The 60,948-nt window shown below is 32.2% G+C and overlaps 5 protein-coding genes across 9 annotated transcripts; 4 read left to right on the top strand and 1 right to left on the bottom strand.

Moving 5' to 3' along the window:
• Window positions 1–484: 484 nt before the first annotated feature.
• On the bottom strand, window positions 485–2,428 carry LOC110658067 (AAA-ATPase At3g50940-like). The gene is made up of 2 exons (XM_021815540.2): window positions 1,069–2,428; window positions 485–937 (listed from the first exon to the last, which is right to left on the bottom strand). The coding sequence occupies exons 1-2, from the start codon at window positions 2,077–2,079 to the stop codon at window positions 539–541; spliced, it is 1,410 nt and encodes a 469-aa protein (XP_021671232.2). The 5' UTR covers window positions 2,080–2,428; the 3' UTR covers window positions 485–538.
• A 774-nt stretch (window positions 2,429–3,202) lies between these two features.
• LOC110658081 (probable serine/threonine-protein kinase PBL11) lies at window positions 3,203–6,100 on the top strand. Of its 4 annotated transcripts, none has more exons than XM_058151671.1 (6): window positions 3,203–3,429; window positions 3,993–4,306; window positions 4,634–4,769; window positions 4,866–4,960; window positions 5,114–5,237; window positions 5,471–6,100. In XM_058151671.1, exons 1-6 carry the CDS (start codon window positions 3,378–3,380, stop codon window positions 5,851–5,853), a joined length of 1,104 nt encoding a protein of 367 aa, XP_058007654.1. In that variant the 5' UTR covers window positions 3,203–3,377; the 3' UTR covers window positions 5,854–6,100. The 4 variants fall into 4 exon arrangements, with proteins under 4 accessions (XP_058007654.1, XP_021671253.2, XP_058007653.1 ...); XM_021815561.2 differs by having other exon boundaries at window positions 4,866–5,005; XM_058151670.1 differs by having other exon boundaries at window positions 4,860–4,960.
• Window positions 6,101–12,952: 6,852 nt separating this feature from the next.
• Window positions 12,953–19,700, top strand: LOC110658080 (putative disease resistance RPP13-like protein 1). Of its 2 annotated transcripts, XM_058151668.1 has the most exons (5): window positions 12,953–13,190; window positions 13,472–17,066; window positions 17,158–18,158; window positions 18,811–18,869; window positions 18,967–19,700. In XM_058151668.1, the coding sequence occupies exon 2, from the start codon at window positions 13,484–13,486 to the stop codon at window positions 17,015–17,017; it is 3,534 nt and encodes a 1,177-aa protein (XP_058007651.1). In that variant the 5' UTR covers window positions 12,953–13,190; window positions 13,472–13,483; the 3' UTR covers window positions 17,018–17,066; window positions 17,158–18,158; window positions 18,811–18,869; window positions 18,967–19,700. The 2 variants fall into 2 exon arrangements, with proteins under 2 accessions (XP_058007651.1, XP_058007652.1); XM_058151669.1 differs by lacking the exon at window positions 12,953–13,190 and having other exon boundaries at window positions 13,299–17,066.
• Window positions 19,701–24,307: 4,607 nt separating this feature from the next.
• Window positions 24,308–26,097, top strand: LOC110658063 (3-ketoacyl-CoA synthase 19-like). Its single transcript, XM_021815536.2, has one exon. It carries the CDS (start codon window positions 24,488–24,490, stop codon window positions 25,862–25,864), a length of 1,377 nt encoding a protein of 458 aa, XP_021671228.1. The 5' UTR covers window positions 24,308–24,487; the 3' UTR covers window positions 25,865–26,097.
• Window positions 26,098–48,562: 22,465 nt separating this feature from the next.
• Window positions 48,563–52,948, top strand: LOC110658079 (ankyrin repeat-containing protein ITN1). The gene is made up of 4 exons (XM_021815552.2): window positions 48,563–48,857; window positions 49,460–49,960; window positions 51,077–51,486; window positions 51,696–52,948. Exons 1-4 carry the CDS (start codon window positions 48,836–48,838, stop codon window positions 52,524–52,526), a joined length of 1,764 nt encoding a protein of 587 aa, XP_021671244.2. The 5' UTR covers window positions 48,563–48,835; the 3' UTR covers window positions 52,527–52,948.
• Window positions 52,949–60,948: the final 8,000 nt, after the last annotated feature.

The following is a 60,948-nucleotide window of genomic DNA, read 5'->3' as shown; positions in this document are numbered from 1 at the left end:
ATACTAAAATTATTATTTTTAATATTTTATTATTAAAAATAGAAAAAAAAATTATTAGATTAAAAAGTATATAAATTTATTTGACTCAAAATTTAATTTTTAACTTACTAACTCTTGACTGAAAGTATAAATATTTATTTATTTAAAAAAAAAACATATAAAAAAGCAGCAAGAGAGAAAGAGAAGAGAGATAAAGTATAGAAAAAGAGTAATTAATTTGTAGTTCTTGACAAATTTTGTAACAAACTATAAAATATTAAATATTTTTTTATTTATTTATTTTTTATTTTTTGGAATATTTTTTTAATTTTTTAAAGTATATATACAGAGTTGAATTTAGATTAAATTAACCCACTTAACTAAATTTAACCATAAGTAATATAAATTTGTAATTTTAAATTTAATTATTCATGATTGTGAATTTAAAAGGCAAATTCAACTTTTTTTTTCATTAATTAAATAACACAAATCAAATTAGCTGTGATAAAGATGGCAATGATGGCAGCAACTGTGGCAATTGAAATTATATATAAAAATATCATTCAGTCCTCTGTCTTTTATTTTTCTCTTTAGTTTGATCTTCTTCCATCTTTTTTCTCTTAAGGAAATTGACAACTTCTCCAAGAGCAAGATCAGCATCATCACTCTTCATTAGCTCCTCTGCTAAAGAAGCAGGGGTGACCTTTGTACTTTCCACCAATTCATCGATTTCTTGATAGAGTTTGTGGTCATGAATTCCAAGATAGTTGAAGGCCAAGACTCTGAAGCCTTGAGTGGTGCAGTAGGACATGTGAATGTGCATATCCATCCTCCCAGGTCTAAGCAATGCTGGGTCCAAAACTTCTCTGTGATTAGTGGTGAACACAATGATTCTTGCTTCTCCACAGCTCGACCACAACCCATCGATGCAATTTAGCAGACTTGAGAGTGGTAATGGCTGAAATTTGGATTGGCAGATAGATTATTCAGTTATTTTAATTAATAAATGATCAAGAAATTTATCAGTGAAAAAAGGACTAGTAATAGATTAGAAAGCAATGCAAATTACTGATTTGTGAGACTACTTACATTGGCATAATTCAATGGTACAGGATGTTCTTCATTCATAGGTCTGCACCAATTACGCACCTCCGAATTACAATCTATGTCTTCTACTACCAGTATTGATCGATTAGTGGTATTTAACAACACCCTTCTTAGATCTACACTAGAAGAAATACTGGAAAGCTCCAAATCGTAAATATCAAAGTTCAAGTAATTAGCCATGGCTGCAATTAGGCTTGATTTCCCAGTTCCAGGAGGACCATACAGAAGATATCCACGCTTCCAAGCCTTGCCAACTCTCCTGTAAAATTCTTTACTTGCTAAGAACCTGTCAAGATCATCTACTATTGCTTTCTTCAACTCAAGATCCATGGCAATGGTATCAAAGGTGGCCGGATGCCGAAACTCAACAGATTTCCATCTTTCACTTTCATGATATCTGTCAAGCCGAGAGTAGAGCTTCAAAACCTTTTCACCTTGTGTCAAAGCCTCAGAAGTGTCCAAAACATGGATCAAATAATCATTCTGAACTGTTCCCCGATATCTGTTATCAAACGTGATCTTATAGGAACTTCTGCTTGGAGCCTGAGGCATCATATATTCTTTGCCCTTCTTAGTGTTGCAGATATTGGTGACTTGTTCTTCCTGGACACACCACCAGATGATGGCTATGCCCTGGAATACATCCACAATTTTCCCTCCTTCTACAATGGCAGCAGACACATTCTTGTGCTGCTCTAACTTGCCAACTTTGATTTTAAGATTCCGGGGTCCAATCTTGGTAGATAAATAAGCTCTTGCAGCATCATAAAGCTGATTACGACCAAGTCCACACCAGAAGTCCTCGATGATGAAAGTGGCATAAGATGCGCTCCGTGAGAAGCAGTACCTGAATTTTGAGACAGCATATTCTTGAAGCTGTTTTGGCATGACCTGATTATAAGCAGTCTTGAAGAGTACCAAGGATGTTGAGATAGAAGAGTAGGCAGAAATTAACGATGCAGTGGTGGGAATGAGCTTCAGATACTCTTCCATGGCAGGCCCTTGATTTTTGAGGGTGATCGAAGAAGAGGGAATAGTCTTTTGATCAAATACGGCAATTTTCTTTTCCACACGCTTAGTGCTTATTCTTCAGCCTTTCACATTCCAACTTTCCGCAGGCAGATGCCTTAACTCCTGCAGACTTGAGTCTAATCAGAGGTGTACCTGTGGATTTTTATGTGATCTTATAGCTCCTGAAATTAGAATTGGAATAGGATTAGGATTAGGAATTGGAATTGGAATTAGAACGGGCATTGGTATTGGGTTGATGAATTTAATTTTATTAATTTTTTTGACATGGACATATATATCCACCGCTGAAGGAAGCAAAGCGAAGGCAGCTCAGCTAGAGAGTGTTTGGTTTATCTGTTAGGTTTAGCTGATAGCTGATAGATATCTAAACAGGTAAATTGTGGTGTTTGACAAGCTTAAAAAAATAGAGCTGATGGTGATGAATGTGATATGGTACCATCAATGCGTTTGTATCATTTATTTTTATTTGTTTTCTCATCGGTGATAAATGATCTGGTTTTATTTTTTATTTTGATCATATTATCTTTTTTTGTTTAACTTGAAAATTAATATTATTAATATTTTTATTTTTTTATTTATAATTTTAATATTTTAATTAATGTATTCTAACTTTATTAAAATATTTTTTATTAATAACATAAAATATAAAATATTTATTTATATCCAAAAACTTAAAATTAATTATAAATTTTTCTATTAACAATAATAATTATTTTATTATTTTATCTATATTTTTAAAATTATTTAATTATCTTAAAAAAATATTTATTTTCTTATTTTAATAATAAAATAAATGATATAATATAAAAGATTAATAATTATATATTTATTTAAATAATATAATATATTAATTTAATAATTATATATTTAATTTAATAATAAAATAAATAATATAATATAATAAATTTATAATTTTATATTTATTTAAATAATAAAATAAATTATATAATATATATCTTTATTAATCATTTCATATATTAACAATAATAATTAAATATAATTTTATCAAATATTTAATATAAAATAGCTATCATCATTATTATCAGATCCATCAGCTAACAATAATAGTTATCAGTTAAAACAAACATTTCTCACCGTCATTTCAATTTGGGGATCAAGATTTTGGCACTTTATATATGAAGCTTTTGTCTATAGAAATTCCCTTTTTGCTTAATGAAGAGTTAAGCTTCTTGACTTATCTTCTTCCAAACTTCTCTTGGGTCTGGTGATTGAGGAGGGAAGACCTCAGATTTACCTTCATGGGGTCGTGTTTTAGTTCAGGAACTAAAACCCAAACTGATCCTCAATTTGGTGTGTATGCAATTTCATATATTTCTGATGCATTTGTATTTTCTGCTTTTAAGATTGCTAGTTAGCAATTAATATAACATATTTATGTTTACGTTCGATTCTTTTTGTTTACTTCATTGAAATTTGCTCTGTTTGGATGGTGAGAAAAGGTAGGATATGGAAAAAAGAAAAATAAAAAGCTTTCACTTTTAGCCCCCAAATTTAGCCTATTCTGAGATCCAATTTAGCTTTTAGAGCATAATGGGTTACCATTTACTTTTAGCCACCAATCACCATCGAAGAATTTAGCCCATATTTCATCATTTAGTCGTGTTCTTTTGGGTTCATCAGAATTTGAGCAGACAAAGAATTGAGCCAAATAAAATTGGCAGATCTACTGGGTTCTTCATCTTTCTAACCCTAGATTTTTCTAATTACACAGCATGAAACCCATATAACTGACCCCAACTAATTTGTGATTAAAACTTGTTGAGTTGACTTGGAGATTTTGATTGCAGAAATTAATTCTCAATCACGTATTTTATATTTGTGTATATTTACATGTGTGTTATGGATATGTATAGAGGTGAATTGTAAATGCATTGGCAAAGGTGAGAATGATATGAGCAAGTGTAGTAGCAAGGTCTCATCTTCTATTCCCAGAACAGAAGGTGAGATCTTGCAGTCACCCAATTTGGAGATCTTTGGTTTTAGTGAACTAAAAGAAGCCACAAGCAACTTCTGTCAAGATTTTGTGCTGGGAAAAGATGATGTTGGTTTGGTCTTCAAAGGGTGGATTGATGAGCATTCACTAAAACCTGTGAGGCCTGAGACAGGCATGCCTATTGCTGTAAAGAGACTTGAACAAAAGGGTAGCCGAGGTCGACAAGAATTGTTGGTGAGTATCAGTACCCTATCACTGAGCATATACACCTTTTTCTATAGCTTTCGCATGTTTTTCTATAGAATCCTTATCTTTCCCCACTTTAGAGTTGAGCACAATCATATACACTGTAAAGCACTGTGCATTGGAGTTTAGTGCTTCAAAATGCCTTTGAAGGTGAAAATTGGTCCGTTTATAATTGCAAAAGATTTATTAGATCATAATGTTTGGTTACATGTCTGTATATGTACTGTTGTTTGTGGTTTTACTTTTAGTCTATTATATAAATAATATTTAAAAATAGTATCGTTGATAACTTCTGTAATACTTTTTGGACAATAGGCAGAAATCAGATACATGGGGCAACTACATCATCCAAATCTTTTGAAATTGATCGGTTACTGCTTAGAGGATGACATCCAACTTCTGGTTTATGAGTTTGTGCCCAATGGCAACTTGGAAAATCATATATTTGGAAGTAAGTAATTGATATCTTCCTCCATTTTAGTTGTTCAAGCTTCTAAGTGAAGGTGCAAGTTTTCATATGACCTCAAACAAGTATTTATAGGAGCAGGGGATTCTCACTTTCAACCTCTCTCTTGGGATCTCTGTATGAAAGTTGCCCTTGGTGCTGCAAAAGGTCTAGCATTTCTACATTATGAGGCAGATGTAATATACAGAGACTTTAAGACTTCTAATATCCTGCTTGATTCGGTATATGAAAATTTTCAGTAGCCAAGTTTGGTTTCTGTGGGAATTAAAAATTGTAGTACTATCAACTCTCTGATGCATTTTTTTTTTTTTTTTGGTAAAAAACAATAGAATTATAATGCCAAACTCTCTGATTTGGGATTGGCCAAGGATGGGCCAATTGGTTATAGTTCCCATGTCTCAACAAGGTTCTTGGGTACTGAAGGTTATGCTGCACCTGAATATATCAGAACAGGTATCATTTAGTTCACTATTTTTTTTCTAGTTCTTATTTCTCCTTTCTCTCTCTCTCTCTCTCTCTCTCTCTCTCTCTCTCTCTCTATGCACACACACACACACACACACACACACACACACACACACTTCACTACTTTAACTAACTTCTTTCCATTCAAATATCCTTCTGTGTATAAGAAATACAAATTATGGTTTTCCTACATGTATCTCACTCCATTCCTTCTAATGAAGGTCATCTTACTGCAAAATGTGATGTATATGGTTTCGGAGTTGTTCTCCTCGAAATGTTATCCCGCAGGCGAGCTATAGACAGAGACAAGCCATATGAAGAGCAAAATTTAGCCATGTGGGCAAAGAGCACTATGAACATGCGCAAATTTTCCCAGGTTCTGAATCCTGCCATTTTAGGCCAGTACTCAAGAAGCAGTGCGCTAAAAGTAGCTCAACTTGCATATCAATGTGTGTCAGATGAACCAAAGTTTCGGCCAAAAATGAAAGATGTAATAAAAATTCTAGAAGAACTTCAGAAATCTAATGTCAATGAGAAATGCAAAGGCTTTGAACATGGTAAATCAAGCAATGGTTCTAACTATGGCAGAAAAAAACTCAGATGAAGATTGCAAGAACTAGAAAGTTGTCAGATTCTAAGGAACCATCTGCTTTTTTTTTTTTCTTTTCATATATAAAATAGCATAAAGAATATTTGATACATTTTGCAATATTTGTATTGATCTGAGGAAAATTAGATATTTCGATGAACAAAAGCCAAGCCATGTTGCTAGAGGCAGTCATACAAGATGGTTCAATTAATTGTATCATTGATTTAGTGCAAATTTATTAATTCTGTTACTTGTTATGGAACTCTGCAATTTTGCAAACCTTTCTGAAATTACAAGTGAAAAATATGTGATTATTATCTACTCAGCACTTTAAAGATAATAATAAAAATCTCTTTATTTGATTTTGTAGTAAATCATATTATTAGGGTGTAGAATACTTGATTCATGAAATTGAACTTCTTTGACAGTTAAAAAGAAAATGCAAGTGAAAAGTCTATTGAACTTATTCCTCATAGCTACCCTTCTTCTTCCTCCATTGTTTTTCTTTGATATCTTTTTGATCAGTCAAAACTTGCCATTGGACGATCATATAAGTGGGCCAGAATAGACTGTTTGCTCTAGAAAATAGAAAGCCCTTGTTTTCAAATCATGACTTTTCTTTGTTCACACTTTTAAGCTTCTTTAAGTCTTCTTCTGCCATGTTCTCTTGGTTCACCCTTTAGCAGTTTGGTTTGCCGAGAAGGGCAAAGTTATGGGGTTGTGCTTCAGTAGAAGAATTCAATCTGGGAGTGCTCTTCACAACTGTATGGTTGCAATTTTACAAATTTATTTTGCTTTTGTGATTTTTAATTGGACTTATTTGGTTTTGATTATTGAAACATGAGTAGCAACAGCTTTGGCTTAGTTTTGGTTTGATTACACGATTGGATTGTTGTGTTTATGGTTTACCTCTTTGGGATTAGAAAATCTGCTTGTTTGCTCAGAAAAGATAGGACAGGACAAAATGTCAAAATGGATTATCATACACTACTAAACTAATTGAGCTTTTGATCTATGTACATAATATTATACATAGTTGATGTATATATTGACAGTTATAGAGGTGAACTCTAAAAATGGTGGAAAAGGTAGAATGATATGGATAAATCAAGCAGCTAGGTAAGGGTAGCCACGGTTCAGGAACCGCCGGTTACGGTTCCTGAACCGCCGGTTCAAGTTCAATAAAATCATGAACCTGAACCAAACCGTCATGGGACGGTTTGGAAGACAGTTCCTGAACCGTCGGTTCCAGTTCGAGCCCCAATTTAAAAGACGGTTCAAAAAATGACAGTTCAAAACGGTTTGAAGGACGGTTTGGAAGCAATTTTAGAGCGGTTTAAGAGCGACTTAAAGGAAAAAATTAGAGGAAAATTTTATTGATTTATAATTTAAATTATATTTGTAAAAATATTTTAATTTTTCTTAGAAATCTTTTAATCAAAATAAAATAAGAATAAAAAGAATAAAATTAACTTATTTTTAAGAAAAATTTAATAAGCAAAGACTTGAACTTATTAAAAACTATAGATGAAATTAATTTAAAAAAAAAATTAGAAAAATGTGCATGAACTTAATTTTACCTATGTATTCCTTTAGAATTTAGATGAATCAAAATTTTCAATTATAAGTTGAGAGAAGGGAGATCGAGGTGGTTTGGTAATGTAAAGCATAGACATAGGAAAACTCTAGTTAGACATGTAGAGCACATTGGGTTAGAGAATAGAAAGAAAAGAATAGGTAGACCTAAACTAACTTAAAGGAGAATAGTATAACATGACCTAAAAGTATTACACATTTCCGATGATTTAACCTAAAATCGTTTAGAGTGGAGAAAGAAAATTTATATAGTCGACCCCAATAAATTTTTGGGATAAAAGCTTAGTTGAATTGAGTTGAGTTGAGTTGAGTATAGTATTACTTGCCCTTTTTTAAAAAATTATATGATAATTGATAATTAAAAAAATATAAAAGAAAAAAAAATAAAATAGAGGGTATTGCAAATTTTATTGAATATATAAAATAATAACAGAGTAATTGATATAGCATTAAAAATTTTAGTGAGCATATAAAATAATAAAGTAGGATAATTATAAAAGTATTGAGAATTAAAAGGAGTGTAGAAAATAATTATTTAGAAAATTTGAGAGAAATTAAAAGAGTATTGAGAATTAAAAAAAGTGTAGAGAATTAATGATATATATATATATATATATATATATATATATATATATATATATATATATCATTAATTCTCTACACTTTATATGAATTAGGAGTGGAGTGAGGTATTTATTGAATTTTTTTGTATTTAAATCACTAATTTAGTCCAGTTTAGAACTGTCGGTTCAATCCGGTTTGGAACCGCCGGTTCACGGTTTGTAAAAAATATGAACCTGAACCAAACCGTAGAAGAACGGTTTTGGTCCGGTTCGAAATCTATTTCGGTTTTGACCGGTTTCGGTCCGGTTTTGATTGAACCGATTCCGGTTCGGTTTCGGTTCGAAACCGAACCATGGCCACCCCTACAGCTAGGCCTCATCTGCTATAGTGCCTTTGACTCCTCAGACAACAAGCAATGAGATCCTACAATTGCCCAATTCGAAGAGCTTTTGCTTTAATGAACTAAACGAAGCTACAGGTATTTTCAGTCAAGATAATGAGTTGGGAAAAGGTGAATTTGGTTATTTCTTCAAGGAATGGATTGATGAGCATACATTAAAGGCTGTTAGGCATAAGACAGGTATGGTTATTGCTGTAAAGGTGCTCTATAAAATGGGTTGCCAGAGTCAAGAAGAATGGTTGGTGAGTATCCCTTCTTGCTTCTATTATCCTTCAGCTTATCTGCCTGTTTATAAAGCTTGAGAGAGTTAAGGTTCAATTGAACATACCATCATGTGCATTGGCATTTAGCATGACAGAATGCCTTTGAAGGTCATGCATTGACCCAATTATATAATTGTAGAAGGCATTTTAGATGACAAACATTTAGAAATTGTATGATTGATAAGTTTTATACTCATAGTACAATAGGCTAAAATCAAATACCTGGTGCAGTTATGTCATCTAGATCTTGTGAAATTGATCGGTTTCTACTTAGAGGATGACCACCAGCTTCTGGTCTATGAGTTTATGCCCAATGGCAACTTGCAGAATCATCTGTTTGAATGTGAGATCATTGGTTTCTTCTTCTTGATCTATTTTGAATATTCAACCTTCTAATTGATGTGTAACTCCTATGTGACTTTTGATCAATGTTTCTGGAACCTCTATATGAAAATTGCCCTAGATGCTACAAAGTGTCTAGCATTTCTTCATTATGAGGCAGATGTAATATATAGAGACTTTTAAGGCTTCTAATATCTTACTTAATTCGGTATGTGCATGAAATCCATTGATTTCTTAAGGAGTTAACTGCATTATCAATTTATCACTGACACATGCTTTACTTCTTCATTGTAAAAATGACAGAAAAATAATGCCCAGCTCTGTGATTTTGGATTGGCTAAGAATGGACCAACAAGTGGTAAAAATTGTGCAAGGTTCTTGGGTACTGCAGGGCATATAGCTCCTGAATATATCAGCACAAGTAATCTTTTAGTTCACCATCTTATGTTCAAGTTCATATGTGGTATTCTTGTGTCTATCAAATGGACCTTCTACTTTATGTGAATTATGCTTCCCCCCCACCCCGCAACCCTACTTGTCTATCACACCATTTCTTTCTTATAAAGGTCATGTAATTGCAAAAATCGATGTATACAATTTTGGGGTTGTTCTCCTGGAAATGTTATCTGGCAGGCCATATATATGCATGATCAAGCCATGTGAGGTACAAGATTTAGTTGAGTGGGCAAGAAACTTGGTCATTGCAGGAAAATTTTCTCATTTAATGAATAAACTTGATGTTTTGGGCCAGTACTTCATAGGTTGTCTCTCTAAAGTTGCTCAACTTGCATTCCAATGTGTGTTAAAGGAACCAAAGTTTAGGTCAACCGTGAATTATGTGATAGAAATTCTGCAAGAACTTTAGGATTTCAATGAGAATGTGGAAAAACAGGAGCCTCAAACATCACAGCTTCTGAGCTTCAAGAAATGTTTCTAAATGTGGTAGAAAATTGTTCAACAAATTTTGCAATGGAAAAGCTACCCTGTATTCCAAGGCCATTTGCTACATCTGTTCTTACATATAAAGTTGAAAAATATTTGAATCATGTTTTGGTGTTGATACTGAGGAAAATTAGATGGGGAACATGTATACAAACAGGGTAAATAACAATCTATTTCTGAACAGTTCTTCACTTATACATAACGATTGTCATTGTTTTGACATACTTGCTTATTCTTTTTATCTAAAACCAAATGAATTCAGCTACAAAAATTGAGGGAAAGGATGTGTACCCTATTCTCCATGGTTGTTTAGCAACAATCCCAAAATGCTTGATCACATCCATTGCAATTTCATTCCATATTGTTTGCATTTGCATTTAGGAAGGTCCAACAACTGGCCATGGTTGAGCCCTAAATGATGTTCTTGGAGTTGGAGACTTATCTATGGTTTAGAGGCATGAAATTCAAGTCCAAACATAGCCTAAAAAGTTACCAACTTCTTCCTCCTAGGAAAGCATCAAAACTAAGGAGATGCATAGTTTTTCTCCTTACTTGGTTTTTAGTCCTTAAGAACTCGAGTGACAAGTTTTTCCCAATCAGAGGAGAATATGCAATACGGAAAGATAGAATTTAGGAATTATTCTCATTGTAAAATTAAGAAATTTAAGAATTTTATTATTTAAGAATTTTATTTTTATTAGGTCTATTATTTAAGAATTTTATTATTTTCTAGTATATTCTAGTTTAATTTAATATTTTTGAATTAGGGTTCTAAAATTCTAATGTAATTGAGATTTAATAAGACCTAGGCTTTTTATTGTTATTAAACAAGTTTTAAACTATGATTATTATTGAGATTAACAAAATTGCTGAGAATTAGTTCTGTTTTCCAAGGATTGATCCTTGTTTTGTTCTTGTCTGTTCTACATCAATTTTGGTATAAGAGCCTAAATTCAATTCAAATTGCATAGCTTTCGCAAAATTCCCAAACATTCCACCTGTGTTCTAACTTTTCCTTAGAAATTTCCCACTCTAAACCTTTACCCTTTGAAACTTTTATTGCAAAAGAAAAGCCTTTCAAGAAACAGACCTAGAACCTGATGCCATTGTCCCTTCACACCCACCACCTCTGGCTTTTTAAAGCTCCCCGCCGCCACCATAGATCTCCTTGCCAGCCTGAGACGACCCTATAGCAACCATTCCAGCCATCGGGTGACGCCTGGAACTCAAGATCCTTCTGGGTCAGATCTTGATCCAAATCTCAACCCGCCAAAATTTTAGATTTCTGGCCATTTGACCCTCCCTAGCCCTTCTCCAACCATCGATCTTATGTTCCCCATTGTTGGAACTACCATCCAATGCTTCTATCGCTAGTTTCTTTCAGGTCAAATCATTGAGTTGTTCGTATGCTCACACCTGCTTCTTATGAGCTCACTTACATTTGATTTATTATTGCTTTTGCCACACCATTCTGCCAGCTAATCATGTCATTATCTACCACATCACCTCTCCAATAATAAATTATGCCAGAATTTGAGTTTTCTTTGGATGAGGTATGCTTCTTTAATTTGAATACCATGTGATGGAGTGGTAATGAAGGACTACATAATGAATTACTTGTTCTGATATGTAATTAGATGAGTTATGAGATACAATTCAAAGAATACAAGTAGAAATTGATGACTATTATGAACAGCTTGATGAGATATGTACTAGATTTATATGGTAGTCTTAATTATGCTCCTTGTGTTTATTTGATGAGTATCAAGATATACAAATAATCTTACAATATAAGGAGAAAGCATTTAGAGAGTCTAAGAATGAATACCATATTTAACAAACTCATGAACAAGTTAAAGATAGGGAATTTCAAGAGTTTGAAGCATGAAAAAAAGCACATATGTTTTAATTGGGAAAGATACAATAAAAAGTATTAAAAATATAAAAGCACGAAGTCTTAAAAATGCAAAAAAAACTACAGCCTACAGAATTAGTTCTCTCTCACAATCTGTCTTCTAAAGTAAAAACTTGAAAGTTTAGTCAAACTTAAAAAAAAAAAAAAATTGCTTATGGACAATGGAGGCCATGGACATGGAGGACTTATTTTTTAAATATATATATATATTCAAATAATGCAACTTTAAACATGGGTCTCGTAACTGAGCTAGAAGAACTTTTTTGTTTAATAATGGTAAAATTTTTATACTAAACATCATTTAAAACTAAATTTTATATTATTTAACAATACATAAAAATATTTTTTTTAGATATTAAGAAATAAAAACATAAAATTTTTATTAAAATTTTAATAATAGAAAAAAAAATATTAAATTTGGGATTTGTTTGTATCAACAATAGGTATAATTTTATCAAGTCCCAAAAAATTTCCACTGTCTTGTAATGATAAGTTTATTTCTTTTTTATCTGTATCAAATTACAAGTTATTTTTTTAAATTCTCATTAATTTATTTGTTAACTTATTAATATGATCCTATTAAATATATATTAACAAATAAAAGTTATTTCTTATAAAAATAGTTTGATAATATTAGTTATTTAATTTTTAATGAGTAATATAAATAGAAGATAAATTAGAAAAATAATAAAATAAAATAAATTTATTACTTTAACTATAGTAATTATATATTTTTTTAATTTATGTAAAAATAAAAATAATTTATCTTTATATTATGGAGGGAGTGCATATAGACTTTGTTTGAAATAAATTGTTAGTAAAAAAATTTTAATTAAATTCTAATACAATCTTACTTCATTTTATTTCTTTTAAAATAATTTTTTTAATATAAAAATTGATTAAAAAAATAATTGAATTAAATTATTAGATAGTAAATAAACTGCCAAACCGACTAAAAGAAACTGCCAAACAGGCTAAAAGTTTCCAGTGAAAACCTTGCTAATTTGGGATTTTAGAATCTAAGACGGTAAACGGCAATTTTGTCACCATATCTCAAGATTTCAAACTCTCCCTGCATATCTCCACCGAGCACTCCTAATCGCCGGTGGATGGTGGCAGTTCTCAGCCTCACTTCAGAGGATAGACTTGTTTGCTAGCATAGCATTTCAATGGTGATGCCTTGCGAACATACAAGAATAGACTTGTGAAGAAGAAGAAAGTTCATAGAAATTGAAGAGTAAGTAGGCTTCTGTAACACAACCTAATAGTATCGGTTACCAGCTAATCCAGTCTCCCTTATGGCTGTAGTGCCTAGCTAGAATCACCAAAGGTGAACACTGATTACCCTTTTTCTAAGATAATTTATTTCTTCAATTTCCTGTCACTGTCTTGTTTTCTTTTAATATTAAAATATTATATTTATGATTTCAACTTGAAGATGCTAGGAAATTTTACAAGTCAAGTCAACTATAAGAATCCAAAGCATTAAGCATCAGATCATATGCTAATCAGATTTAATCTCAAAATCTTTTCCCTTCTTGTTGGGGTTTTTGTTCTTTGTTTGATCTTCTCTTCATTGGTTTTATCTATACTCGTACACCCATCTTGCAGGAGGAGTAATCTATGGCTTTGGAGGCTGTGGGAGGATCATTTCTCTCTTCTTTCCTTAATGTCTTGTTTGATAGGATGGCTTCTCGCGAGTTTGTTGATTTAATTAAGGGCAGAAGGATTATTGATGCCCAGGTAAAGAGGTTGAATACGATGATGTTCGCTGTTAACGGAGTGCTGGAGGATGCAGAGGAGAAGCAGATTACTAGTTCAGCTGTGAGAAAGTGGCTTGATGAGCTTAAAGATGCTGTCTATGAAGCTGATGACTTGTTGGATGAGATTGCTTATAAAGCTTTTCGATTGAAGATGGAAGCTGGATCTCGTACCTTTGGAGATCAGGTGAGGGGCTTTTTCTCTTCTCGTAATCCATTTAAAAAGGGGATGGAAGAAAAGTTAGATGACATCCTTGACAGGCTTGAAGATTTAGTGAAACAAAAGGCTGCCCTTTCTCTGAGAGATGGTACTGGAGACAAACCATCTTCACAGAAAGTACCCACTACTTCTCTTGTTGATGAATCTGGTGTTTATGGTAGGGATGATGATAAGGAAGCCATAATAAATTTGTTGTTGTCTGATGATGCAAACGGGAATGACCTTCGTGTGATTCCTATCGTGGGCATGGGTGGGGTTGGTAAAACAACCCTTGCTCAGCTTGTCTACAATGACATAAGAGTGCAAGATTTTGAAGTCAAAGCGTGGGTCTGTGTTTCAGACGAACTTGATGTTTTTAAGGTAACAAAAGATGTCCTTATGGAAGTTACTTCATTAACTTGTGAAAACAAGACTTTAAATCAGCTTCAACTTGAGCTAAAGGAAAGATTGAAGGGGAAAAGATTTTTGCTTGTTTTAGATGATGTTTGGAGTGTTAAGTATACTGACTGGGAAATTTTGCAGAAGCCTTTTATGTCTGGGGCTCAAGGAAATAGGATTGTTATTACAACACGCATTGATCATGTGGCATCAACCATGCAAACTGTTCCAGCCCTCCATCTAAAGGGATTAACTGATAAGGATTGTTGGTCCTTGTTTGCAAAACTTGTATTTGATGATGGAAATTCTAGCACACATCCAGATTTGGAAGTAATTGGTAGAGAAATAGTGAGTAAGTGCAAAGGTTTACCTTTAGCTGCAAAAGCTCTTGGGGGTCTTTTACGCTCCAAGAGGGATGTTGAGGAATGGGAGAAGATATCGAAGAGCAGTTTGTGGAATTCATCAAATGATGACATTCTTCCAGCTTTAAGATTGAGTTACCTTTATCTTCCATCACATCTAAAACGATGCTTCGCTTACTGTGCAATATTTCCTAAAGATCATGAATTTGAAAAGGAGGAATTGGTCCATTTATGGATGGCAGAGGGTTTCTTAGTTCCTTCCCCTGCAGATAAAGAGATGGAAGAAGTAGGTGATGAGTACTTTCGTGATCTTGTATCAAGATCATTTTTTCAACGGTCAAGTGGCCATCACTCATACTTCATTATGCATGACCTGATAAATGACTTGGCTAAGCAAGTATCTGGAGAGTTTTGCTGTAGGTTGGATGGTGATGATTCATGCAAGATTACTAAAAGGACTCGCCATTTATCATATGTTGGAACAGAATATGATTCTGGTATGATATTTGACGGCATCTATGAAGCCCAATTTTTGCGTACGTTTATACTTATGGAGTGGTCATGCATTGATAATGAGGTAATGCATGATTTATTGCTGAAATTCAGGCAATTACGAGTACTCTCTCTCTCTCAATATCGTAGTGTAACTGCATTGCCTGAGTCAATTGGCTACTTGAAGCATTTACGATATCTAAATCTCTCTACAGCATCAGTAAAAAGGTTGCCTGAGATTCTGAGTACTTTGTATAATTTGCAAACGTTGATCTTGCGTGAGTGCATATACCTTGCTGTGTTGCCTGATTCTATTGGAAATTTGAAGTATTTACGATACTTGGATCTCTCGGGAATATTGATCAGAAGGTTACCTGAATCTCTGAGTGGCTTGTTCAATTTGCAAACACTAATCTTGTGTCATTGCAAAGATCTTGTTGAGCTGCCAACAGACATGGCAAGGTTAATCAACTTGCGGCATCTGGATATTAGAGGAACAAAATTGCAAGAGATGCCATCACAAATGAATGAGTTAAAAAATCTCCATATATTAACTAATTTCATTGTAAGACAGTGTGGATCTAACATAAAGGAGTTGGGCAAACTTCAGCATCTACGAGAAAAACTTTGTATTTGGAATCTTGAAAATATTGTGGACGCTGAAGATGCTTTGGAAGCCGATTTGAAGGGTAAGAAGCACCTTAAGGAGTTGGAGTTGAGATGGAACGATGATACTGCTAATTCAGCACTTGAAAGAGGTGTGCTTGAGCAATTACAGCCTCATGCAAATGTCAAATTTCTTTCAATTGTTGGTTATGGGGGTGGTAGATTTCCAGATTGGGTAGGAGATTCTTGTTTCTCAAATATGGTATCCTTGAAGCTCAGTGGATGTAAATACTGCGTCTCTTTACCACCAGTTGGGCAGTTAGCATCTCTAAAAGATCTCTCAATCGCAGAATTTGGTAGAATTGAGGTTGTTGGTCCTGAATTCTATGGAAATTGCACATCTATGAAGAATCCATTTAGATCCCTAAAAATCCTGAAGTTTGAGAGGATGCCAAAATGGCATAAATGGATTTCTTATATAGAAGAAGATGAAAGTAGAGCTTTCCCTGTCCTCCAAGAGCTTTACATAAGAGAATGTCCCAACCTAATGACGGCCTTGCCCAGTCACCTTCCTTCTTTAACAATACTTGAGATTGAGGGATGCCTGCATCTTGTAGCTTCACTTCCAAGGGCTCCAGCGATCATTAAAATGAAGTTAAAGGATGATTCTCGTGATGTGCTAATAAAGAAATTGCCTTCAGAGCTGCACAGTCTCATACTTGATAGATTCTACTCTTCAGATTCCATATTGGATCGAATTGGTAGTTTTTTCGCCACTTTAGAAGAAATTGAAATCCGAAACCATGATTCGCTCAAGTGCTTCCCACTAGACTTGTTCCCAAGGTTGAAGAGTCTCCGCATCACTAGATGTCCCATTCTGGAATCCCTTTCCACATGTGAGACAACCCATGAGAATTTCACATCTCTCAGTTCCTTGGAGATCAGGGAGTGTCCTAATTTAGTATCTTTTCTCAAAGGAAGATTACCTGCCCCTAATTTGGCACGGCTTCTATTGCTAGGTTGCTCAAATGTGGAATCCTTTCCTGTAAAGATGCTACTGCCCTCTAGTCTTACATCTCTTAAAATTTGGGATTTTCAAAATCTGAAATTTCTGGACTACAGTGGACTTCAACATCTTACCTCTCTGAGAGAATTGGAGATCTGTAACTGTCCTAAGCTCCTGTCCATGCCAGAAGAGGGGCTGCCCTCCTCACTTTCTTCTCTGTCTGTCTTTTTATGTCCTTTGCTGGAACAAAGGTGTCAACGGGAGCAAGGGGAAGATTGGCCCAAGATCTCGCACATCCCTCATGTAAAAGTTAATTTCCACAAGATCAATTGACCCAAAAACTAGAAGAGTTGCTCTTTTTCTTTTCATTCAACAAGCTGAGGTGATACTAATCAAAAGTTTCTTTTGAGGAATCACAATTTTGGAGTAATATTTCCATGTTTCTTCTTAATTCTTTGTAACTTCCTTGGCAGGCTCTTGATTCAATTTATTTTCTGTCCATTTGAGGCTCCTGATTTGATCTATACCAATTCAATTTTGATTCTCAATAATGAGAACTGGACTGAAATGTTGGATGCAGGTAAATTGCACTAATTACTAGTACATGTCTGCGATAAAAAACACATATTATTAACCAAATTGAAAATGTTGTCTTTATGTAATATTTTCATCTCAGAACTGTTTGCCTTTAAAACCTGAAAGAGAGAGCGCTTTGGATTTGCAACTTCATACTTCTTTCAAGTTCCATGTTGAATGGCCTCTATCATGACCAAAAATGTTTCTGACATGTTTCATCTGGTTATTTCATAGTGTTGTTGGGTGGTCTAGTTTTTTCAAGTGCTCCTTGTTCCTTGCTCTGAGTAACCAATCATTTTTTTTGTTATTCATCATAAATTTCTCAATTTCTCAATATAAGCATTATATAACTTATGATTTTAACTTAAAAGTAAGTCCTGATTCTCTTGAATTGGTATTAATCCATTTCACAATAGCTACCAGTTGCTTTTTGTTGCCCCTCCAGGAATAATTTTATATGAAGAAGTATTAAATGATATGCATTGTTTTGTTATTACTTACTAGAAATTTATTTGAATGGCTTATTGGTGTACTTCTCTTGACATTCCTGATAATTGAGGGATGCTTTTACTTTCGCCTTTTCTATGTTAAAATATTCCTCATAGATAGCTGACCTGATTAGGTAAAAGAATTGCACTTAAACAACTCCAATACTTCATTCTTTCTAATATTTAAGTTTCGTTTCCCCACAATTTGCAGCATGGTTAATGCCACTGCTTGAATGGAATATTTTAAGTAAAACTCAATGCCATTTGTTAAAGAAGATTGCTTTATATTTCTATTTTGAAAGATAATCTGATCTTATTCTCACTAGTCCTTTGCTGGATTGTAAAATAAAAATTCATTCAATACATTTGAGGCTGAAGAAAGCAGGAGTGACAGATGGCATCTGATCCTGGTCCCCACTTATGAGTGCATTCATACTTGCATCAATTTTTAATATTGCTAATGGAAGCCTTAAGAAGTCTACAATAATGGAGGGAAAAGGAGTTAAAGGCTGATTGGTCCTTTCTTTTTATTCAAATATTTTAGAAAATATGTTGCAGATATATATATATATATATATATATATATATATATATATATATATAATTCAGAAGAAGTATGCTGTTTCTCATACCAGGATGACCATGCAGACTTTGTCCCTGCAAAAAAAATGTATCCGAACATGTCTGCTTGTGTTTATCTATAAGTTCTGATTCTTCTGAATATCGTCAGTTCATTCACAAGCGTGTTCTTAGTTTCCTATCCATATTTACGTCTCCTGGATTTCTCTCTCTCTCTCTCTCCCATAATTTTGTTCATGTTTTTAATATGCAATTTGGAAATCTCAGACAAGAAAATGGAAAACTTTAGGCAAATTTGCTTTATTTAGCTTTACAATATTATCAATGACCACAATTTGTACCACATGTTGAATTGCTTTGCACTTCCTTGCCCTTGCTGAGCTACTCCTGAATTTTTTTTTAAAAAGAAAAAAGAAAGAAAGAAAGAAAGAAAGAAAAAAGAAAAATCAAATGTTCATTATGCTGTGAATGTTTTCATCTCAGGTTTCCATCTCCTTTACTGAAAATATTGGAGCTGAAGCTAGAGCTTACAAATTGTTCTGGTAATGTATCCTACCCATATTTTTTTGTCCCTCTCTCTTAATGCCATAACTGATTTTGTTTATTTGTCTGATACACTTACATTTCCGCTCAACACAGCTCCTGGAGGATTTGAGGTAGCTGGTCAATTTTTGCGTATGCAAATTCATTCTCCATCTTTAAGTACACTGGAAAGTGAAGCATTGCATATACTGAGCATGTAAGGACAGTTCTAGAATAGAGAATGCAACTAAATTTGGTCCATGGTTCCATCTGAGAAAGTTGAAATTGGATAACCAAAATATCACAAAACTTAGGTGAGGGGCTTCCTGTAACACATCAGGCATCAGCTGCTTTCCACAAATGAGATGACAGGCCATCAGAGATGCCATTAACATTGGCCTAGATTCTGTCCATGTTGTCCAAGAGTGGAATTTAGTTTCGTTTGTTGAATGAGGCATGAGTAAGCTGGATCAGAAAATGCTGGTTTTGTTTGTATGGAAAGTTTGAGCAACAAGGCTGTTATCACTGCTGCCGAAGGGCGTTTCACATTCCTAAGGTTTGAGTTATGTTTAGCATCTTTTTGAAAAGGGGGTGCATATATATTCATCCATCTGCTTTAAGATCTATGCTATATAGATCGGTAACACTATTGTGGAAGGGGAAGATATCGGTTGGAGATTCATCTATTTTTTCAGTCACACAGCCAACAATGGCTAGCCAGGCAAATCTAGCAGCAAAGGATCCCTTGTGTTTGTTAGCTGAGGAATTTGATGATTGTAAGTTATGAATGTACATGTCAAATTTGTAAGAACAAATAAAATAAAAATTACTCATATCTAATTTGTTGTTGATGGCTGCTGCTTCAATTCGTTTTATCCATCAATTCAGCCCAATTTCCATTGTGCCTCTTGATACTACTCAACTATGCATTAATCCCAAACTAGTTTAAATCGGCTATATAAACCCTTTTCCTCCATTAAACTTGCTTAATTTAGAGCTAAAGGTTTACCATTACTAGATCCTTCACTGTTTCATATAATTAGTCATATCTATTATAACATCAATCGTATAATTATTTTGTGCTATTAGATAAATTTCATTTTTGTTTATTGTAAAATCAGATTTATTTAAATAAAGAAAAGTTAAAGGTTATATTTGGGTAACCCTAAGCAACTAGAGAAAGAATATAGGCAGAAAAGAATGTGCAAATAGAGAGATCCATCTATGGACGTTGCCAAAATGACTTTTATAATAAATGCATAATGAAAGTGCTTCCTTTATTAGCATATTATAATAATGCAATTTTTTTTTTTTTTTGATGTTTATAGTAATGAATATTTTAATATCAACTTTTATATATTAAAATTAAAATTTCTAAATAATTTTAAGAATATATTTTTTCATATCAATGTATTATATATCTAAATAAATAATTTTTAAATTATTTTTAAATAAAATTAAAGTTAATTATTAAAAATGTAGATTATCATTATTATTATTAAAAATAAATAATTTAAATCATGTATTTTGTTAATCAACGTATTTAAAGAAAAGTGAAATTATCTTTACACAACTCTATAATTGTGTTTTTTAAATTATAAAAAGTGAATAAAATTTACACTAATGTCTAAAATTATTAGAAAAACTAAAAGTGACCGAGATAGATTAATTAATATATTTTTTTAAAAATAAATGATTAAATAATTAATTTTGTTAAAATAAAAAATTATATATATTATTTAAAGCTGATCTTAGTTATCATGTTATCTTAATTATCCGATGAAAGAAATATTGAAATTGTTTAGTTGGCATTAGAGTAATTAAAATGGGAGATTCAAGTACATTTTTTTAACAGAAATTATATTTCATTGATAAATTGCAAGGCCCAATCTATTAAAATTACAGTGCTATAAACTCCAAATCAGCCTTAAAAAAAGACCCCACATACTGGTTTCAAGGCCCAATCCACTAAAATTATAGTACTATAAACTCTTAACTCAACCTAGAAAAATACCCAAACCCTAAAGTACATGGATCTATAAACTGAAATGGGTATAACCTGGACCATTCTTTATCTTCATCCTTTATCTGTCACTTTCACTGCCACCTCTTTCACTGATGACGCTTTATTGACCTTCGATATGCGAGGCAACTTAGGACTGAAACATGCAAGGAGAGCAACAATAACATCAGAGGGAGATATTGAGCTCCCGCTCAACCCAAAGCTATCTCTGTTCAACACTTCAAACCTAGATGGAAAATAAGGAATGGGACCATTGCTGGACAAACCAGGAAAGGCTAGGCACAAGTGATCAACACGGTTCTTAACTCCAAATCTGCCCGCCAACAATGCTTCGAGGAGTTTCATAACCATTGCAGGAGAGCCAACTACCACATGCAAGCATCCCACAGAAACCCAACACAAAACCCCATCTAGAAGAGAGGTACTAGGACTATAAAAGAAAACTAGGATAAAACAAATCAAAAACATCTATCTAACAAAAATGGGGAGGAGGAGGGTCAACGGTTAGATGGGCGGACCTCCCCCTATTCTTCATTGTAATTGAAGAAAGATTTTGTGTTTTCCTACGATCTCAACTCAACTTCATTTAGGTTGAGGTACATCTACTTTCATGTCATTTCGTGCTTTAATAGAAATTTAAAAAAGAAAAAAGAAGACTAGGGTGCCAAATTTTTCAAAAGCTTTGGAATTCATGAAGCAAAGGAACAGAAAAAATGGTAAAGAATTTTTATTGTTCTTAGTAATATATAATAATCTCAAAACTGGTAATGCTAAAAAAATACTGTTTTTTCAAAGCTTAACTCGATTTAATTTAATAGCTAAAAATATATTATTCCCTTAGCAAATACTATATAACTTTTCAATTTTTCTATAAAAAAAAAATTAAAAGCAAAAACAAAAGAAAAGAAAGAACTGGGAATCATTTTATCATAGAAATTGAATGAAATGTGAATTAACATGTTAAAAAGAAATCAGAATTTCCAATTTCTATTAAAGATGACCAAAGAACTGCTAGCAGCACTTGTATCTGCAGCTGCGGTGGAATAAGCATTTAGTGAGAAAAAAAAAATACTAAATGAGCAATGATCTAGTATGAGTTGCGAATTATTAAAATCATAAGCATACGTCGATGATTGGACAAAGACCTAACATCACAATAAAAAATTAATATCGATTATCACAAGTCAAGACACATCATACACAAATGAAGAGTAAGGTATAAATTTTTTAAAGTTAAGAGAAGTATGAGAGCTTTGATTTGTTTAGTTCCAAGAAGAGATATAGACATCTTAATTATTAAATAATTGAGTTGAAGTTCAATTTTTTTCCCTTTCATCAAATAAATTACATGTATTTTTTTTATCTCATTTTAATTAAATCTATTATATTTTTTTTTCCTTTATAATAAAAAATTAGAATTATTTTTTTTCTCAATTGCAAATTCATATAATTTTTCACTCATCATAATTAAAACATGCATATACAAAAACTTCTTGATGTTGCCGTGATTCCCTAGGCCTTGAATAGCGGATATTGAGTTTGTGAGTTTCCTGAAACCAAAGAACAAAATACTGTACCAAATAGTTGTATGTACACAGCTATTAATGAATAGCCTGGAGACAAGGTTTCTGCTTGCTCATATCCTCAATTTTGTGTTTTCAATTGCTAATTGTGCTAGCTTGGCTACTGTGCTCATTTACTTCCTGTCAAACTGCAAGTTGATAATGATAATTAAAGTCACTTTTGCCTGGCAGAAAATATGTATTTTCCAACTTTCCACTGATTGATGCCTTTCTAATTTAATGTTTGAGAGCTTGGCTAACTCCCATATACACCAAAAAGCCTATTGTAATATTCACACCAGTAATTGTTACCTAAACTAAAGTCTAGGACACAGATAAGACTGATTAAATGAGCATCAAATCATCTCACCCTTGTAGGCTCTTGACAAGATTGACATATGCAGCCTTATTTTACAGTTTTGCAAAGACACTGTTTCCATGATTAAATCAGTGACCTCCACGCCACCCTAATAAGACCTAATGCATATCTAGAGAGACTTACGTATACCACGTCTATATCAGAGTGAAAGCGTAGATAAACCAACAATTCCAAACCACGACTAATTGAACTAGAATTCTCAATCTCTTAAACTGCTTCCAGTCGCTTTATCGTTGGATCAACATATTGTTTGGCAATGAATAATAATCTCTATGTTAGATATGATGCTTTGTAATGCGTACTAGTTGCTCCAATGTGTGAATGACCTTTGCCAACCTAATGTGCCTGAAACCTTTCCACAGGACCAACACTTGAAGTTTGGTTGGTGCTTTTTTTAGTAAATTATCACTCACTTTAAAAGGGACCATTACCTTTGTTATATTATATTGAATCTTTTCATCTCAAGTATATATCTTTCCTCTCATGGGATATGAAATATCACTTAAGCGTGACCTGCATGAAACATTCTATATACTTACGGGTTTTGAAGAAGGCTGATGTACGCAATCTTATTCTTAATTTGCAGAGAGGCTGTTTCGATCGCTCAAATCCATGACCTCGATCACAAGTGGAGTAATTTTAACCTAAAACCACCCTTTTAATTCCTTAATATTTGAGATGAAATATACGAAACATCACTTAACTGTTCAATAATTGCAAGACTGTTCATATCGTTGTAACCATTGCAGATCGATTACATGGCCACATGATAGAATTGATGGATCTTTACAAATTGGTTTTCACTTTTTCTGGTCCTTCTTCACTTCTCTTTCTTTAAAAATAAATGGAAAAAATCTCAAATTCTTCAAGAAAGAGGAACTTTTAATTTAGCGGGTATATATATAGTACACTTCTCTTTCTTTAAAAATAAATGGAAAAAATCTCAAATTCTTCAAGAAAGAGGAACTTTTAATTTAGCGGGTGTATATATAGTACACTCACTAATAATACTGACAAGGTTCCAAATGCAACACCTGGATCCCACTCCTAAAAAAAGAAATGCTACATATTTTCAATTAATTTCCATCCATTTTCTTGCAGGTTTGCTACCAGGATTTCACAGAGAGGTCCTTGTTGGGTCCTCCTGAAACACTGCTTCAAGAAGACAACGTCATCCAGGAACACCTCGTAATATTTGCTTACTAAACTATATATCAACAGCCAACAAAAAATTTATTTATTGACATTGGATAAAGGACGCTATTCCAGAGCCCAGTCATGCTAATCTGTGTGCTAGACTGTGTCAGCTGCCACCTGGGCTAGCATGAGTAGTTGGGGGATGGATGTTAACTTGGTAGAGGCTTCGCTTTGTACTAATTAATAAATATACAATTTAATCTTGCCAACTTGGATATATCATCAGTTCTTGTCTTTCCCATATAGTGAATTGGTTTCAGTAGACCTACTACATATAATTGCTTTACAGTCTGTATAATTCATGGAGGTAGTTGAGAAATATCTTCCACTGATTTAAGATTCTTTAACATCCAAAATCCCAACTAGGTGAATCCTGCACTGACAATAAATAGACTACAAGGTCTGCAGAGCTTGTTGTATAACTTCAGAAAGCTGCATTTAGCTCTCATATTCAATCTCCCACTTAAATCTTTCCAAATGGAACCCTCCATGATAATTTGCCTACCTCTTATTTGCTGTATCTTTTTCTGGCTCTGGAAGTTGATTTTTCGGAATACAGAAAGTTGCTGCTATATGCTGGACTATGAGTGCTACAAGGGTCCTGAAGACAGGAAGCTTGACACAGAATCCTGTGGAAAAATTGTCCTGAGAAACAAGAACCTGGGGCTGGAACAATACAGGTTTCTGTTACAAACTATTACTAATTCTGGCATTGGCGAAGAAACTTATGGCCCGAAAAATATCATTGAAGGCAAAGAAGATTCTCCTTCTCTCGAGGATGCCTTGTCTGAAATTGATGATATCATGTTCAGCACACTCGACAAGCTTTTTGAGAGAACAGGAATTTCTCCATCAGAAATTGACATACTTATTGTCAATGTTTCTTTGTTCGCTCCTGCGCCTTCTCTGACTGCTCGAGTAGTTAACAGGTACAAGATGAGGCATGACATCAAAGCTTTCAACCTTTCTGGAATGGGTTGTAGTGCAAGCGTGGTAGCTGTGGATCTAGTTCAGCATTTGTTCAAGTCCTACAAGAAAGCATTTGCTGTTGTTGTGAGCACAGAATCAATAGGTCCCAACTGGTATTGTGGCAAAGAGAAATCCATGATTCTCTCCAATTGTCTTTTCCGTTCAGGAGGCTGCTCTATGCTCCTGACAAATAATAGAGCACTAAAGCATCGAGCCATCTTGAAATTGAACCATAGTCTACGTACCCATCTTGGGGCGAATGATGAAGCGTATCGATGCTGCATACAGGTAGAAGATGATCTTGGTTATGTAGGCTTTCTCCTGACCAGAGGCCTAACAAGGAATGCTTCTCAAGCTCTTTCCATGAATCTCAGAGAGCTGTTGCCTAAAGTCTTGCCACTATGGGAATTGCTTCGCTGCGTTTTCAAGTCTATCACTCGAAATAGAAACAAATGCTTTACTGAAGCAATTGGAGCAATTCTAAATCTCAAGGCTGGAGTTGATCACTTCTGCATACACCCAGGTGGGAAGGCAGTGATTGATGGAATTGGTAAGAGTTTAGGGCTAACCGATTATGATCTTGAGCCTGCAAGAATGGCACTTCATAGATTTGGCAACACATCAGCAGGTGGCCTTTGGTATGTTTTAGGCTACATGGAAGCTAAGAAAAGGCTTAAGAAGGGTGACAGAATCCTAATGATAAGTCTTGGAGCAGGTTTTAAGTGCAACAATTGTGTGTGGGAGGTATTGAGAGACTTGAAGGATGTTAATGTCTGGAAGGACAGCATAGATCATTACCCTCCCCCAAAAGCACCAGTCAATCCATTCCTGGAAAAGTATAGCTGGATCAATGATGAATACCTGCGCTTCGTTAAACTTCAGTAGAAGCCAAGCCACACACTTGATTCCTCCATTTTTACTCTTTATTACATGCTTTCTTTCAGTTGATCTGTTTTTTATTTTGCCCTTTGGTTCAGTAATAACATTCAATTTTGCTCGTGGCTTCAGCATGTCATATTTCAGCGCGAGTGAAAAGATTGATGTATCTCATAATTCTAAAGGTTACATAGAACCATTGTTTTACGTTGTATTAATGAAGTTATGTCAATTTAGTCTTATTCTATCTTACTTTCATTCCAATGGTATATACATCCAGTTGCTCAATTATAATCAAAGGCCATGGATTCATGCCACATAAAAACTGCCTACTGAAACTCGAAGGGGAGTATGCAGAATTCAATACTGTAAAAAGCCTGCAATGCAAGAAATTTCGTACACTAGAGACATGCATGCTTTTCAAGAACAGCATTCTAGTCCAGAAATCTCAGATGAAAAAGAACTAGGTGCTTTGTATCCAGCCATGCAAAAGGGCATAGATACAACAGCACCTAAGCCTAGGTCACAAAAGGACAAAGATAAGCAGCGTTGAGGGCTTTTTACGGGTGTAAAAGGATAAAAAAAAAGTAAAAAAGAGGTGAGTTTGAGCTAAATTATAAGAGGAGATGGAATGGTGCTGCCCTGAAAAGTTCCGAAATTGAGACGCTAAAAATGTAGACGCCATTGTGAATAGCATACAAGCCTTTTTACATAAAATTATTAAATAAAACAATTAAAAATAATAATTTCTATTAATTGTGTTATTTTTTAATTTTTAAATAAAAAGTAAATATTATTAAATAAATAATAATATTTTTTAATTTAAAATTAAATTAAATTTTAAATAAAATACAAACTTACAATACAAAATTGTAGTAATTTTATTTTACTAATTATTTAGAAAAAAAGTAATAAATTACTAATTATGATTATGTATCATTATTAATCTCAAATAAATTAAATAAAAATATTATTTCATTAGTCAAATACCTATTGTTTTGGATGTTATAATTAGATATATTTTGATTATATTATTTATTAATATTTTATATTTAAACATTTGAATTTTTTTAGTTGTTATAAGAAAGATATGAATTAAAAGTATGATAGAAAGAGAGAAAAAAATTAAAAATTAAAATAATAATATTAAATATGTTATTCAATTATTATATTTTTTATGAATAGAATGTTTGTTAAAATTAATTAAAATTATTGAACGAATTAACAAAATTAAATAGATGAGAAAAAATTATAAGAAAGATATGAATTAAAAGTATAATAGAAAGAGAGAAAAAAAATTAAAAATTTAAATAATAATATTAGATATGTTATTCAATTATTATATTTTTTTTATGAATAGGATGTTTATTAAATTAATTAAAATTATTGAATAAATTAATAAAATTAAATAAAAGAGATAAAAACAGATAATATATAAAAAAATATTTAAATAATTTATTAATTGATGAGTTTAATTACTTTTAATAAAATATAATTACTAAAATTAAAAACGATATGAAAAGTTTATGATTAACTTGATAAAATTAAAAAGTTTGATTAAAATTAATAATTGACATAAATATTTTATTTTTTGTCATTTAACCTAAAATTAATTAAACACAAAAAATAAAAATTAATATTAACCAAATACATACATTAATTCAGAAAAATAAGGTTTTCAAACCTAGTTCAGTTACTGAACCAGTGAAAGCAAAAATTTAAGGAATTAAGATTCAACTAGAGTCGAGCTTTGATTTAACTAGTATATTGTGAAATAAATATTAATTATTTTATAAAATTAATAATTGAGGAAAAATTAATAATAATGTCTAATTACGATTAATGAATTATTATTTTTTGAAATAATTATTAAAACAAAATTAATAACATTTTACATTGTAACTTTTTTATTTAATTTAACTTTAAAATGAAAAAACAATATTTTATAATAATGTTATTTTTATCAATAAATTATTTATTTTTATTAAAATTATAAAATAAAAGAAAATTAATTAATTGCATGATAAATAAAATTAATATTTGACCAAAATGTATAACACACAAGGTTTTCAAATCTGATTGAACCACCGAATTGGTGAAAACAGCAGGTTAAGGAGTTAAGGTTTAATTGGGTCGAATCTTAATTTAATCAATCTATTATTAAATAAAGATTAATTATTTTATAAAATTAATAATAATGCTTAATTATAATTAATAAATTATATTTTATTTTTTAAATAATTATTAAAATAAATTAATTACATTTTGTATATTAATTTTTTATTTAAAATTTAATTTAAATTAATTTTAAATTAAAAAATAATAATTAATAAAATATTAATTATTATAACATTATTTATTAAAACAATTTTTAATTTTTATTAAAAAATTATAAAATAAAACAATTAATAAAAAAAACCACAGGCTATATCTAGCTTTATTACTGAGTATTAATAGCGTCTACATTTTTAATACCTTTTAAACGTTAACATAATTAGCGTTTTGGTGTTAAAACTTTCCAACTTAGCACCATTTCACTCAATTAATAATTAAACTCAAACTCATCCTCTTCTTGTTCATTTTTTTTTTTAATGTTATTTGACGTTAACCGACGAGTATTAATATTGTATAGTAACATCTTCAATATCTATGCTCAATTTCTTCTTGTACCTTCTTTGATCTGCTTTCTAAAGTCAGCATTGCCCATTTCTCACCCATTTAAGCAAATTGTACTAAACATTTAATCCTCATTATAAACACCACCTACTCTGTTGAATATATTTTAACCAATCTGAACGAATTCAACTTGGAGAAAATCAAGCATAAACAACAGGATCTCAGTTCTGTTCATTCTCTCCAATATAGTTATTGAATAGAAAAACATGTGGATTTCACTTATTTTACTTATAAATTTTACTATATATTGTGTTTTGAATTCACGATAGACTACATTTAGACAAAAATTTCCCTCTACCTATTTGTCTTCATTTTACCTTAAATTTTTGGCTGACATTAGGCACATGGTTGTTTCCTCCATGCCATTACTAATTTGCTATCCACCTCAATGATCTGGTGTGGTACTAATGAGCAACGAAGATATCAACTACCAACTGCAAATGATGAAATACTAATTAAGGTGGTTAATTGATTATTTTACTTTGTCAAGAAATTTATTATTTCAGCACGTCACCAGTCAGGACAAGTTCTTATGATAAAAAGTTAAGGGAGTTCCACCTCTTCATTTATAACACTTCTGCTAAAAAGCAACAATGCGCCAACTACATGTAGTGATCTCTAAAACAAACCTAAACCCACCTTATGTGCTTGCATGAAGTTAAAGTTTCAGCTTATTAGCAAGCACTAATACCCAACCAAACTCAAAACTCACAAAGCATTTCCTAAAGTGATTCATGATCACACTGTGAAATTTGAGAGTGCTGGAGACTGTTGGTAAAGTTTAGTTGTTGAGCTTGGGGTTGCCTCCACTGAAATGGACCCAAGCCATCCCTTGCTATATATTCATTTTTAATTTCTTGTTTTTTTTTTATTTTTTATTTTTTCTCTCTGGGACTCCAACACAGACATCTGCGTATTGGCAGTCCTAGATTTGGATACTGTTGAACACTAAGTGAGAAGTAATAGATAATGCTAGTCTGCCAGAAGAGGGTTTTGGACTTTTTTGTGGATACTAGTCAAAGATTTATGTCCACACTGGAAACAAAAGACAAAGTCGAAGCCGAGGCAGGAGCTGTATAAAGAAGGCCCGAAAGTGTAGAATATGAAGCAGCGCAGTAACAGAGCAATAATTTTTTCGCCTTTTACTAAAAAATACCGTGTTTTTACTTCATAATATGGGGCGTAGTTTTCATATGATAATGAGAAATAATATATATCTATTAGATATACTTAATAATTTCTTGTTCTTACTGCTTTGAGCAGCATACACCTATTTTCGGTGAGTGTTTCCATTGCTGGTTGCTCCAACAATTTGACTCAAACTTAAAAAATAAAAAAATAAAAAATAATGGTCCTTGAACATTAACCATATCGTAGTCTCTCAATTTTAAAATATAATATAAAATTCTTTTAACTTTTAAATTTTATACAATAAAATATTTTTAACTTTCAATCATCAGTTTTTTTATTAAATGCTAATGTAGACAAATACAACGTTATGTTTAATCATTATTTCTCTCTCCTTTATCATGCCACGAGTAACAAGACCATCTTTAATTTTATTAGTTGTAACACATTGCCCTTTAATTTTATTCTTTATAATACTATTATCCTTCAACTTTGATATATGTAACACTATTATCTTTCAACTTTGTTATTTATAATATTATTGTCTTTTAACTTTTTTTAACACCAAAGATTAATTAACAATAATTTCTTTATTTTTTTTAACAATATACTATTTTGTAATCAAAATGTAAAAAAAGTTAAATCTATTAACAATAGTTTAAAAAATATTAAAAGAATTATTATATTACTCAGTAGATTTAAATCTAATAATAATAGTTTCTAAACTATTGTTTCAATTTGTAAAGTTTAAAATTGTCTTGTTACACGTGGTATGATAGAAGAGAAAGAAATGCTTACTAAGTTAATAGTTTAAAAAATGTTTAAAAAAATTATATTGTTCGATAGATAAATTAAGATAAAAAATTCTAGCTATGGTATATTTAAATTAGATGGGATCACAAGAATGTAATTTCAAACCACAATGATCTTACATTGATGTAAAGTTATAGAATAATAGTGTTACAAATAATAAAATTAAATATAATGATATTATAAATGACAAAATTAAAGAACAATGATATTGCAACTAGCAAAGTTGAAGATGGTCTTATTATAGGTGGCATGACAGAGAAGAGAGAATGCTGATTAAGTATCACGTTAGAGTTGTCTATGTCAACATTTAATTGAAAAATTGGTGATTAGAGGTCAAAAGGATTTTAGTGTATAAAATTTAAAAGTTGAGTAATTTTATATTACATTTTTAAGTTAAAATATTATAATATTATAATCTCATGAGATCATAAATAATTATTGAAATTTATAAAAAATATATAATTTTAACAAAAAAAAAAAATTAAAGGTCAATTCTACAATATACACGCTCACTTGTATAAATGTGGGATTCATTTACTGTTTATGATTTATAAAGAATTTTTATTAATTAGATTTTTGCCCTCGTGAGTATCATTACTATTGATATATTATTTGCTTGAATAAAAATATGATTATATAGATTTACTTATATATTTATACTTAATTTATTTAAAATGTTTTTAAAATAGCTTGTAAAAATAGAAGAAAATAAATATGAATTATAAATATAAATTGAAAATGAATAAAAAGAATAAATAATAAAATATCAATAAAATGTAATAAAGTAAATTTTATAAGATGAAGATTATCTTAGTAATATTTGTGAATTGTTTGTCATCTTTTTCAATGCATTGATTATTAAAATATTTTGATAGATTTGAGAGAAAATATTGAGTGAACATAATATCTTCTATTTGCATGAGCATATAACTAATTTAATTTTTAATATTTGATATTGGTTTATATAGTTTATAACTATGACTTTAATTTTCTTAGTATTAATTAAATTATAATTGTTGTCATAAATATTTTTATTTTAAAAAATTAAGTATATGATTTTATAATTATATTAAAAAATAAAAACATTACTTTGGCCTTATTTTTCTAGTATTAATTAAATTGTAACAATTGTCATATTTTTATTTATTAAATATTTTATAGGTCTATTAGTATTTACATATTACTTATATATCATCAATTATGTTACAAAATTGTCAGGGAAATAGGAGCAAAATGGACAATAAAAAAAAAATAAAATGTCATATGTTACGTTTTAGTGAAATTCATTTTGAGTCCAGTTTTATCATATTTATTTAAATATAAATAAATATAAATGTGAGGGTAAGGAACACCAAAATTAACGCACCAAGTGTACCAAATTGCATTTTATTATATTTGGGATTACTAAATATAACCTAAATTAATTTTTTTAAGGTAGCATAAAATATATTTATTACTAAAATTCAATTTTTATTAATTTTAGGGATGGTTATCAATGGTATTCGTAATTTTTAGAATTGGATAATTTAAACTTCATTTATTTTACGAAAAATATCGTATATATGAAAAATGTAAAAAATATTTTTAAAAGAATATTTTTCATGAAAATATTTTTTATTATTTGATTGTAATGTTAAATTAATGATATATATTTATATATGAATATATAAATATTTTTATATTTTAATAAGATTGACCAAGTTTAGAAAATAAATTCTTTTAAAAAGAAGTATTTTTTAAAAAAATTACTTAATTTTTTTTTAAGTAGGAAAATATTTTTATTAATATTTTTTAAATGTCTCACATACTAAAAAAATATAAAAAATTACTTTTTATAAAATAAATGGAGGGCTCAATCAACCACTTGAATTGCCACATTTATTTCAATTAAATGTATTTAGCTAAAAGTATCTTGCCCTACCTTTTCATAGGTTTACGACTATCCTTCATAGAGTTGCTTTTGAATACATGTTGTTGTTGAGAAATTATTAGGTGCATTCGGTATAAATGTATCCGGTGTAAATATATCATCTCTTATAATCATGTGGAACTCATTTTCTATATTACAAGATGAGCTCATTTTTCTGTGAGAAATAGAGCACTATTTTTTAATATCCCCTATACATTTAATAATTAGCCGTTGTTGTTGGCCTTCACAATGTCAACTGCATTGATTTTTTTCTTCCGCTTTTTAATTAGAAACAACCCGTTGAAACTAGTAAAATTGGGCAATTATGGTTGTGGTTGAAGGTTGTGAAATATGAAATTATTAGGGAATTGTCATCATTAATAATTTTAATATATATATATATATATATATATAATAACGGAGTCAAAATTTTAGTTTAGGGGGTCAATTAAAATATATAATTTATTAATAAATTATTTATTTACGTGTTAATTGAAGGAATTGAATAACTAATAATGATAATCATTTCATAACTATAAAATAAAATTTATATAAAATTACTATTAAATTCACTTAAAACTTTTAAAACCTTCTACGTCCCGTACTCATTAAAATTTTATATAAGAATAGAAAAAATTTTTAAAAAATTACCATTAAATCCTTAAAAATTTTTAAAATTTCAAGAGGCTCAATGCCCTCTTTGGCCCACCTGTGGCTCCGTACCCATATATATATATATATATATATATATATATATATATATATATATATATATATATTATTGTATATTTTATTTTTATTACTTTTTATCTTTTAAAGTTTTTAATAAAAATTTCATAATATAAATAATTAAAATCTATCTATATATAATATAAATATAAAAATATAAATACATGTAATTAATATATGTTAATATATTATAACTTACCTTATAATAATGACTATTTATTATAATATTAAGAGGATAATTATTAAATAACTTATAACTTATATATACATAATTAAAAAATTAATAATTTAGTTATAATTTAAAGCAATTAAATAATTAATTAATAAAAATAGAGAAAATCACGTGTCAATATTATAAAAAAGAATGCCATATGACAAACTCTTGAAATTTCCTTCATAAATATATATATAAGAGGTTTGCAATGGGTAGGATATTCTTAGAAATCACCTTATCTGAAATTGACCTTGATTATTAGTTTTAATATATGAAGATATTCTAAATCCAATTAAAATTTTTCCTAAATTATCTAAATTCATTTCAAATTCAATTAATATTACCAAAATAATATTGAAATCCTTTTTAATTTTATATATTTAATTAATAATCTATATAAAATAGATTTGTTTTTGATAATTTATATTTTAAAAATTAATAAATTTATTAAGTGTTTAAATTTTATTTATATATAAAAATTTATAATACTATTATAAAAAAAATATATTTTTATGTTTAATTATTTATTTATATAAACGAGTTTAGATAGTGAGTATTCAATATATAAAATCCAATCCCACACGAACTCGCAAATATTATTTTATCAAAACCAAACCTATCCCACTAATGTTTGGTCGGATTTAGTACTCCAAAATACCCGACTAATTACCATTCCTACTCTTTTCTGTTAAAAGAAACCGACGAATCCAAGTATTGTGAGAAATAGGGAGACGGAGAGTATTCTTTAAATTGGAGGCGATTTTCTTTAAGAGAGAGTACTTAAAACTCTGTTTGACACTGATTTTCAGAGTCTGAAATTACTTTTCTGAATAAAAGTACTATTTTAGATGCTGTTGAGAAAAGCTGTTTTGTTATTTTAGTGTTCTTATGACTAAAATTGATTAAATTTAATTTTTAATTATTTTTGAATACTCTCAAATTAGTATATTTAAAAAAACAATTTTCTTAATAACAATTTCAACAATGCCAAACAGGCCTTAAGTCATTCGAGAGAGACTGTGATTTATTTTAGTTGGATTTACTATTGATTTTGAATTATGTAAATTTTGGTTTCTTTATTAGATTTTTTGTATTTATTGATTTTGATTTGAAATTTGCGGTGAGGTTGATGAATTGATATTTATGTGATATTTTTACCACATAAGCTTTTTTTTAGTTGGGACTTACAGAGTGATAATGGGTAGGATTTTTGTGAGGATCTAATCTGATTGAATTCTAATAGGATGGATTTGTGTATTATATAAGTAAATTTAGAATGAGTTCGGTTTTGAAGTTTAATATCCATGATGGGTTCGAATTGAATTTAAATTTTACATATTGAGTATCTGTTTTTCAAATCCGTTTATATAAATATTTAATTAAATATAAAATATATATTTTTATAATAATATTTATAAATTTTTATATATTTTATTTTATGTAAAATAGAATTTGAATATTTTATAGAATTATTAAATTTTTAAAATATAAATTATTAATAAAAATAATTTTTATGCAGATTATTAATTAAAATATATAAAATTAATGAGTTCAGATATTTTTGAAGTAATAATAATTGAGCTTAGGATAGATTCAGATTATTAATAATAAATTTTAATCGAATTTAAGATGAATTTAAATTTTAAAAATATTAATTAAATTTAAATTTAAGTAAAATAATTTTCTCGGAAGCTATTGCTATTACAATTGCCACGCAAGCTACTGCTAAATGAAGTGAAGATAAATTTTTTTTTCAATAATTAATCCAATTAAATGCATTGTAATAATTTTTTTAATTAGACACTTGATTGATAAGAAAATTTTAAAACTAAATTATCAAAATTTTAAAAAATAAAACACTTAATATATTTATTCTTAAATTTTATATGATAAAATAACTTAAAAGGTGTGTTAACTATTATTAATCAGTAAAAATGCCTTTATACTGTGAGAAGGATTCTTCTTCTTTAACTTTTTTATTTTTACGTAAGAAAGATAAATAACGGCTCAGTAACGGGGATGAACTGCCGTATTTGGTAGGCAATGCTTTCATACTGCTAGGGTATGTCAGGCTAGAGCAGTAATTTTCCATCGGATTGAGCAAAAGTATATCAATTATTTTTATTCACTCATAATTAAAAAAATAAATATTTTATATATGTGCATTTAAAATATATCATGTAGAATTATTTTCGTTTTAAATTATTGCACTTGGAAATAATAATAAATTTACTAAGTTATTACCTCCTCCACTTTTATATGTTGTTTTTTAAAAATTGTTATCCATGATTTTCTATCGTTTTAAGAAAATTTAAAAGTATTGATTATTTTTTTTTTAATTTTATTATCATCTCTATTAAATATAATAACTATTTATATAATTTTTTAAAACCCATTTTAATACTTTTCTTTTAACTCTTAATTAACTGATATAAAGAGTAATTTAATTAAATTAAATAATATTTTATTAGTTATTTAATTACTTCCTTAATTACTGTATGAAAACCTTAAACAACAAAAAAGTGGATGAATATATTATTAATTCAATCTATTTTATTCACTAATTTAATAAAAAGTTAATAAATATTTAAAATAAAGTAAGAAAATAAATATAAAATATATTTTATATTATAAACATATTTTATATAATAAATAAAAAATAATTAAATATAAAATTTAAATCAATGGACATTTTGTTAATCAAATAAAATTTTAAAAACTATAATATAATTTACTATTAACCTTGTTAATTTCAATTTAATTATTTTGCTACAATTGTGATAACTAATTAAAATTCAGTTATAATACATATAATTTAAAGTTTTGACTATAATCATAAATACCCTAAAAATTTAAAATTTTTTTCCTGGTAAACCAATTTAAGGGCTTAATTATTACACATATATATAAAGTTGAAATTGTTAAAAAAATAAATATGATTATTAAATTGCTATAATAATTTTTAACTATGTAAAGTAAATTTTATTAGAGTGACTATTTTATTATAAGAAAATTATATAACAAATTAACTTTTTTTTTATAAAAAATTAAATTATTAATTTTATTATACTTGACAAATTAAATTATAAATTACCTTTTATTTTAAACACTAAATAAAATTTTGTGAATTTCATTTTCAAATTCAAAATTTTGTGTTTTCATCTTGCTCTTGCTAGCTTATTGATCTTGCATATTTGGAATGGCTGGTTTTTGAGCAATCACTTTGTTATATGGTAGTGAGTGTTTGACACTAAAAGAGTCGTATGTATCTAAGATAAGAGTTGCAGAGATGAGAATGTTAAGGTGGATGAGTGTCTATACTAGACTAGATAAAGTCCGTAATGAGAGTATTAGAGAAAAGGTAGGAGTGGTACCAATTGAGGATAAGTTGAGAGAAGGGAGATTGAGGTGGTTTGGTCATGTGAAGCGTAGACATACAGAAGCTCCAGTTAGACAAGTAGAGCACATTAGGTTAGAGGATAGAAAGAAAAAAAAAGGGGTAAACCTAAATTGACTTGGAAGAATGTAGTACAACATGACCTACAAACATTATACATTTCTGAGGATTTAATCCAAAATTATTTAGAGTGGAGAAAGCGAATCCATATAGTCGACTCCAAATTTTTGGGATAAAGGCTTAGTTGAGTTGAGTTGAGTTGTATAGCTCCCATATATATATATATATATATATATATATATATATATATATATATATATATATATATATATATACTTCACATTCGATATAAGATCCAAAAGGCTGCTGTTAAAACCATGATAATTTTAATAGAGCCCATCACAATTTTAAACCTAAAAATAAAAACATATTTATAATAGATAGTTTATTATAGCATTTTGTAAATAAAGGATGTAGTTTAACATTACAAAATTATATCAAATTTATATTTTAAAAAAGTTGTTAAAAATACGTGAAAATGTTCTAATATTCATATAATAATAAAAAAAAAATCTGTTTATCGCCAGTTTTGGCTTCTGGATGTCACCACCGCAGGCGCTACCATGTTGTTTTTCTTTGGGCTTGAACTTGTCTTTTGGGTGGGTTAAGATAGCTGCGGTGTATGCGTTTGGATCATACTTTGTAATTGGACCTCAAGCCTTAGATTCTTTCACCAAAGAATTTATCAAAATAAAATTTTTTTTAAGTTAAAAAATTTAAATTTTTTACTTATTAAATTTTTAAATAGTAGAATTAATAAAAAAAACAATTGAAATCTTATATTCTAGTTTAGAAAAATAAAGAAGAATTCATTTAATAAATTACAAAATCACTCTACAAATTAATGCTGATTTAGGTTGAAAAAGTAAAGAATATATATATTTTTAAAAAGTATTATTTTAAATATTATTGTAAAAAATAATTTCAAAAAATTATTTATTGTTTTGATATTTTTTAATTGAAGTATATTAAAATTTAATTTTTAAAATTTAATTTTCAATATTTTTAATATATTTCAAAATATATTTTTGAAATTATGAAAATATTAAAATCTACTTCAATTTGTTTTTTATTGGCCTTATTGAAGTTTGGAAAATCCAAAAATTATTTTTTTTACTTTATTATTTTATCAATTATATAATAAACATTATAATTTAGTCTCTTTATTTTTTTTATAGAAATAAATTAATTTATAAAATTTATTTTTATTAATAAAGTAATCTTTTTATTAAAAGTTACCGTTAATCAAATAAAATCGAAGCAACAAACTTAAATTTAAGGAGTTTATTAGATAAAAAAAATCTAAAATTTTTATGTCACTCATGATTGCAGTCAAAATTTTAAATTGTGTGTGTATTACGATTGAATTTTAGTTAATTGTTAGAAATGATAATAGATCGGCAAGGATTACTCCCCTTATCCTTACCCCACAAGAGTTTGAGGCCAGAGTAGAAACTTTTCGCCAAAGAGCAAGGTCCATGGGTTTTCCACAAGGAGTATTTTTTTTATATTTTTTATTTTAATTTATTAGCATATAATATAAATCTATTTATTAAAAAAATAAAATATAATTAAAAATATAAATTTTAGACTTTATTTGAACAATATTAAATTATAATATTTAAATATATAAATATATAGAAATAAATTATTTTTTAATAAAAATAATAATTTTATTGCACGAGAAGGTTATGAGGATTCGGAGAAAGGAGAAAGTTTTTACGTCCCACCCGCACAAATCAGGGTCAAGGCGGAGATAGAAAAATTGACTGAGTTCAATATGGATTAGATCGGTTTAGAAACTTTTATCATACTTATTAATGTTAGTAGTATGCTTCAAAGTATGTCATTTTGTATGTATCTTGTACACATTTTATTAATAAAAAGGCAATTTCACTTTTTCGTTTACATAATATATTTATGTGTAATAGAAAAGGTCCATTGATATTTTGTTAGAAATTCTATTCTTAAATTGTTAAGAATATGAGTGACAGTATTTCTAGCACAAAGTATCATAAATTAATTCACAATTGAGAATACTTCACAAAGGACATGATTTATCCAGAAAGATTATAATCATGTTTGTTCCCAAGGTATTTATATGAGATATAAATAAGATGGAGTGGTGATTCTCATGACACATAACAAACATTATAGGCACTTATACATGATAAGTAGGTCGAACCAGTGACGCTTATGACAAGCATATAGAGTTTACTCTTGTCAATGCATTGTCATGTATCATATCAGTGCATATAATCTTTAGACCTGAGATAACACAGTTATCTTGTATATAGGTGGTTTGAGTTTGATACTGCTTTCATACTTGTACTGTGTATGGGTAAATGGGCATGTGTTAGCTCCTACTAGTTATATATGGAGATAGGTGTTGATCAAGATGGAATCCGTTACCCTAAGTAAATAGGAAAAAAAATCCTATGTTCATTTAATTGTTCTTAATGTTTCAAGTTCCTGGTCAGGACAGACAGATTTAGTCAGAAAAGAGTTTCTGATAAGAAAATCTAATTAATCAAGAATTGGAATTAAAAGAGAACATAATGTTCATAGCAAATAGGGTTTGACATTAACCATGACTCCAGCTCGAATTGGGATTTTGTAATGGAGAGATTCTAGTGCATGGTAACATATGATTAAAAGTTCATTTAAGGTATTCCTTATTACTGATTGGGTGGCCATGACATACTATGCTAGGTATCAACCATTGTCTATGAGATGCCTGAAATAATTTAGAGAAATTATTTATGGTAAGCAAGAGTTATAATGATATTAAGTGTTAATATCATTTCTCATTGCCAATAAGTAATGAGCCTAGTAAGTCACACATCTACACAAGCTAATCACCATTTAAAATATCATTTAATTGATTAATTAAAGAGTTTAATTAATTAATTAATTAAAAAGGTTTGGTTCGCAATGAGATTGCAAAGTTCCTAGCGTGACTTGAAATAAAATCTAGGTTATTAGATGTATAGTATAAATTAAATTTGTATTTAATTTGATTAAATATGAATTTAATTATGAAAAATTAATTAATGGAGATTAATTAATTAATTAATTAATTTATATTTGTTATAAATTGATTTAAAGAGGAGAAATTATAATTTTGGGTTGAGAACTCAAATTAAAGAGTAAGGGCAAATTGGTTTTTTCACATGGTGACATGTGGCACCATGAGATGGTAACACATGGCACCATATGATCTTGCCACTTGTCTTCCTATGATGAAAAACCTCATGTCATGATTTAAATGGAGCTTGACACTTGGCTTCATAGGATTAAATCAAATAATAACAAGATGGGATCTTATGATGACATATGGTAAGGGAGTTAGGGTTTGACCTAAGTATATAAAGAGAGGTTATAAAAAAAAATCAACCCACTCTCTCTTTTCTCTCATATGGGACGGCAACAAGGTGTCTTCATCTCTTTTTCTATTTCTCAATTGATTCAAAGGGAAAAACTTAGATTTTCTCTTAAATTAAATTATTAGAAAGTGTTTCTAACACCCAATACATTCATACAACCTTCACAAAGCATAAGCCCCATCTTAAAATTGGTTCACAAGGCTTGAGAAGCAAATCTAGGGGTTGCCATTGCTACTTTGGTGTGTGCTTGTGGTGGACAAACTAGAGGGATAACATTTGGGGTCCTAAGAACATCCTAAGATTGTATCAATTGTGCATCAAGAGGTTAGTACCTAAAAACCTCTTTTTTAGTTAAGGTTTAATTAAATTAAATGTTAATTCATAATCTTTAATGGCAAATAAAATTTTAATGCATGCTAAAATATGTTTTGGTATGCAATTGGGCATTAAAAATTGAATAGGTTCATAAGAAGCTTGGCATGGTGCATGTAACCTTAGAAATAATTTTTGAAATTCAAGGTTCTAATGCCAAATTATCATGCTTCCACTCCTTTAATTGGTATCAGAGCCGCTACATTTGCCATTAAGATTGTTTATGAGGTTTAATTGTGTGATTGGATCGAATTTGGATTGATCTAAAGCTGTTTGGATCTCATCATAGTGGCGGCATGAATGTGAAGAACACCCCTAGGGAGTGTTTGAATTATGCGCTTGGTTTATGGGCTAATCATGTAATTGTTGTATATCTAAAGGCCCATACCTAATTAAAATGTTCAATTAGAAATTTTAATCACACAATTAATTTTTGAAAATTGTTTTCATGGTATTAAATTTGGAAAAGGTTTCTACATTTAAATTTATTTGAATGAAATTCAAATCTGAATTTTGGTTGAATATGTGATATGCAATTTAATTTTAGTATGTATATTTTATTTAATTGTTAAATTTTAATATGCATGATGTATGATCATGGACAATAAAAGATCAATGTGATTGGATTTATTTCTTTTATTCTTCTTTGGGATGTAAAATAATTAATTTTATTTTAGTGGCGTGTATTATAAATATTGTAATAATTTGGGTTGTAATTTCATTTATTTGAGGACTTTAAAGTCCATATTCTTGTAAATTTGCCTTGGTATGCCAAGGATTACAATGTAATTGGATTGTAAGAAGATCAAGGAGGTCAAGAGTATTGGTGGGACCAGTGGGAGGAAATTAAGATCAAATGTTGATTATGTACTCCTTCAGCAACTCTTGTAAATGAATGAATGAAATACACCTAGGAATACCCTGATTCAATTCTTGGTGGCTCAGAATTGAATCCCTTAGAAAGTCCATAATCATACCATATTATTTGTTTAATCATGTATGCATGAGATGTATGAGAATGCATGCAAGTATATGATATATGCATGCCAATTGGATAATGTGCAAAGTGAGACCATAATAGTAATTAAGTGGATCATAAAATCTTCCAAATAAATGATTGAGTTGGAAATGTTATAATTAAGGTAATTATATTATGGCCCTCCATTGAGGTAATTATTTTAAGAAATTTTAAATATTTGTATGTGATGCATTTATTTAAGAGATTTTCTTAAGAATAATTGTTAAGCATAAGATGTTGTAAATATGTAAATAGTTGGTGATCAATAATTGATGTGCCTGAGGACATTAAAATTATTTGCATGTTTACTGGCTCAATGGAATCAACTTAACTAATGCAAGATAAATCAATAATGGATGTGCCTGAGATTTTGAGCATTAGGGGCTAAATAAATGATTGAACTTCACATGAGATGTGATGGGCAAGGAGTTGCTCACTTATAGTTTATTGTGATTCCAATAATGGATGTGCCTGAGGATGATCAATAAGACTATAAGAATTCAATCACCCATTAGAAATCTATCCAACTAGGATTTTCGTTTCTTACTTTGGAAGTATAGGATTCGCCAAGTTAGTAGGAGGACCAATTTGATTAAAAGACCATAATCATTTTGGTTATTTACTTGATACATTTACTAATTAATCTAGTTATTTTCTGTAGTTAATTTTCTGATAATAATGAGCACACAACAACTTCCACCATCCAATATCCTTGCGAGTATACTTGATCACAATAGGTTGACGGGACCTAATCTTTCTGATTGGCTCAGAAATTTAAAACTTATCCTGAACCTAGAACCTATTGGATATGTTTTAGACTTAAAGGTTCCTGGTCCCTTACCTTCAGAGGCCACTCAAAAGGAACTAGATACTTTGGACAAGTGGAAGGAGCATGATATGAGAGCCAAATGTTACATGCTTACTTCTATGAGTAATGAGTTACAGAAGCAGCATGAAAATATGCAAAGTGCAAGTGAGATCCTCCTTCACCGCCAAGAGTTGTATGGTGAGCACAGCAGGAATGCTAAGTATGAGATATCTAGACAATTATTCTGCATGAGGATGTCTGAGAGACAGAATGCAGGAGATCATGTCCACAAGATGATTCGACTTATTGAGCATCTAGAACATCTTAATTTTCACATGGATTTCCAACTGCAGACGGATCTGATCCTTCAATCCCTGCCTGAGTCATTTGGAAATTTTGTGACAAATTTTCATATGACAAAGTAAGAGTGTACTTTGGCTGGATTGCTTAACATGCTGGTTATTGCCCAAAAGAATATGCCGGCTATAAAGGAAAAGAGGTGGCTTTTATTGCATCTTCTTCTTCTGTTGGAAAGTCCAAAAAGAAGAAGGGTAATAAGAATAAGGGACCTCAAATTCCTGGACCTTCCAAGAAGATAGCCAAACAGAAGGGTAAGACTAATGCTGATAAAGACAAGGGAAAGTGTTTCCATTGGTAGAAAGATGGGCACTGAAAAATGAACTGCCCAGAGTATCTTGCTTCTCTGAAGAACAAGAAGGATATACCTTCAGAATGTATGCCTGTGTCTTATTATTTAGATTCTGATGATACTCATAGTTCAACTACAGCTTGGGTTTTAGATACTGGTGCTAGTTCTCATATTACTTTTGATATGCAGGAACTAGTAAATAGTAGCAGCTTGCAGTCATGAGATATTAGACTCCGGGTTGGCAATGGCTCAACTGTTGAAACTTTAGCCATGGGATCTAAATCTTTGTACATGTGTGGACATGTTTTGTATTTAAATAATGTTTTGCATATACCTGTTGCTTTTAAGAACATCATTTCTATATCTGGTTTGACTAGAAATAGTTATAAATTTCAGTTCACAAATGATGTTTGCAATATTTATTTTGGAAATAAATATGTTGGCTCGGGTTATATGCATGATGGATTTTATTATTTAGATAATAATGTTAAATACAAATCTTATGCAAGCAATCTAAATGAATGTAATGCCATGATGAAAATTAACTCAAGTTCGAAATATATTTGGCACTTAAGATTAGGTCATGTTGCAGAAGATAGGATTGCAAAGCTAGAGAAAATGGGGATTTTATCCTCATTAGGTTCTGAACCTATTCCAACTTGTGAATCATGCCTTCAAGGCAAAATGACTAGATCACCTTTTGTTGGACAGGGGTTAAGAGCTGAAAATATTTTGGAACTTATACATAGTGATGTATGTGGTCCGTTTAAGGAAATGGCTAGAGGCGATTTTCATTACTTTATTACCTTCACTGATGATAAATCAAGGTTTGGGTATTTGTATTTGATGAAATACAAACATGAATCCTTTGAAAAGTTCAAAGAATTTAAATCTGAAGTAGAAAATTAAACAAGAAAAAGTATTAAAACTCTTCAATCAGATCGTGAAGGTGAATACTTAAGTACTGAATTTGATGAATACTTGAAAGAGCATGGCATTGTCTCCCAGCTGACTCCTCTAGGAACGCCATAATTAAATAGTGTATCTAAAAGGAGAAATCGTACCCTATTAGATATGGTACGCAGTATGATGAGCTATACTGACATGTCAGTCTCCTTTTGAGGATTTGCATTAGAATCAACTTTGCATATTCTGAATAGGATTTCATCTAAATCAGTTTCTTCCACACCTTATGAGATATGACATGGAAGAAAATCAAGTCTTAAGCATGTTAAGATTTGGGGTTGTTCAGCTTATATTAAAAAGCTGAACACTGATAAATTGAAAATCAGATCAGAAAAAGGTCGATTTGTTGGACATCCAAAAGAAAGTTTTGGATATTATTTTTATTTGCCTATATCACAAAAGGTTGTGGTAAGCAGAGATACCATATTTCTTGAACAACAGTTTATTCAAGAAGGTGGCAAAGAAAGACAAATAGAGTTAGAATTTGAGAATTCTGACCAACTAACAGATCAAATGGATATAGATCCATTTAGTCAACCTACACGTATTGATGAAACATCTACAGTAATTCCTTACAGATCGACCAGGATATCTCACCCACCAGTGAGATATGGTTTTCTTCATGAAGATGAACAAGAGTTGTTTACTCATGAAGAAATAGATCATGGAGATGATCCTCTTACCTATGAAGAAGCTATATCAGATATAGATTCTTTAAAATGGATTGAAGTTATGAAATCCGAAATTGATTCTATGCATAAGAACCAAGTTTGGGACCTTGTTGACCCACCTAAAGGTATTGTACCTATAGGGAATAAATGGATTTTCAAGAAGAAAATTGGTTCTGATGAAAAGGTAGAGACCTATAAAACAAGGCTAGTTGCGAAAAGGTTTCGCCAAAGGCAAGGAATCGACTATGAGGAGACTTTCTCACTTGTTGCCATGCTTAAATCAATTAGGATTCTATTAGCAATAGCTGCATACTATAATTATGAGATTTGGCAGATGGATGTCAAAACAGCTTTTCTCAATGGATACATTGATGAAAACATTTTCATGGAACAACCTAGGGGTTTTGAATCCCAAGATAGTTCCAAGGTGTACACGCTAAAGTGATCCATTTATGGGTTAAAACAAGTTTCGAGGAGTTGGAACATCCATTTTGATGAAGCCATTAAGTCATTTGGTTTTATCAAAAATATGGATGAACCATGTGTATATAAGAAGGTTAGTGATAATACTGTCACTTTTCTTGTCTTATATGTAGATGACATTCTGTTAATAGGTAATGATATAGGTATGTTGACAATTGTTAATATATGGTTGTCAAATACATTCTTCATGAAAGACTTAAGGGAGGCAACCTATATTCTTGGAATTCGCATATATAGAGATAGAGCGAAAAGAATAATTAGTTTATCCCCAAGTCTATACTTAGAAAAGGTGTTAAAGAGGTTTAACATGCTTGATCCCAAGAGAGGATTATTATCAGTAAGACATGGTATCCACCTTTCTAAAGAGATATCTCCAAAGACACCAGAAGAAAGAGATAAAATGGTTAGGATTCCATATGCTTTGGCTATTGGAAGTTTAATGTATGTAATATTGTGTACTAGGCCGAATATCGCATATGTTATTAGTTTGACTAGCAGGTTTCAATTCAATCCAGGTTTGAAATGCTTGATAGCTATCAAGAATATCCTTAAGTACTTGAGAAGAACTAAGGATTTATTGTTGATTTATGGAGGTGGTGACTTGCAATTGGATGGTTATACTGGATTTGATTTTCAATCAGATATCGATGATAAAAAGTGTACCTCTGGGTTTGTGTTCATTTGTAATGGAGCTGCAGTCAGTTGGAAGAGTTCAAAACAGAGTACAACTGTTGATTCCACTATAGAGGCCGAGTACATTGCTACATCAGATGCTGCAAAAGAGGCTGTTTGGATAAAGAAGTTCATGACAGAACTTGCAGTAGTTCCTTCCATTGAGTCAACAGTTCCTCTCTACTGTGACAACAATGGAGAGGTCATACAGGCTAAGGACCCCGGTCTCACCAGAAATCTAAACACATAGAAAGGTGCTACCACATTATCAGAGAGATAGTTGGGTGAGGCAATGTAGCCATACAGAAAATAGCATCAGCTGAAAATCCAGCTGTTCCATTCACAAAGCCTATGTCACAAACTCAGTTAGACCGATATCTTGAGAAGATGGGTCTAAGATATTGTAATGAATGGCTCTAGTGCTAGTAGGAGATTGTTAGTAGTATGTCCTAGAGTATATCATTTTATATGTATCTTGTACACATTTTATTAATAAAATGCAATTTCACTTTTTCATTTACATAATATATTTATGTGTAATAGTAAAGGTCCATTGATATTTTGTTAGAAATTCTATTATTAAGTTGTTAAGAATATGAGCGATAGTATTTGTAGCATAAAGTATCATAAATTGGTTCACAATTGAGGATACTTCATAAAGGATATGACTTATCTAGAAAGATTATAATCATGTTTGTCCCCAAGGTATTTATATGAGATATAAACAAGATGGAGTGGTGATTCTCATCCCACATAACAAATATGATAGGCACTTATACATGATAAGTAGGAGTGACGCTTATGACAAGCACATGGAGTTTACTCTTGTTAATGCATTGTCATATATTATGTCAGTGCATATAATCTTTAGACCTGAGATAACACAGTTATCTTGTATATAGGTGGTTTGAGTTTGATACTGCTTTCATACTTGTATTGTGTATGGGTATATGGGCATGTATTGGCTCCTACTAGTTACATATGAAGATAGGTGTTGATCAAGAAAGAATCTGTTACCCTAAGTAAATAGGGATAAAATCCTATGTTCATTTAATTGTTCTTAATGTTTCAAGTTCCTGGCCAGGACAAACAGATTTAGTCAGAAAAGAGTTTCTGACAAGAAAATCTAATTAATCAAGAACTGAAATTAAAAGAGAACATAATGTTCATAGCAAATGGGTTTTGACATTAACCATGACTCCAGCTCGAATTGGGATTTTGTAACAGAGAGATTCTAGTGCATAGTAAAATATGATTAAAGGTTCATTAAGGTATTCCTTATTACTGATTGGGTGGCCATGGCATACTATGCCAGGTGTTAACCATGGTCTATAAGATGCCTGAAATGATTTAGAGAAATTATTTACAGTAAGAAAGAGTTCTAATTATATTAAGAGTTAATATCATTTCTCATTGCTAATAAGTAATGAGCCTAGTAAGTCATATATCTACACAAGTTAATCACCATTTAAAATGTGATTTAATTGATTAATTAAAGAGTTTAATTAATTAATTAAAAATGTTTGGTTTACAATAAGATTGCAAAGTCCCTAGCATAACTTGAAACTAAATCTAGGTTATTGGATATATAATATAAATTAAATTTGTATTTAATTTAATTAAATATGAATAATTATGAGAAATTAATTAATTGAGATTAATTAATTAATTAATTAATTAATTTATATTTGATATAAATTAATTTAAAGAGGAGAAATTATAATTTTGGATTGAGAACTCAAATTAAATAGTAAGGGCAAATTAGTCTTTTCACATTGTGACACATGGCACCATGAGATGATGACACATGACACCATGAGATGATGACACATGGCACCATATAATCTTGCCACTTGTCTTCCTATGATGGAAGACCTCATGTTATGATTTAAATGGAGATTGACACTTGGCTTTATAGGATTAAATCAAATAATAATAAGATGAGATCTTGTTATGACATGTGGCAAGGGAGTTAAAGTTTGACCTAAGTATATAAAGAGAGGTTATAAAGAAAAATCAGCTCACTCTCTCTTTTCTCTCATATGGGACGGCAACAAGGTGTCTTCATCTCTTCTTCTATTTCTCAATTGATTCAAAGGGAAAAACTAAGATTTCTTCTTGAATTAAATTATTAGAAAGTGTTTCTAACACCAAATACATTCATACAACCTTCACAAAACATAAATCCCATTTCAAAATTGGTTGACAAGGCTTGAAAAGCAAATCTAGGTGCTGCAATTGCTACTTTGTTGTGTGTTTGTGGTGGACAAACTAGAGGGACAATGTTTGAAGTTCTAATAACATCCTAAGATTGCATTAATTGTACATCAAAAGATTAGTACCTAAAAATTTCTCTTTTAGTTAGGATTTAATTAAATTAAATATTAATTCATAATCTTTAATGGTAAATAAAATTTTAATGTATTTTAAAATATATTTTGGTATGTAATTAGGCATTAGAAATTGATTAGGTTCATAAGAAACTTAACATGGTACATGTAACCTAAAAGTAAATTTTATTAAAATGGCAATTTTATTATAAAAAAAATATCTTAAAATTAACTTATTTTTCATAAAAACAATTAAATTATCATTTTTAATAGACTTTACAAATTAAATTATAAATTACCTTTTTATTTTGAACACTAAATTTGATTTTACAAGCTCTCCTTAGTTTAGCTTTTAGTTATCTGAACAACTCTGCTTCTGACCACATTCGTCTTTTGTCTTTTGTCAATGTCAATTTAATATTATATGAAAAAAATATTAATAATGAGAAAGCTCGACGAAAGAGCGCAGCAGGGGATTGAAAGTGAGAGTGGTGATGGACTTGATCGCTAGCGTTGAAGTGGAAAAGTGGACTTGTAAAAGAATAATTGTGGAAGCCAAAAAATTCCAAGAAACAAACAATCTCCACTCGAGCCCTTACGATCCTTCTCTGTACCTTCTTACTTTCTCTCGCTTTCTTCCATTTGATGACCCCTTAGGTCTCTTTATTTCTTTCACTACCAACAAATTTTCAAGAAATCATGGCCTCCCCTATTGAAGAGGGTACTGTTTTTCTTCATTTAGATCGATTTTCTTGGTTGCTTTTCATAGTTTGTTTCTGCTTGTGTATTGGGTTTTGGTTTTGGCTCTAGATTTTGAAAGTTATTTTCTTGTTTGTGAATCTAGGAGATATCTGTAACTCTACTATTACTTGGATTCTTGCACCGATTATAGCTAAGAAACTCCACTTCTGCTGTTTTTGGGGAGATTTTCCCTTCCAACAAACAGATGGGTTGTAAAATTTACTTTTATTAATCTCTGTCTGATCATTTCACTTTTTTATTTTCTTGGATATAAATCTCAGTTTGGTTTGAAAGAGAATGAAAGTAGAAAAATTGAATTGCAAGAAGTTTCTCTCTCTCTCTCTCTCTCTCTCTCTCTCTCTCTCTCTCTTTTTAATGTTTACCATGAATCTAGATTACCTATCAATTCTACCCATATAAATTATGAGAGAAAAAAATTGAAAGGTCCTGGAAATTTTCTTATGTGTTCCTGGGACTGCATCTCTTGAAAAATAACAGACCTAAAGAAAAGGGGGAAACTATTCTCTGCTTATATCATTTCTGTAATTGAATAATTTTTTTTTTGCTTGATGGATTCTGTAGGGGGAGAGAGGGACTTAGAAAAGGGACTAATGCCTCCACATCTAAACCAAAACCCTCTTGCTGAATCCTCTCCAACACCATCGCCATCCTCAACTTCATCGGCTCCGGCCCTAGTTCTATCCAACTCTGGAAAACGGATTGATCAAGCAGGAAAAAAGAAGTATGTAAAACAAGTAACTGGGCGCCATAATGACACTGAACTGCATTTGGCAGCTCAACATGGTGATTTGGCAGCTGTAAAGCAGATTCTTAATGATATTGATTCACAACTGGTGGGGACTTTGAGTGGGGAGGATTTTGATACAGAGGTTGCTGAAATAAGGGCATCAGTAGTGAATGAGGTGAATGAGTTGGGGGAGACAGCACTGTTTACTGCTGCAGATAAAGGGCATCTTGAGGTGGTAAAGGAGTTGTTAAAATATTCAAGTAGAGAGTGCATTGCAAGGAAGAATAGATCAGGCTTCGATCCTTTGCATATCGCTGCTGTGCAAGGCCACCATGGTGATGTTCTTGAGCCTTTTCTTTTAATTATATATTTTTTTTATATGAAGTGGTTGATCTTGATTTGGTTGTTAATTCACAAATAAGGTAGCACATCAATTTTTGAGGAACATGTTAACCAAAGCATCTAATATTTGTATGATCTGTGATTTATACTGTAAATTATGCTAGAAGTTACATGAGGTATGGATAATTTGCCTTATGTATTGCTTAGATACTTTTGTGAATCAATGAGAAGAATCTTTGTTTTAGTATTTACATGAACTAGTTTGAACTTAATTGAATCAGATGTATTTAGTGACTGTGAAGCACAGTTGACCTGTGGAAATCATAGTGCCAAGTAATTTTTACTGTTTTCCACTTCATTTCTTGCAGCTGTGTGAAGGCTGTGTCTGCCATGAGATAATGCTTAATTAGAGCAGAAGATCATTATATTAGATGTATGATTCCTATGTCAATAGTAAAAATTGGATCTCTCTGTCTGAGGACCTAGAAATGACAGTGTTGCCATAGCATACGATAAGCAGTTTGTAGATTTATAAAATACACTTATTTAACAAATAAGAAAAGGTAGCTTTGTGACAAGAAGAAAAGGGAGGAAAAGGGGGAAAAACAGGGGGAGCTTTATAGTCTTCTATTGTCTTGAGGAAGTACAATTTGAGCATGCGCAAGAAATTGTTTAAGGGGAATCACCTATGGTCAATTAGTCATGCTACGACAAGTAATGAGTTATGGTTATTGCAAATAGTGGCTTTGGTTCAGTTTTAAGTCTCACGGAAAACAGAAGTATTATTCTGAAACATAATGAACATATAAGGTGGCTTTCCAACTGCATTGCTGTACTTGCATTGCTCCTCCATGATTTCTTTTAAATGATAAGGATTGCAATCTTCCATTTTGAGAATCTCTTTCCATCTTCGACTCCATCTCAAAGAGCAACTAGGAACAATTTGGTTGCAGAACTTGTTTCACTGTAATTATAGTAAAGTTTGAATGCCTGCCCAGATGTATATTATATTTTTTATGAATGACACCAGCTGTAGAAGTTATGTTCCTATTATTGACAGTTCTCATTACAAATTAGCAAAGTAATTCATGATGATTCTTTTATTGCAGCCATTGTCCAAGTGCTCCTAGATCATGACCCAAGCCTGAGTCAAACATATGGTCCATCAAATGCAACCCCACTTGTATCTGCAGCTACAAGGGGGCATACTGCAGTAGTCATTGAATTGCTGTCAAAGGATGGTAGCTTATTGGAGGTTTCTAGATCCAATGGCAAAAATGCATTGCATTTAGCTGCCAGACAGGGGCATGTAGATGTTGTAAAAGCATTGCTCAGCAAGGATTCACAGTTGGCACGAAGGACTGACAAGAAAGGGCAGACTGCTTTGCATATGGCTGTAAAAGGGCAGAGCTGTGAGGTAGTTAAATTGCTTCTCGATGCAGATGCTGCTATTGTGATGCTTCCAGACAAATTTGGTAACACAGCATTGCATGTGGCAACTAGGAAGAAACGAGTGGAGGTATGATATAGTCATTTTCCTTCTTTCAGAACTATAAGTGATATTTTCATCCTGCTGCACTTTTTATGCTCATTTTATGTTTTGTTCCTGAAATGGTCAACGTCTAATGCATCTCCCTCTTTTAAATTTTTTATAAATCCTAAGATATATTTTGCGGCTTTTAATAGTATAGTAGCATCTTAGGTGAAAACTTCTATTTTTTTGTGCAGATAGTGAATGAGTTGTTATTACTTCCCGACACAAATGTGAATGCGCTGACAAGAGACCATAAAACAGCTCTTGACATCGCAGAAGGCCTTACCCTCTCAGAAGAATCATCAGAACTAAAAGAGTGTCTTTATAAATATGGAGCTCTTAGAGCTAATGAACTCAACCAACCAAGGGATGAGTTGAGGAAAACCGTAACTCAAATTAAGAAAGATGTTCACACCCAGCTTGAACAAACCAGAAAAACCAACAAGAATGTTCACAATATTTCTAAAGAGCTCAGGAAGCTACACCGGGAAGGGATCAACAATGCTACCAACTCAGTGACAGTGGTGGCCGTGCTATTTGCAACAGTGGCCTTTGCGGCCATATTTACTGTACCGGGTGGTGATGAAGATAGTGGGATGGCAGTGGTGGTGAGCTCTGCATCTTTCAAAATTTTCTTCATCTTTAATGCTATTGCTCTCTTTACCTCATTGGCTGTTGTGGTTGTTCAAATTACACTGGTTAGAGGTGAGACAAAAGCAGAGAGACGGGTAGTGGAGGTGATTAATAAATTAATGTGGTTGGCTTCTGTGTGCACTTCAGTTGCATTTATAGCCTCATCTTATATAGTAGTTGGCCGGAAACACAAGTGGGCTGCTATTTTTGTTACAGTTGTAGGGGGAGTGATTATGGCTGGGGTTCTTGGCACAATGACTTATTATGTGGTGAAGTCCAAGAGGATTCGCTCAATGAGGAAGAGGGAGAAGTCTGCAAGAAGAAGTGGATCCAACTCATGGCAACACTCTGACTTCTCCAATTCAGAAGTTGATCGAATTTATGCTCTTTAATGTGTGAATGTATAACTTCTGGTAATTCTTAAGATTGTAGAGTAAAACAATGGATGTTGAAGCAAATGAAGGTGTTATAGTTAAATAAAACTGGTGCTTCCTTCCTATAATTTCTTTGATGCACACAATGCATCTGGACTTGACAGGAGCAGCCAAAGCAATCCTTCCTGGGAGGCAGTGTAAATCAGTGGTAGTATTCAAAGTGTTGATAACTTCATTCCCTTTCTCAATCTTCCTCGTAATGCATGAGGGCAAAGATCAATGATAAAATTCTTTCAGATGAGAGTTTCAGGGTAGAGTAATCATGTGTATCATCCTGACAGAATTTCTGAAATTATTCATTGGGTTAGTAGCATAAGGATTAAATTCTTGTACTGTAATGCGTGACATCAAAGATTCAAATCTTGAGTTCTTGGCCGCTATTTTCTTCTTTTCTTGAAAATGATTGTGGATTGTTCTTCACGTGTTTGTTTTATGGTTGCATTGACTTGTAGTATGCAAAAATGCTGTTAATCTAGACACATGGCAGGCTGGCTAATGGACAAACTCATTAATCAAAGTTGAAAATTGTCTTGGTACTGGTGTTGAACTCTTGTTTGTTATCTCCTTAATTAAATTATTTCATTTAAGCAATAAAATAAGGCCGCCTTCCCAATTTTCTAATTTTTTATAAATATTTTGTGCAATGAACTGTGATGTAGACTTGTCAGGGCAATTTTCTTTTTCTAATAGAAAATTTCAACTTTTATTATTACATTACTTGTGTGGAAGAAATTCTACAGGAAGGAACATTTTCCAAATATATATTTTTTAAATTGGGCCCAATAAAAATCCTCATGCAGAATAGGCCTAAGATCATACAATCATAACGGTTGTTCGAACTAGAAAGGGTATGCTTCATTGATGCTACCAGGAGTTTCAGAATAACCTAATGTCACGTAAACCTATAATACAAAAAGAGGATGAAGAAGGTGGCCTTTTGGCAAGTCACTCCGACTCCCAAATTAGAGGATTGTATATAGGAATGTTTAAAGAACTTATAATGAGAATAGTAGAATGAGAATATGTGTACTTATTTTTGATTCCTTAGTTGGTATTTATAGGCCTTGTCGACACCATATTTTGGCCGATCACCGAAGTCAAGGGACTTTAAAATCGACTCTCAACCGATGTCCTTTGATCACAAATGACTTTTCCGAACACATCGATTGCTCGATCATGAAATAAACCAATCCCACTCTTAGTTAATTTTTTTCCGATCTCTTATCAGAGGGGTTCGAATCAATGACGGGTCTCCGGACCATCCAATCTCGCCTCCAATCTCTCTTTACAAATATTGAGGAAAGTCATTTAGCTAATGCTAGAATCGAGTTCCTCACTTTTATGTCCTAGATATTTCTTAAAATAAAGTTAAAGGTTTATGTCCGGTTTACTAACGATCCCGATATTAAGAATTCAAATTAAGTCTTTCCAATGTTCTAAAGATTTACCCGGTGTTTGGTCATGGCTAAGTCCGGTCTCAGGCTTACAATGTTTTCCGATCTCTTATACTTAGGTTAATGGTGGATTTCAGGTTTGATGTCCAATATGTTTAAATAATGAAGTACTCATACGATTTGCACGCTTTCCGATCTCATCAAGAATTTAAACAGAAAAAGGACTTCAATTCATTTCAAAATAAAATTTACAAGTCATTCGGCTGGAGGGTCTCCCCCAGCCTGTTCTCTAGGTACATCATCATTTCTCTCATTCTCTCTCTCTCTCTGGCTCCTCGTCGCTCTCATCTTCGGCCTCTGGGGTGAACTCATTCATCCAGGAGAAGTCCTCTTCAGGATACCGCTTTCTCAGCTCGGCCAGAAGGTCATTATGGGCGTTTACATAAGCCCCGGCCTCCTTTATGGTGCTCTCCTCTTCCTTAGCTTGGAGTTCCTCATCCTTGGCTCGAAGCTCTTCCTCCTTCGCCCAAAGGTCTTAAGTATAACGAGCAAGATCGGCAGACTGACTAGCTCGGGAGTCTTCAAGTTCTCACTCCACCGCCGCTATCCTCTCCTCATAATGCTTCATCCGATCTTCCATTCTGGCAATGTAGTTGTTAGTAGAGGAGAGCTGAGCTTGTGCAACTGAGGCGTCTTGGACCGCCTTAAGGATCTCCTTCTTTAAGGCGTGGGCTTTCTCTCTGAGTACGTGCTGATTTGTAATGGCCTCTAAGCCTAAGCTCATTGTATGAGCTAAGATATCATCCATGCTCTCCTCTGCCAATCGGTTTCGATCTTCTTGGAAGCAGAAGGAAGCTCCCATGACTTTGGCCAGGCCGGGATTCCCCCTTGTAGAGCGATTCCTTTCCAGCGATTGGATTAGAAGTTGAGCACCCTGGGAAAGTGTCCTAACCGTAGGACCCAAAGATTCGCCTTCCACTTTGGAAGAGATCGGAGGAGGCGGGGGAGGCGGAAGCTCGATTTGCTGAGGAGTAGGAGCGACGACCTCTACCTCAGGGATCGGTTGCTCCTGAGATCGGGGAGGAGAGCTCGGCACCTCTACTAATTCACGATGAGGGGTCTGAGCATCAGCAATGGTGGCCTCCTTCATCGCCCGCACTTTTTTAGAGACCTCCCTCTTTCGCTTGTGGCTCTCCTTGGAAGCATCGCCGCCCGCCATACCTGCACAAAGAAGAAGTCAGTGACTTCGCTAAGATTCAGAGACCAGAGATATGGGTAGTATCGGGGCCGAGGTCAGAGAGCTGAAGCTTGTATTCTTCGTCAGTGATCAGCCACATCATCCAATACTTCAGTTCGGCCATCACCGGATCTAAGCAAGAGAATTTCTGGGTGGATGCTTGAGACTTTAACTCTTTCACCACGGCATCTTCGTTCTTATTTAAGGAGATCTTCTTTGAGATCGGAGCGACCGGGTGTTACCAACTCCGTGGGATACCCTCAAAGCCATTTCGAATCTTGCTCCTCAAAATAAAGAACTTGTTCTTCCAATTCTTCAATAAAGAAGGGAGATCGATAAAGAGGGAGCACTTAGGCTTAGCCTGAAAGAACTAGAACTCATCATCCTTCCTTCGGGCAAGCCTATGTAGCTTGGCAAAGACTTTAGCCGTGGGTTCCAGTCCCTTAGCTTGGCAGAGGCCCCGAAAAGCTATTAGAGTCTGCCAGGAGTTCAGATGCACTTGAGCTACCAAGATGTGGTGGAACTTTAGGACGGCCTTGTAAAATTCATCCAAAGAAAAATGGAGCCCGGCCTTCAGCTGCTCTTCATACACCATGATGAGATCACTCTCATCGAAGAAGTTATCGACCCGATGATCGGCGTGGCATTTGATCAGTTTAAAGGAGTCGATCCATGGATTGTACTCCTGACTTATAGATTAAAGATTGGTTTCTCTCAGGATCGAAGGAAACTCATCCACTAGCAGGTTTTCTCTTCTGGAAGATGCTCCTTGCCTCAGTCTGGCAGCCAGACCAGTAACCGAAACGAGGGCTGTGCTGGTTCGACCACCTGATCTAATTACATCGCCCTCTTTCGAGGTCCACGAAACATGAACGAAACATGGACGAAAGGTGGGCTCGCAACCCTCTAACCCTCGGCTCCGCTCATTTTCAAGAAAATAAAAGAAGTTTAACTAAGAAAATTAATCAAAATCCTTACCAGAATGTGATTGGTGCCGGAAAAACTTGAAAAACTAGAGACTACTGAGATTGCTAGGGGGGTTCTGAAAATGACATAAGGACGCAACTGACTTACCCTCCCCCTATTTATACCAGTTTGAGCATTTAATGCTCACGAAGTCCCAAGTGGCGCATCGATTAGCGGAATCGGCTCGCTTTCTTGACACGTTGGGGGAAGATTCCAGAAACGCAATAATAAAATCAAATTAAAGAGATCGGTTAGCTAGGGTTATCAGATTGAGCAAACTTTCAAAACCACAGATCAGCTAATGGCGATTCATTTAAAGATCAGATCGGATATGCATATCAGAGATCAGAAAAGTAACTAATGCAATAATAAGATAAAAATCTTCAAATAAAATATCATTTCATTTCCAAAAGATCAGATTACATCATCTGGGCGATCTCAAGAGATCAGATTACATCATTGGGGAAATCTTTAAATATTGGATTACATCATTTGGGAGATCTCTAAAGATCAGCACTACATCTTACCTAATAATGGCCTATGTCAGAGCCTAGTCTTATGGCTGAATCAAAAGATTTGTTTGATCAGAAAGCCAGCCACAAGTATTAGATAGATGTGCAGCTTAGATAGGGTGACTATGACTCTCATGATAGTGAGCGGAGTCATCATCGATGTCATCGACCAGAACCAAGCTTCAGTCGGGATGCCCGATGTAGTGAGGGGCCAAATGAACTTCAAGAGGCGGTCACCGATATTAAATTGAAATTAGCAGTTCTTTTGCCCGAGATTGGTCTACTGATTATACCGGTAGACTGATTCGAGATTGGCACAATCATCACTTTTGATCTTGATCGGTAAATTAGTTCAGTTCCCTTATCGTCATTAGATGTTATCCTCATGGTTTTCCGATCGCTGGGATCGTAAATTTTCAGGCGAAGGGGAAGAAAACAGTCAAAAAAAGATCAAAAGCAGTCACTAGAATCAGAATTGTTACCAGAGAAGCTAGAATTGGAGAAATGGAGAAACTAGAGGAGGAGAAGTGAAGTATGAAGGGGATTTCTCATTGGTGTATATATATAGGGCTTGAGCATTTATTGCATGCAGAAACTGAAGCGTATGCATCGGTAACTAAAGAATTAATTGCTTTGACCAAGGTAGGTCAGACAACAAAAAAGATCTACAATGGAAGAGATCGGGGAATGAGAAGGGACCTGATACTAGAGAGATCAGAAAAGGAGAGGATCATAATAGGGAGAGCGGAAGAAATAGAGATCGGAAAGCATGGAGGGATTAAAATAACTTTCAATAAACTCTCTTCATAATCAGAGTTGAGTTAGTTAAAGTGTTGCAGGCGGATCAAATCAGTTACAGAAACGCCTACCTAGCTGACAGATGCCAAAACAGTTATGGCAGTTCTGTACACCTCGATCTTCACCGTTGATTATACTTGTAAGGACGAACCCGGAGCCCTTGGATTAAAAAGTAGATGACAAGATCGGCACGTTTCATTCCTAGCCCTCGGATCCATCTTGTAAGGCAAGACCCTGAGCCGTTGGATTAAGAGAAGAAAGGACGGATGTTCTGAATGAAATTTCAATCCTCCATTTTGATTCTCTTTAATTCTCAGACGTCGAATGGTGTCCTTTTGAATCTAAACCATCTGTCTCCCCTGATGAGATCCTGACCCTTCATAAGGAGCACCCGTTCCCTATAAAAACCTGTATGTAATACTGTAGAAGGGACGAACAAAAAAAAAAGTGGTGGTGATTATTGTGGAAAGACTCTGAAATTTGATTAAGTCTTGTTACTTTGCCATTCTAAGCTTTTGAGAAACTTTGGAAATCAGTTTTCTTAAGTATCTTCATTGAAGGAGTTTTAGACCTTGAAATTCTTCATTTTCAGTGTCTATTCATTTTCAGTGTCAGTTTTCTTAAGTACCATTTTTCCTTTTTTGTCCATTTTCGTCTTCACCGCCCTAACATCAGTATATTACTCTCCAAGCTTAACTGCATTCTGACCTGGTTCCCATTGCTTCGACTCAACTGCATTCTGACCTGGTTCCCGTTACTCCGAAGTAAGCATTAGTCTTTTGGCCGTCAGCTTTCAGCTCTGCAATATTTGAGGATTCTGGAGTCATTCCATCCATCGCCTCAACCTTCCATAGGTAAGTGTCCAGACTGTCATTTTGTCGAATACTCATGCTTTATTTTATCTGTTTTTATTCTTGAAATTTCTATTATATTCAGTCGCACTAAAATCCCAACGTAGATTATTCAGGCCCATAGTTATTTCCCGAGTCTTCTTCTTCTATTCATTCATAAACTCTATTTATCTCTTGTTAGTTTTCATTTCTTTCGAAAATAGATGTTCTGGTTGCGGACAACCTGTAGGTAATTTAAAAGATATTGGTAGAAGTATCTTAACATGGAAGTTTTCGAACAAATAAAAATAACAAAAGGATAGTCGTAACAAAAGATCGAATAGTAGGTCAGATGAATAAGTTATGAGGTCAGGCTACGAAACAAGCCCAAAAGATGACATAATGGAGCGGAAATCGAGAAAAGATTGGGTCCCGGACCAGTAACCAAAAGAGATCGGATATCGCCATCCAAAGAGCTCTGATAAGGCGATCACATAGGTGATCGGCGAGAAGTTCGGTCTTGTATCCACCCTCTAGTTATAAGGCTCAGTGGGTTAAGAAAAGCTTTGTGTGGGTTTTTGGCGCTCTCTGGCGCCAGAATCCTTAGTTCAAAGTCTTTACTTAAAACTTTAAATCAAAGACTTTAAGAGATCGGGGGAGAGTTCTTACCTGATTCTCATTCCAAATTTAAACACGGAGATCGGAGAAGAGTTTTTATCCGAGATCCTTTACTTAAAACTTTAAACTCAATACTTTGAGAGATCGGGGGAGAGTTCTTACCTGATTCTCATTCAAATTTAAATAAAATACGGAGATCGGAGGAGAGTTCTTATCTGAGATCCTTCACTCAAAACTTTAAACCCAATTCTCATTCAAATTCAAATAAAACACAGAGATCGGAGGAGAGTTCTTATCCGAGACCCTTCACTTAAAATTTGAAACAAAATATTTTAGGAGATCGGGAGAGAGTTCTTACCCGATTTTCACCAAAATCTTAATAATGTATGCGGAGTTCGGAGGAGAGTTCTTATCCGAAATCTACCGCTTAAAACTCTAAAAAACATACCTAGAGAGCGGTAGAAACTTCTTATCCGAGCTCTCTTAACAAAATCCAAATTAAAATAACATAACTTCAATACATAAGATAACTTTACTCGATACCTATTCACTAAAGGGCCATCTCGTGAACTCGTGTTCTTGGGCAACCCAAAATAAGTGAAATATCAAATATTCCTTTATGCCGCACAAAGGATTAACATCATCACTATCCCAACCCTCTAATTATCTTTTTAACTTATGAAGAGCCTAACATTAAATCTGTTTACCCTCGTTGAGGGACGAGGCAGGGTGCCTAACACCTTCCCCGCCCGTATGCGGACCCCGAACCTAGAATCTCTATTTTCGAAGTGGTTTTTTTTTTAATCTATTTTTATAAATGGTTTTCTTTAATTTCCCTCGAAATTAAAGTGGTGACTCCTAACTTTTCCCACTTCGGTGAAGAGCTTCATCGAGGCGACCGCAAATTACCTTGCAACAGCTTGGTGACTCCACTGGGGAAACTTTTTCACCTTAAACCTGGTTTAGAGGTCCAAAAGCGGATTTAATTTTTTGCTCTTGTAAATTAAAATCATAATTAGGGGTTTTAACTTACAAAATTTGAAATTCTTAATGTGTTAATTATTGTTATTCCTAACTGTTTTGCTTATCTTGATTGTCTTATTTCCCACAGCACTCTTCATCTAAAAAAAAAACAAAAAAGGAAGAAGGAAAAATTCCCCTGTACAGGGAAGAGGTAAATGTGTCCCTTCACACACTGAACACTCACACAATGCCCTCACACACTTCAGCCCTATACCCGGGCTTTCTCATCATTTTAGGAAGTAGGAGGGAGTCATGTAGCGGTACCCGTGGGTTTTACCCCGTTAGTATTTGTGAAGGCTTCTGCTCAGATTGGAACTTGTTCCATCTACTGTGATACCCATGGAATTCTCCCGTTAGTATCATGGTGGTGGAATGGGGCTCTACTGTTTACAGTAGGGATGATTTAGAGACCTGTGGCTTTTAGAAAATTAGACCTTGAGCTAAACTATCACATTAGCTGAAAGCCATAGCAAACTACCTCGTAAGATAGAACTATCCAATTAGATAGTACTTACCTGGTACTAGAACTCTCCCTGTTTTAGGACAAAAAGGGGCATACTTTTACCTTACTTTGTTTGTATTTTTAATTTTCTTTTTTTTTTCTTAAAAAAAGGGGGTAATTTTAAATCATACTGTCAGAATGATCTAAACACCTTCCTACTTTCATAGGTGTATAGATATTACCACATCAGCAGTATAATTCAAAATTACTTGAATTTATTCCGCTAACAATTTTCTCCACAGGTGTTGTGAATTGGAGTTTGAAAAGGGTAAAACAAAAACTTTAACATGGCATCCTCGAGTCAGTTGACGGAAGAAGTTCCTAGACAAGAACAGAACGCTAGACCATGGTCCAAACTGCTTCATAGTTCAGAGTCCCCATAGAGTGATGCCACCGGGGCAGACACTGGCCTGTTACCTCCATTAGATCTGAGTAGGGTCGAAGTCAAAATGACTGGTCTTGCAGAGCTACCTAGCATTTGGAAATCACTCCCCGATCAT

Source organism: Hevea brasiliensis, chromosome 8 (assembly GCF_030052815.1).
Source record: "Hevea brasiliensis isolate MT/VB/25A 57/8 chromosome 8, ASM3005281v1, whole genome shotgun sequence".
Taxonomy (NCBI): Eukaryota; Viridiplantae; Streptophyta; class Magnoliopsida; order Malpighiales; family Euphorbiaceae; genus Hevea; species Hevea brasiliensis.
This window is presented reverse-complemented; position numbering and strand designations above follow the sequence as displayed.

Bases quoted from the DNA above. Each gene is read 5' to 3' on its own strand.
- LOC110658067 (XM_021815540.2), bottom strand. From the start codon at position 2,079: ATGGAAGAGTATCTGAAGCTCATTCCCACCACTGCATCGTTAATTTCT. The intron at 938-1,068 runs GTAAGTAGTCTC...TCCAAATTTCAG, and splicing joins TACCATTGAATTATGCCAAT to CCATTACCACTCTCAAGTCT.
- LOC110658081 (XM_021815560.2), top strand. From the start codon at position 3,378: ATGGGGTCGTGTTTTAGTTCAGGAACTAAAACCCAAACTGATCCTCAA. The intron at 4,770-4,859 runs GTAAGTAATTGA...AAGTATTTATAG, and splicing joins GGAAAATCATATATTTGGAA to GAGCAGGGGATTCTCACTTT. The intron at 5,238-5,470 runs GTATCATTTAGT...CTTCTAATGAAG, and splicing joins ACCTGAATATATCAGAACAG to GTCATCTTACTGCAAAATGT.
- LOC110658080 (XM_058151668.1), top strand. From the start codon at position 13,484: ATGGCTTTGGAGGCTGTGGGAGGATCATTTCTCTCTTCTTTCCTTAAT.
- LOC110658063 (XM_021815536.2), top strand. From the start codon at position 24,488: ATGGAACCCTCCATGATAATTTGCCTACCTCTTATTTGCTGTATCTTT.
- LOC110658079 (XM_021815552.2), top strand. From the start codon at position 48,836: ATGGCCTCCCCTATTGAAGAGG. The intron at 48,858-49,459 runs GTACTGTTTTTC...TGGATTCTGTAG, and splicing joins GGCCTCCCCTATTGAAGAGG to GGGGAGAGAGGGACTTAGAA. The intron at 51,487-51,695 runs GTATGATATAGT...TTTTTTGTGCAG, and splicing joins CTAGGAAGAAACGAGTGGAG to ATAGTGAATGAGTTGTTATT.